The sequence below is a fragment of the Lynx canadensis genome, chromosome D2 (genome assembly GCF_007474595.2).
Source record: "Lynx canadensis isolate LIC74 chromosome D2, mLynCan4.pri.v2, whole genome shotgun sequence".
NCBI lineage: Eukaryota > Metazoa > Chordata > Mammalia > Carnivora > Felidae > Lynx > Lynx canadensis.
Window position 1 is genome coordinate 64213689 of NC_044313.2, and position 72089 is coordinate 64285777.

A 72089-nucleotide genomic window follows, 5' to 3' on the forward strand; every position below is an offset into this window, starting at 1 on the left:
TCTATCTTCAGTTGACCTAATCTCATGGAGACAACTATCCCAAATGACTTTAAAACTCAGTAATCTAACTACATTACAAGTAGGATGTTCTCTAAAGAGAGAAAGAGTTGCAGAACATGTGTAAATGCTATTTTCAATTATATCATGGGTGGCAGTGGTGCTATGGTTATTCTGAGACTGTTTTATGTGTTGTGTGATAGAGCAAATAATTATACTGACCTCACTAAAAAGCTTTCATCATACTGACATCATTAAAAGGCTTTTCATCATGAAGGAAAGGAGATACTGATATAAATATATAATCCTGAATTTGAAATGGAAGCATCAGTATGCACTCTCAATATATCTCTTAATAAAACAGATATTTTGTAAATTGGTCCTGTGAAAAAGCCAGGAAACAATTGTCAGGCCAGTTGATTCCCATCAGCACCCAGATTGGCTCTGTGAAATATCATTTAACCAACTAAGGAAACTAGGCTTTTTAAAGAATGATTGAATGCTGGATCTGATTTAAGAAATGTACAAGGGAAACTTGGCACATGTTGTACCTGATAGAACAGAAGTTACCAAACAGGCTGTTAATAACAAAAGGACTCAATAGTTAACCTGAATTAGCTCCCACTGAACAAAGATGGGATAATCAGCTGGAAAGGAAACATTAGATGTATCAAATATGCAAAACTCAGAATTAATTGTGATTTCTGGATGCTAGAGAAGAACCCATTATTTTAAAAGCTAGTAAACAGAGTGATCCAAATATTTGCCCAGACTTTCCAGTATTATCTGCATGTTACAGTAGTCAAACAATTGATGAAACCAAGCTTCTTACTATGTATGCCAGATAATAAAGAGTAAGAAATGGTAGAATTGGAATACTACCCGTACTGTATTGTAATGTTTACCAATGGTTACTGACATTAAAAAATAGAGACAGTAGATATCATGCACCTCCTGATAGAAATATACAAAATTACCCATAAAACAGTCATGGCATACACACTGAAAATTGAATCTGAATCTTCCCTTTCTTCTATATCTCACTATGGAGATGCAATCAGCAGAAGTCAGATTGTAGGAATTCTGTATGACAAAATAGCAGTCTCTTTAGCAAAACAAAAATAAAAAAAAATACAAAGATAAAAACCCAGAATATTGAAGGTGAATCTATAAAGAGACAAGATATATATCAGTAAACTGCAATGTATGCACCTTATTTGAGTCAAAAATCCATATGCAATTTTTTTTAGCAAGAGAAAAAGTATGTGTGAGCAGATGGGGAGGACGAGAGAGGTAGAGGGAGAAAGAGAGAGAACCTTAAGCAGGCACCACACCCAGCACCAGAGCCTGATGAGGGGCTTGGGCTTGGTCTCATAACCCTGATATCATGACCTAAGCCAAAATCAAGAGCTGACTGCTTAACTGACTGAGCCACTCAGGCATCCCGTAAATTTTTTAAAAAGGGGAAAAAAAACCAATGGGGGACTTGTGAAGAATAGTGATTATTAAAGATTTAAGAAAATGTTTTACATTATGTTAAGGTGATGGTGGCTTTGTAATTAAGGAAATACAAGAGCCCTAAAAGTAGGAATTTAAAAATTATTGAAGCTTGGTGGTGGGTATAAGCAGGTTTATCATATTATTCTCTCTACTTCTGTGTGTGTTTTTAAATTTCCATAATAAAAAGTTAAAAATTTTTTCCATTAGTTAAAATTTGGGTCATTACTAAGAGCAACAAGAACTCCTTTATCACGAAAAGAATTTTGATGTTCGACTTTTCTTGATTAATATTTCAAGGAAGTTAATAAGATACCATTAAAGTTAGAAACTCAATTACCTGCTGAAGCTTAACACTGGCAAATTTTCTTCCCAATTTCCTCTGCTTCATAAAAGTTGTTTCAAGTAAACTGAGAGAACTAGAAATTATAACTGAGAGATAAGAAATAACTTTGGAAATTTATTTTAGACTTTAATTTCACATTTAATCGAGGCTTTTATTGGGCCACCTGGGTGGCTCAGTCGGTTAAGCTTCCAATTTTGGCTCAGATCATGATCTCACAGTTCGTGAGTTTGAGCTCCTCATTGGGCTCTGTGCTGACAGCTCAGAGCCTGGAGCCTGCATTGGATTCTGTCTCCCTTCCTCTCTCCCCCATCCCACTCACACTTTGTCTCTCTCTCTCTCTCTCTCTCTCGCTCTCGCTCTCTCGCTCTCTCTCTCTCAAAAATAAATAAACATTAAAAAATTGAGGCTTTTAGCAACTGCATACACATTGCCTAACAAAGTTTTAGAAAAATTGGACATCTGTTTCATATTTAGAGATCTTACTACTGTTTTTAGCTGTCAAAGTATCCTCCCCTTTAACTCAATCCTATATTACTTCATTTAGTAGAACATTTCTATGTAATAAAGTTGGAAAATCAAGTCGGTGAACAAAGAATCGATTATACTTTTGGTATATTGTTCTAATAGGCTAATTATTTGGAAAATAATTAAATTATATTCTTACTTTGTATCAAATTAAGTATATATAGATTAAATATTTAAATATTGAAAATGAGACTATAAAAGTAATATAACAAAATATTAATGAATGTTTATGTAACCTATATTGAATAATGACTTGCTCATGTGATATTAAGTCAGAAGCTACATAAAAAGATTGACAGACTTGAAGACATAAATATTAAATGAAAATATCACCCAAGTTCCCGTCTCCCCCAGTTAATGATCAACTGATAAATATTTAAAACATATGTTATTAAGAGTTAATATTCTTAATATATTAAGATCATTTATGAATGAATGAGAAAAAGATGATTTTTCTGAGAGGAAAAATGGACTAAAGACATGCATAAAAGATGCACAAATATATACAAATCACCAATATACACGTGAAAAAAAGTTCATGCAGATTTGCTTGTAATAAAATAAATGCAAATTAATACAAAGATGAAATGACACTTCCTCCTCTATCAAATCGGCAAAGACAAAGCGTTTGATTGGACAGGTGTGCGTTTTGGCACTCCAGCATTGCAGACTGCTGGGGAAGGAGAACCCAGCTGACCTCTCTGGTAGCAGTTTGGCTGTATTGAGACCCTTAATATTTGCATAACCTTTTACATGGAAATATTTTCCTCTAAAATCTTATTCTTAAAAAAAATAACAAAACAAGGGCAGAAACACTAACATAAATGTTTATGCAGAGTTGTTCAGAATAGCAAAAAGGCAGGAAGCAATTTGAAATGAAGGGATGAGGAATTCATTCCACCCCTGATAGATACAGATGCCAAAGAGTGCTCTAATAACATAGCAAGATGGCGACAGCTATTGTTAAGTGGGAAAAGAAGGGTTCAGAGCAATTTATATTGTGTCATCCCATTTTATTTCCACATATATATATACATATTTAATCTATCTGCATGAAACATATGAAATATATAACTTCTGTAACAAACACATTTAAAAAAGATGTTTTGTTTCCTAGTTGTATATGCTGTAAAATGTAACAATAGGAAAGATCATTCCAGACATGGTAATGCTTGTTCCTGTTGAGGCAGAGTGACTGATGGGTGAACTGCAGCTGTGAGGCAGAGCCCAGAGTGGTCAGGAAATCTGTACCACGTAAGCGCATGTCTGATTTTAACATGTCACAAAGCAAAGACGTGGAATAACATGGTGAGTGGAACATAGGTAGATTTTTAAGCCCAGAACACACACACACATACAACACACACACACACACACACACACACACACACACACACACACACTTTAAAAAGGCAAAAAAAACTGCCTTCCAGGGAAACTTGGGGTAGGTAATGAGGAAAGACTAATGCCTTGATACTGATCAATACTAGCACTCATTAACTAAGGGACTTATAACTCATGCAAGCATCAAGTGATGCATAATATGATTGCAGGTTAAAATGATCTATTGGGTTAAATAAAGCATAGTATAAAAATTAATTTTACTCATTTCTTTTTTACCTTGTTAAAAAGATGAGGATACTGGAAAACTTAGTATTAGATATGTGGCATCCCTTGTATTTCTGTTGGACAGTACTCCTGTGTACGGTAATAAAAATCTAATTATGTCATCCCCTTGCTCACAAGCTTTCAGTGTCTTCCTTTTTGGATAAGGACCAAAATCCTTAATATGGCCTCTAGGAAATAGTCTCACCCCAGCCTGCCTCACCTTGCTTTCTGGGTTCCAACCACTTGCCTTCTTTCAGTTCCTTTAATAGAGGATTTTTCTAACTGCACATTGAAACTTAATAGTGTATCATGAATTGAACTTAGTGAATGGAGACCAGCATCAGAAAACGGAACAGAAAATAGAGTATATCACAAGCAAACAGGGTAAATATTACTGAGGTAAAAAAATGTTTGAGATTGGGGCGCCTGGGTGGCGCAGTCGGTTAAGCGTCCGACTTCAGCCAGGTCACGATCTCGCGGTCCGTGAGTTCGAGCCCTGCGTCGGGCTCTGGGCTGATGGCTCAGAGCCTGGAGCCTGTTTCCGATTCTGTGTCTCCCTCTCTCTCTGCCCCTCCCCCGTTCATGCTCTGTCTCTCTCTGTCCCAAAAATAAATAAACGTTGAAAAAAAAAATTTAAAAAATGTTTGAGAAACAATACTGTAACCAGGGTTTCTCACATTTAGTACTGTTGACATTTTGCTTGGATAATTCTTTACTGTGGAGAGCTGTCCTCCTCTTTATAGGAAGTGTAGCAGTGACTCTACCCATTAGATGCCAGTAGCACATCCCACCTGTATTATGACAACTCAGAATACCTCTAGACCTTAACAAATGTCCTCAGTTGAGAACTATTGCTCTAACCCATCATGCTTAATTTCACAACAAAGCTTTTTCAGAAGCTGTTCACCCTTTACTGAAAGGTGCTGCCCCTTTACTGAAAGGTGCTCCTTGGGGTGCCTGGGTGGCTCAGCCAGTCTGACTTCAGCTCATGTCATGACCTCATCGTTTGTGAGTTCAAGCCCTGAATTGGGCTCTGCACTTGGGATTCTTCTTGGGATTCATTCCCTCTCTCTCTCTCTCTCTCTCTCCTTCTCTCTCACTCTATCCCCTTCTCGAAATAAATCAAGTTTTTAAAAAATTGAAAAGAAAAGAAAGGTGCTCCTCTCCTTTTTCCTCCCCTTCCCCTCCCCCTTCTCTACTCCCCTACTTCCTCTCCTCTCTCCTCCTGGTAACTCTCAGCTCAATTGCACCCTCTTAGGAAAGTCTTTCCTGAGTCACCTGGGTAGGTCTCATCCTTCTATTACATGTTCTCATTAAATCATGTGCTACATTTCAAGCACTTATCAATTTATACTTTTCTATTTACTTCTGTGATTATTTGATTAATATCTGCCTCACTTGTAAGGCTGTTAGTTCCATGAAGTCAAGTATCATGTCTGATTCTACCATAATACAACATTAAATATTTATTCAGTATTTGCTATGTATTGGTTCTGTACAAGGTGCTGGGTGCACCCTGGGCAGCGAAAAAAGGCAAAATCCCTGCCCTCGAGAGCTTGACAGTCTTGTTCGGGAGACCTAAACTACAGAAACACTCCAACCCTTTTTTTTTTTTTTTTTTTTAGTTTCAAGTTTTTATTTAAATTCCAGTTAGTTAACATATAGTGTAATACTAGTTTCAGGAGTAGGATTTAGTGATTCATCACTTACATATAACACCACCAACATTGTGCTCATCACCAACATTTAAATACAAATTTAAAATGGAAATTGCTAAAATATAGATGTATTTTGTGTTGGGAAGCTTGAGTTGTCAGGAAAAGGAAGCGCTGAGGATGTGAGTGTGAATTGGAAGTTCCAGAAGGACACAGCTATGGGACAGCAAGGAAAGAGCATTCCACGAACGGGGCGCCTGGGTGGCTCAGTCAGTTGAGCGTCCGACTTCGACTCAGGTCACGATCTCGCGGTCCGTGAGTTCGAGCCCCGCTTCGGGCTCTGGGCTGATGGCTCAGAGGCTGGAGCCTGCTTCCGATTCTGTGTCTCCCTCTCTCTCTGCCCCTCCCCCGTTCATGCTCTGTCTCTCTCTGTCCCCAAAATAAATAAAAATTAAAAAAAATTTTTTTTAAATTTTAAAAAAAGAACATTCCATGAACAAGTATCGTTTACTTTAAGGTCTTATAACCTATTCCTACTGGGTTTTTAAAAGTCATTCTACTGTGAAGAGAATGTATCAGAGGAAATTAAAGGGACAAAAAAGGGGCTGTCACTTAGGAAGTCATTCAGTGCAGGTAGGAGACCACTGATGTCGTGGACTAGGGTTGTAGCAGAAATGAAGCGTATAAAATATAACTACTTATGAGTACCTAGCACGCCAATTGTCAGATTTGACATACTGGGCACTTAGTAAATATTTGCTGATTTAATATCTATTGAGTGAATTCATTCAACATTTACTAACAAATACATCAAAGCTTTACGAAATTAACACAACTGTTATTTTTGTCATCGTATCTGCCTATTAAAGTTCAGTTCAAATTCTGTATTGTCTGTAAATGATTTCCCTATATTCTCAAATTAATTTCTGTTTTCACAGCTATATTCTTAAGAAAAATTCATTCTAGCTCCATTGAGCATTTGTCATTGTTTGCCTTAGAAAATATACTTATGTGTTCATTTACCCACCTATGTTATGGGTGCAGTGAATGCTGATAATTATTTTTTTATCATTTTAATTCTGATAAATAGATGTACATAGAAGGTATTGAATAATGTTGGTTGAATGGAGTGAGCCCCATGAAAATATTACTTGGGAAAAATTGAGTCTTTTAAGCTTTTGCTTTGATGACTCTTTCAGTCAGAAATTATCTCCCAATGGACAGGAAATTATTTACACTTTTTATTTGAAGTTAAATTTATTCTGAAAAAGTAGTGTTTTAAAACATGTCTCAATCCCAGACATCCCAAAAGCAGATTTCATTAATACAAACAGTTTTTGATGGTTTGTTTTGCCATGGGACCCTAGGGAACACACATATTTTCATTTCACTGTGATGATTAGCTAGGAACGGAATTGCTGGGTCATAGGGTAACGTATGTTTAGCTCTGTAAGAGTTAAACTACTTAGTCTTTTCCCAAAGATATTTACCATCTTATATTCTCACCAACTGTGTATGAAAGTTCCTGTTTCTCTTCTTCCTTGTCATCTTTCAATATGCCAATCATTTTTAATTTCAGCCACTTTACTGGGTATGAATGATATCTCATTTAAGTTTTAATTTGAAGTTTCCTAATGATGAATGATGTTGAATACTTTGTTATATTGTTCTTGGGCATTCATCTATCTTCCTCTTTGATGTGTCCGTTTGGGCCCTTTGCCAAATTAAAAAAAAATATTTTCCAGTTTTATTGAGATATAGTTGACATATATATTGTCTAAGTTTAAAGTATACAGTGTGATGATTTGATACATATATATGTTGCACAATGATTACCACAATAAGTTTAGCTCACACATCCATCATCTCACACAATTACACTTCTGTTGCTCTGGTGGTGGGGAGAATATTTAAGATCCAAAGTTTACCGTATTGTTCACTATAGTCACCATGCTGTCCATTAGATCTCCAGAACTTATCATCTTATAACTGAAAGTTTGTATCCTCAGACCAACATCTCCGCATTTCTTTATGCTCCCCAGGCCCTGGTAACCACAAATATAGTCTCTATTTCTATGACTTTGGCTCTTTTAGATTCCACACATAGATGATATCATACAGTATTTGTCTTTCTCTTTCTGATTTTTCAATTAGCATAATGCCTTCAAAGTTCATCCATATTTTGCAAATGGCAGGATTTCCTTCCTTCTATGGCTGAATATTATTCTATTTTGTATGTATTCCACAAATTCTTTATTCATTCATCCATCAGTGGACACTTCTGCTGTTGCAATGTCTTGTCTATTATAAATAATGCTGCAATAAACACAGAAGCGCAGGTATCTCTTAAGGTAGTGATTTCATTTCCTTTAGATACAAATTCAGAAGTATGACTGCTGGATCATAGGGAGTTCTAATTATTTGAGGAACTTCCATACTGTTTTCCACAGTGGGGTACCAATTCACATTCCCACCAGTAGTGCACAAGGGCTCCTTTTTCTCACATTCCTTGCTAACACTTACCTCTTGTCTTTTTTCATAATAGCCATTCTAACAAGTGAAGTGATATGAGCCCTGTAGTTTTGATGTGCATTTTCCTGATGATTAGCAATATTGATCACCTTTTCATGTACTTTTTGACAATTTGTATGTTTTCTTTAAAATGATGTCAATATAAGATCTTTGCCTGTTTTAAAAACCAGTTTTTTTTTAAATCAGATTTTGTTCTATTGAATTATATCAATTGTATGGTGTTAAGCTGTACTAATATCTTAGTATCATTTATTTTTCCATGCAGAAGCTTTGTAGTTTGAGGTGGTCCCATTTGTATATTTTCGCTTTTGTGGTTTTGGTGTCATAGCCATGAAATCATTGCCACAACCATTGTAAAGGTGTTTTTCCCCCCTATATTTCCTTTTAGGTATTTTATGGTTTCAAGTATTATATTTAAGTCCTTAGTCTATTTAGAGTTAGTTTTTGTAGGTGGTTTAAGATAGGAGTCCAATTTCATTCTTTTCCATGTGGATATCCCTTCATCAACTATTTTAAAATTGTGTTGTGTGCCTTTTTATTATTGAATTGTAGATATTCTTCATATTACAGACATATGTGCTTGCTAAATATATGAGTTATAACTATGTTCCCCCAGGATGTGATTTGCCTCTTTTTTTTCTTAATGGTAATTTTTAATGAAAAGAAGCTTTTAGTTTTGATAAAGCCCAATTTCACAGGTTTTTTTCTTTTATAGTTAATGTCTTCTGTGACCTGGCTAAGAAATCTTTGCTGACTCCAATTCATAAAGATATTATTCTGTTTACTTCCAGAAGCTTTATGATTCTAGCTTTTATATTTAAGTCTATGATTTACCTGAAATTATTTTCTGTATGTGATGTATTGTAGGGATATCAGTTGATTTTTTTCTTTATAGATACCCAAATTTCCCTAAAATTTTTGTTGAAAAGACTTTTTCCCTATTTAATTGCTGTGAAGTTTTTGTAAAATGTTGATTGACTATATATATATGAGTGAATTTCTGGACTCCAGATTCTATTATTTTGATCTATTTGCCTATTCTTAAGTCAGTGCCACATTGACCTGATTACTGTGGCTTTATGTTAGGTGTTCAAGTCAAGTAAGTGTAATTCACTTAACTTTGTTCTTCTTTAAAAAAAAAATTGTTTGTTTATTTTTGAGAGAGAGAGAGAAAAAAACAGAGACAGAGACAGAGTGTGAGCAGGGGATGGGGCAGAAAGAGAGGGAGACAGAGAATCTGAAGCAGGCTCTAGACTCTGAGCTACCAGCCCAGAGCCCAATGCGGGGCTGGAACTCACGAACCACAAGGTCATGACCTGAGCTGAAGTCAGATGCTTAACTGACTGAACCGCCCAGGTGCCCCATCTTTGTTCTTCTTTTTAAAAATGGCTTTGGCACTGGGTGTTGCATGGAAACCAATTTGACAATAAATTTCATATTAAAAAAAGAAAATATAGGAGGGCAATGCTGCCTCATCCTGGCAGACGTGGCAAATGCACCCACTGCTCCACATTCAAGGAAGATGAGAAGGCCCCGGGAGAGCCACTCAGGTCCAACAAGCCTTCAGGGAAGTCACAGCACCAAGTCATGAGTACTGAGTTCACCGACATTGATGGAGTCAAGGAAATAGAAGGCTCCATCACACCACCACCAAAGCTTCCGCCTTCAGGACTTTATAATCTAACGGAGTAGGAGGGAGGATGGAGACTGGTAGTTTTGGGCCCTCACCATGCATCAGAATCATTGGGCTCCCCTGCCAGAGATGCTGATTCCATTACTGTGGATGAGACTCAGCCATTAGTACTTGTTTAAAGATTCTGGGTGTTTCTAATGCGAAGCCAGGCCTCAGATCCATTGAACCAGACAAATGCAACCAGAATAAGAGAACATGATACGCCTAAGAAAGTGTCACTGCATGGCTGCCGCAAGATGCTAGACTGGTCAGGGCGGCTGGAACAGCTGGGGTTTACATTCCAGGAGAGCTTTTGTGAGGCTAGGGGCAAAACCTGGTTAGAGGAGCTCTGAGGGTGTCCAGAAGGGGCAAATGAGTCGTGTGCCGGGGAAAGAAGAGACACAGCTGGGAGTCAAAGCGCAGTACTGGTGGTTACCCTGAGACCTCTCATTTTCAGTTGTTACAAGCTGACTCAAAAGATGACTATGACAGAGAAAGACAAATACCATATGATTTCACTCATATGTGGAATTTAGCAAACACAACAGATGAACGTAGAGGAAGGGAAGGAAAAATAAGATAGAAAACAGAGAGGGAGGCAAACCATGAGACTCTTAAATACAGAGAACAACTGAGGGTGGCTGGACAGGGGATTGGTTGGGGTGGAATAAATGGGTGATGGGCAATAAGGAGGGCAGTGTTGGCATGAGCGCTGGGTGTTGTATGTAAGTGATGAATCATTAAATTCTACTCCTGAAACCTCTACACTGTATGTTAAGTGACTTGGATTTATATAAAAATTTAAAAGTAAAATAAATAAATAAAATAAAATAAAATAAAATAAAATAAAAATAAAAATTGCTTTGGCTATTCTAGGTCATTTGCATTTTTGTGCACATTTTAGAATTTGCTGGGCAATAGCTAAAACACATTCTTGCAAGGATTTTGAATGAGATTGTGTTAAATCTTTAGATTAATTCGGGGAGAATAAACATCTTAATGATATTGAGTCTTCCAATCCCTGAGCGTGATGTATCTTATCATTTATTTAGGTCTGCTTTAATTTTTTTCAGCAATGCTAGTTTTCATTGAATCAGTCTCATATATTTTTAAGTTTATGACTAAGCATTTTTATAGTATTGTTCATAAAATTTCCTGGGTTTTTTTTTTGAAGTTTTTATTTTAATTCCAGTTAGTTAACATACAAGGTTATATTAGATTCAGGTGTGCAATATAGTGATTTAACAATTCTGTACATCACCCAGCACTCATCACAAGTTCATCCCTTAATCCCCATCATCTATTTAACCCATCGCCCCACCTGCCTCCTCTCTGGTAACCATTAGTTTGTTCTCTAAAGTTAAGAGTCTGTTTCTAGGTTTGGATCTCTCTCTCATTTTTCCCCCTTTGCTCATTTGTTTTGTTTCTTAAATTACACATATAAGAGAGATGTCATATGGTTTTTGTCTTTCTTTGACTTGACTTATTTTGCTTACCATTGTACTCTCTAGCTATATCCGTGTTGTCACAAATGGCAAGATTGCATTCTTTTTATTCTTTTTATGGCTGAATAATATTCCATTGTGTGTGTATGTATATATATACATGTGTGTGTGTGTATATATATATATACATGTGTATATATATATATATATACATGTGTATATATATAACCTCTTCTTTATCCATTCATCAGTCGATGGACACTTGGGCTATTTCCAAATCTTGGTTATTGTAAATAATGCTGCTATAAACATAGGGGTGGATGTACCCTTTGAATTAGTGGTTTTTTTTTATTTGGGGGGTTAATACCCAGTAGTGCAATTGCTGGATCGTAGGGTAGTTCTATTTTTAACTTTTTGAGGAAACTCCATACTGTTTTCCACAGTTCCTGTACCAATTTGCATTTCACCAACAGTGCAAGAGAGTTGCTTTTCTCCATATCCTTGCCACATCTGTTGTTTCTTGTGTGGTTGATTGTAGCCATTCTGATAGGTATGAGGTGATAGCTCATTGTAGTTTTGATTAGCATTCCCCTGATGGTAAGTAATGTTGAACATCTTTTCATGTGTCTGTTGGTCATCTGCATGTCTTGTTTGGATAAATGTCTGTTCATTTCTTCTGCCCATTTTTAATTAAATTATTGGTTTTTTGAGTGTTGAGTTGTTTATATATTTTGGATACTAACACTTTATCAGATATGTCATTTGCAATATCTTCTCCCATTCAGGAAGTTACTTTTTAGTTTTATTGATTGTTTCCTTTGCTGTGCAGAAGCTTTTTATTTTGATGTAGTCCCAATAGTTTATTTTTGCTTTTGTTTCCCTTGCCTCAGGAGACATGTCTAGAAAAAAGTTGCTACAGCCAATATCAAAGAAGTTAGTGCCTGTGCTCTCTTCCAGGATTTTCATGGTTTTTGGTCTCAGAATTTAGGTCTTTCATCCATTTTGAATTTGTTTTTGTGTATGGTGTAAGAAAATAGCCCAGTTTCTTTCTTTTGCATGTTGCTGTCCAGTTTTCCCAACACCATTTGTTGAAGAGACCGTCTTTTTTCCAATTGGATATTCTTTCCTGCTTTGTCAAAAATTAATTAACTATATAATTGACTATATAAATTGACTATATAAATTAATTGACTATGAAATGACTATAAAATTCATTTCTGAATTTTTTATTCTATTCCATTGATACATGTGTCTATTTATGTGCCACTTCCATCCTGTTTTTATAATCACAGCTTTGTAATATAACTTGAAATCTGGAATTGTGGTGCCTCTGGCTTTGCTTTTCTCATTCAAGATTGCTTTGGTTATTATTTTTTTTGTGTGTGATTCAATACAAATTTAAAAATTGTTCTAGTTCTGTGAAAAATGTTGTGGGTAATTTGATAAGAATTGCATTAAATGTGTAGATCACTTTAGGTAGTATAGACATTTTAATAACATTTTTTCTTCCAATCCATGAGCATGGAGTGTCTTTCCATTTCTTTGTATTGTTTTGAATTTCTTTCATTAGTATTTTATAATTTTCCGAGTATAGGTCTTTCACTTCTTTGGTTAGGTTTGCTCCTAGGTATCTTATTATTTTTGTGAAATTGTAAATGGGATGGTTTTAATTTCTCTTCTTGCTGTTTCATTATTGCTGTATAGAAATGCAACATATTTATGTACATTGATTTTGCATCCTGTGACTTCACTGAATTTGTTTATCAGTTATAGCAGGTTTTTTGGTGGAGTGTTCCAGGTTTTCTACATATAGTATCATGTCAACTGCAAATAGTGAAAATTTTGCTTCTTCCTTACTGATTTGGATGCCTTTTATTTCTTTTTGTTGTCTGATTGCATAGGACTTCCAATATATGTTAATAAAAGTGGTGAGAGAATGGGGACATACTTGTCTTAATCCTGACCTTAAAGGAAAGCTCTCAGTTTTCCCCCAGTTGAGGATGATATTAGCTCTGAAGTTTTTACTCAAACCTAGCCTGTTGAGAGTTGTTTTCATGAATGGATGTTTCCTAGTATCTTTTTTAAAATTTATCTCTAAGATATGTAGTGATGTTCTTTCTTTCATTCCTCATATGATAATTTATGTTTTCATTTTCTCTCTCCCCTAATCATTCTAATTAGAGGTTAATAAGTTATGTGAATCTTTGTGCAGAATCAACTTTTGTTTTCGTTGATTATTGTCTGTTTATTTTTAATTTCATTTATCTATGCAAGTTCTTTAGTATTTCCATTATTGTTCTTACTTTGAGTTTAATTTTGGAAAAGCCTTATTTAAATTTTTTTCTCTCATCCATCCCCCATTATATGAGAGCCTGTTTGAAGACAAGGGCAATATCTAATGCCTAACATATAAAACCTCTAATATCTGTTAAATCAAATTTGTGGGAAGCAGAAATGAAAAGGTTCCAGTTCTCTAGCATGTCACTTGGCTAACAGTTGTATTAGTTATCTTTTGTGAATAATAAATTATCACAAAGGTTCTTATCTGACAGACAAGGGGGAAAATATAAAATAATGATTAAAAATAAAAATCTATTCTAAAATGCTAAAGGAGGGATGCCTGGGTGGCTTAGTTGATTAAGCATCTGAATCTTCATTTCGGCTCAGGTCATGATCACACTGTTCGTGAGTTCGGGCCCCACACTGGGCTCTGCACTGACAGCATGGAATCTGCTTGGGATTCTCTCTCTCACTCTCTCTCTCTCTCTCTCTCTCTCCCTTCACCCTCCCACTAGCACTCCTTCTCTCTCTCTCAAAATAAATAAACTTTAAAAAAAATGCTAAAGGAATGTAGAAAGAGAAGAGATATAAACTGGAGTAGATTAAATGCGAGTGTGGATTTTAGATAAAGACCTCTGAGCTTAGTTCCTCACCTGAAAATATGGTAACACTACCACTGAAGAGTTTGCATGAAATAATGAAATAACAAATGTAAAACACCCGTAACAATGCCTAGCATATATTAGTGGTTCAATAAATGGCATTAGAACTTTTTTAATGTTTATTTCTTTTTGAGAGAGAGAGAGAGTATGAGCAAGGGAGGGATGGAGAGGGAGACAGAGGATCCAGAGTGGGCTCTGTCCTGACAGCAGACAGCCCCACATGGAACTCGAACTCACAAACCATGAGATCATGACCTGAACCGAAGTCGGATGCTTAACCAACTGAGCCACCCAGGTGCACCTAAATTGCATTTCTAAGAGTGTTAATATCCTTATTTGTAAAATATGCTCTCAGAGGAGGGTTGTTGAATATATGAAAAGAGGTACATAAATAATGTGCTTACCACAGGGCTAAGCTATATCTTTTAATATAGACCCAGAATATAAACTTGAAGTGTCTGTAGAACCTATAAATCAAGTTATGGTTATGGAAGATGGAAAGAAATCTATAGACAACTCAATGGAGTTCTTTTAATTTTTGCTTAAAATCTACATCTTGCTTCTCTAATGGAAGACTTTTTTTTCCCCAAAAAGCCTAGCTGTGAGCCAGTGTTATATTAAAAGAAAATGGAAAAGAAAGACAAGATGGAACACATGAAACAGCTTTTACCCATCATATTCAGCAAAGTGAAAGCTAGTAATTAGAGAGATCTCTGGAATTTTAAATTCTTTGATCTTGGTGAGCACCAAAAGAGGGGATCAGATAGTTTAAGTCTCTTAGGAATTTTGTATATTAAATTAACAAATGGTTCCCTAACATAATTAATATTTGGAAAGCACTCACATTTCCATTACATCGAGGGTTAGAGTTCATCATGATTTTCTTAGATTGTGATGCCTATCCATAACCATGATTATTACCAAAGAAAGATCTCATATTCAAAAGAAACATCCTCATACTTTTCATTTCTGGTCACACATTATTGGCCAGAAAAGTCATGTCTGTGGGTGAATCAAATGAGCAGCAGTGATATCTACTACAAACTGAAAAATCAATTTTGAATAGAATAAAAAAATAAGTATTAATTATATGGTTCCCTAGTGCTCTTTACATAAGGGCCATAAAAGAAATTTCAAGTTTAGATTGTAGGTTAGTTAATATAAATTCATTCAATACTTATATTTTCCTAACTATATGACAGTGCTTCAAAGTGTTTCATGCATATTTACTCATTTATTCCGCAACATAATCTAAGGAGGTTGATATTATGATCCCTGCTCTACAGAGAGGGAAGTTAAGTTATGGAGAGGTCATTAAGCTGTTTGCCTAATGTCACACAACTGCAATCACACCCAGACAATCGTCCCTAGAATCCATACGCAGCTTCTCAGAGCAGGCCTTTAACAACTATTTTTAAAAAATTTTATGGCAATATACTTATTTGCATAGTTCAGTAAGAATTTGTTCTCTATGCAGTAGGCACAATGGAAACATTGGTTATATTCCCAAGGGCTTTGACTGGAATTTAGTATTTCCTCAGATCCCTGCACCTGGTAGGAAGTGACCTTCTTTACTCACCTGGTAAGAATCCTGGGAGTGTTGTAAGCGAGGTATCAGGCTGATATTTCCAGGGGGCTTTATTGGCCACATAAAGTCAATTTTAGTATTTTAAGCTGTCTGGTCACATCTGAGTCTATGCATGTGTCTCTCAAATAGAACAACTATTTTTTTAAGAAACTGTATGTCAGGCTTTGAGCTGGGTATTCCACAATTGTCTTCAATTCTCATGAGATGTATGTGTCAGAAAGTAGCCATTAGGTAGGAAGGTCACTGCTGGACTTGAAAAAATTCTTTACAATGGAGCAAAATGTTTCAATGCTGCACACATTAAAAGCATTCTATTCATTTCATATTTTTTGCCGCATTTCTACACAGAATCCTCACATGTAAGTAACTTCTGTTGCTCGGTGTTTGACCTTTGTCCAATAAAGTTTGAGTCAAAACCTCAAGAAGGTATTATTTTCCTCTTTTGAGAAGAGGGAAATGTTAAATTTGCATGGCTGCATGGGACAAAAAGAATGAAAATATACAAATCATTAATATGTATTTAATTCTCAAAGCTTATTTTTTCTATCTTTTGTACCTTCATACTAATAGTAAATGAGAATTAATTCGTTAAAAAGACAAAATGGGAAATCATAAGTAATTTCTTATCCTCTGAAAATATTTTAACTTCCCCAATTGTGTTTTTTCAAGAACCAAATTCTACATCAGATGCCATCTGCTTACTGAATGATTTGATCATCTATGCTAGGAGATGGCAGGTATAGCTTATGACTGGATTCTGACTTGCTATCTATTTTTATAAATAAAGTTTTATTGGAGCACAGTCACACCGCTTCATCTATGTATTGTCTATGTTGCTTTGGCATTACAATGGCAGAGTTCAGTTGCTGTGACAAAGATGGTTTGGCCTAGAAATCCGAAATTACTTACTATGTGACCTTTTGCAGGAAAAACTTTTTATTTTTTTTTTCCCAACCTCTGGTCTATGAAGACAGTACCAGTTACTGAGCTGCTGATAAGAAGCAAGGTATTTTGAATGTTCTTTATCCTATTGTCAATATTTCATCTTACCTTGCAAATTATTAGTTATATTTGCTCAGAGAAGGACCAACTAAAAATAGAGTGAACAGAGCTCCTAGTCCCAGGAGGTGAGCAAAGCCCACATCCATGATATAATTGGCCATCAAATGACGACCATCAATATAAACCTTACTATTAATCATTTCTGTTTTATGGTGCTATGTCAGACACCAGTCCTATTTCTACTTATTCCTGCTTTATAGTAGTTCCCAATTTAAGATATAAAATGTTGAGACAGAACCCTATCCTATAATCTAATGAAATTAGTACTTAAATGGCTAATAACAAAAGAAGAAATCAGAATTCCTTTGCAGCTAGACATTTTGTTATCCTACTTGCCCTGAAAATTTTGATGAAAGTTACAAATAGTAAAACTTTAAGAAAGAGAATTGTAATTAAACTTGCTTACCAGGAAGTTGTGTCAAAGAGTTTGCTTTAAAAGATATCCTCTTTAGGGACACCTGGGTGGCTCAGTCCCTTAAGTAACTGACTCTTAATTTTGGCTCAGGTTATGATTTCATGAGATCAAGTTCCTCATCCAGCTCTGTGCTGACACCATGGAGCCTGCTTGGGATTCTGTCTCTGTCTCTCTCTGCCCCTCCCTTGCTCATATACACTCTCAATTGCCTCTCTCTCACTCTCTCTCTTTCTCATAAATAAATAAGTAAACATTAAAAATAATAAATAAAAGGCATCTTGTTTATTTTTGGGTGAGGGAAAGGGGTGAATAATTTTAGACATTCTTTTCTTAATAGCAAAAATCAAGCCTAATTAAGGAGACAAAACATTGGTTTGTAGAAGCGAACAGAATTAATGCCTAATGTTATCTTATTTTTTTTTTACTCCGAGTTCAACATACCAGCTGGCTTGAACTGTGGGTGACATACATAATTAAAACTGAAAAAAAAAAAGACTGGAGGATCTTACTTATCTGGCTTTCTATTCCTTTTTATGTTGCCCAAATCACAACCCTGCCATCATCTCTGCATAATAAATCAAGCAGAAATTCCTGCTGATATGATGAATATTTTATTTTTTTAGTTTTGACCATTGCTTTATCTTCTGCAAGTATAATGGTAAATTAATGAAGTAAGTCCCTTAAAATAGTACATCCTATTAAATAATTAGATCATCATGAAGAGAAGAAAATTCAGTATCTAAAGTTGATGTACTTTCATTTTAGGTATTTCGACTGAACTGATCAATATCCAATTAAGTCAATAATGTCAAACAACTAGATTTTTTTTCTAATTTTTTATTATGAAAAATTTCAAACAGGCAGAAAAACTAAAAAACTAAATTCCATCATCAAGATTCAGCAATAGGTAATGGCCATATTTGCAGTTGTCTGCTTCTAGTATTTCTAAATCTAGAATAGTCTCCTAGAAATTAATTTGTTTAGGTATTTAAATTACGTTGACTTTTTAAAAAGACCAAGTCAGTTTTTTCAGAATGTCCCACATTTTGAATGTATCAGTTTGTTTCCTTGGTGTTTTTGTTTGTCTGTTTGTGTTTATTTTTGTTTTTGTTTTCAGAGAGAGAAAGAGAGCACATGAGAGAATCTTAAGTAGGCCCCACACCCAGCTTATAAGATCGTGACCTGAGTTCAAATCAAGAGTTGGATGCTTCACCAACTGAGCCACCCAGACACCCTACTTTTTGGTGTTTTTATTGTTTTTCTCTATCCTCTATTTCTGGAAAGCTGGAAGATGCATCTAAAGACCATACTCATAGTAAATGTTTTTGAAGATGGTATTTTATAGTAATGGTGTGTACTTTGCATCATATCAAGAGGCACGTGATGTCAGGTTATCTTAATATTGGTGGTGCTAAGTTTGATCACTTAGTAGATTTAATGGCCAGTAGACCTCTGGCATACTTCTAAATTGTCCTTAGGACAACAAGGAAATTACAAGAGAAGTTAGAAAATCTTTGGGAGTAAATATAAAGAAAAAAACTCCATTTTGAAATTTGTGGGATATAGTTAAAGCTTTGCTTATATTTTTCTAAGGCTTATATAAATAAAATGGAAGAGTACACAATCAATGATCTAAACTTCCATTATAAGATTCTAACAATGGAGAACAAATAAAAATTTAAGCAAGCAAATTAATAAAGATAAGAACAAACAAATAAAAAAAGAACAGAAAAAATAGAGATCAATAAAATTCAAAGCTGATTCTTTGAAATGGCAAAAAAAAAGAAAAAAGTGATAAACTAAGTAGATGGATCACAAAAAGAGAGAGAGAATAAAAAAACAAAAATGACCACTATCAGGAATAAAATAAGAAACATCACTATTGATCTGACAGTCATTAAAATGATAATAAGGAAATATGATGAACAACTTTATTCCAATAAACTTGGGAACATAAATGAATCAGACAAATTCCTTGATGGTGTAAATTACAAAACTGACTCACAGAGAAACAAACACCTGAATAGTTCTACATTTACTAAATAAATTGAATTCATTACTTAAAAGCTCTCCCAAAAGAAAACTCCAGCCCCCGGTGACTTCCTAGGAGAATTCTATTGAATATTTAAGAAAGAAATAATAACACCAATCATACATAAATTCTTTCAGAAAATAGAGAAGGATGCAATAATTTCTCAAACACTTTATGAGTCCAGCATTAGCCTGTTACCACATTCAGACACAGACATCACAAGAAAACAAAGCTAAAGACCAATATCCTTCATAAAACTAGATGCAAATCCTTAACCAGATTAGAAAATTAAATCAAGCAATACAAAAAAATAGATAATACATAACCACTAAGTGGTATTATCCCAAGATCATAAGGTTAGTCTAACATTCTAAACTCAATTAATGTAATTCCCCCATATAAAGAGAATAAAGGAGAAAAGCATATGATCATCTCAATAGATGTAGCAAAAAAAAATTTTACAAAATGCATCATCCACTATTCTTAAAAGTTTTGCCCAAATGTGAATATTAGGGAAAGAGAAGGAAACCTTCAGCTAATTTCATACGTAGTAGTGAAGGACTAAATAATCTTCTGCTCTAAGACTGGGAACAAGGCAAGAATCTCTGCCACATTTATTTTATTCTACATTATGGTGGAAGTCCTAGCCTGTGCAATAAAGCAAGGAAAATAAATACATACAGATATGCAGTACACACACACATGCAGGAAAGGAGGACATAAAACTGCTTTTATTTTGTGGATATCATCATGAAGTACATAGAAATTCCTAAGGACACTACAGAAATGAAAAAAAGCTACTTTAACTAGTGAGTGAATATAACAGTATCACATGATAACATAAGACTAGTACCACCAAAATCAGTTGTTTCTAGATACTAGTAATGAAGATATAATAGCATTAAAAACACATAAAATGTTTAGAGATAATTTTAACAACATGTACAATATATTTACAATGAAAACTGAAAGATTGCTGAATGAAGTTAAAGAGGACATATATAATTGGGGAACCATACAAAGTTCACGAATTGGAACACTGAATATTGTTAAGGTATTGATTCTCTCTAAATTTATTTATAAATTTAACACAACCCTAATTAAAATTCCAATAGACATTTTTAAAGAAATTGTTAAACTGATTATACAATCTATATGCCAATACAAAAGATATAGAATATAGAATTTTGAAAAAGAAAAATGCATTGGGAGGATTTATACAACATGACTTCAGACAGTAAACAAGGTAGTATGATATTGGCATCAATATAGACATTTAGATCAATGTTACGGAATTGGGAGTTGAGAAATAGATGTATGATTATATGGTAAATTAGTTTTTGACAAATTACCAAGATAATTTGATGACATAAAAATTGTCTTTTCGGGGCGCCTGGGTGGCGCAGTCGGTTAAGCGTCCGACTTCAGCCAGGTCACGATCTCGCGGTCCGTGAGTTCGAGCCCCGCCTCAGGCTCTGGGCTGATGGCTCGGAGCCTGGAGCCTGTTTCCGATTCTGTGTCTCCCTCTCTCTCTGCCCCTCCCCCGTTCATGCTCTGTCTCTCTCTGTCCCAAAAATAAATAAACATTGAAAAAAAAATTTAAAAAAAAAATTGTCTTTTCAATAAATGGTGTTGGGATAACTGGTATCAATATGGGAAAAAAGGGGGCTTTGGCATTTTCCTGATACCATACACAAAATTTGATTCAAAATGGATTATGGACCTAAATACAAAGGTTTGGGGTTTTTTTAATTTATTTATTTTGGGAGAGAGAGAGAGAGCATGCAAGCATGCACACACACACACACACACACACACACACACACACATCAAGCGGGAGAGGGGCAGAGCTCCACACTGTCAGCACAGAACCTGACAGTGGTGGACTTGATCTCACCAACTGTGAGACCATAACCTTAGCTGAAATTAAGAGTTCCGATGCTCAACTGACTGAGCCACTCAGGAGCCCCAACACAAAGGTTTTAAAACTTAAAACTTCTACAAAAAATACATACAAGAAAAATCTTTGTGGTCTTGGGTAAGGCAAAAGTAGTGTAGATAGGACATAAAATATATGAGTCACAAAAGAAAAACACATTTGTAACTAAATTTTACCAAAATTAAAAACTTTTGCTTGTCCAAAAATGCCATTAGGAAAATTAAATGGCAAGTCACAGATGGTGAGAAAATGTTTGCAAAATGTACATGTTACAAATGACTTGGATTCAGAATATACAAAGAAGTCTTACAACTCAATAGTATGAAGACCACCAAGTAAAAAACGTGCAGATGCTTTGCAGATGAACAAGTCCAGGAAAAGTTGTTCAACATCATCGGTCACTAAGGAAATGCAGATTAAAACCACTACTACACACACCCACGAGAAAAACAAAAATTAAAAACAAGTGTTGGCAAAGATGTGAAACAAATGGAAACCTCATGAACCACACGTAGGAGTGTTAAATGACAGTTGGAAGAATGGCAGTGATTCAGAAGGGGATGGCTCCATGAAAGGGGGCGGGGCGATGTGGAACCAAGCCATGGCCAATCCAGAGTTCCAAGTGCGAAAAAAACGTTGTTGTTGCTCTCCACTGAGGTTCTGAGATGACCTGTTATACAACATAACTTTACAAAGGTTGACGAATAGATTTGTATTTTGGCTTACATACGGTGCTTTATTTCTTCTTCCTTTTCTCTATGCAAAAGACTTTTTGTTGCTGAATTTATTGGTATTTTCCGTTACTGCTTCATAATTTGAATCATGATTGGAAAGGCTTTCCCATTTTCCAACTGTCCTGTGACAATTTACTGTAAAAGCTAGCTTTTCCCCAGTAATTTAAAATGCCGCGTTTATAAATATCCATATATACTTGCTCTATTTTTGTACTTTCCATTCACTTTCATTGTTTTGTCTGTCTATTCTTGGACATGATATCACACTGTTTAAATATAATGACTTTACAATAGTGTGATTCAATATACTTTTCATTGCTCTTCTTTTTCAACATTTTCTTGACTCTTTGCTTCTGTATTTCAAGACTCAAGTTTTCTAGCTTTACAAAAAATATTAGCATTTTTATTGTGCTCATGTTTTATATGTCATTTCCTACATTAACTCAAATAATATTGACTTGTTAGGAATTGAATCACCCAATCCAAACATATAGTGCCTTTCTATCTGTTCAAGTTTATTTTTGCACCTTGCACTAGTGTTTTATTATTTTCCATGTATAGATTTTATCTGTTATTTTATTTGTTTCCTCCTACTTTTTTTGTTGTGGGATCTTTTCTTCCACCAATTTTTCTAACTAACAATTTTTACACATAGGACATATTAATTTTACATGTTATTTCTAGATACTGACACATCATAGAATTATATTACTATTTATAATCCTATTTTCATTGATCCTTTCAAGCACACTACCATAATTCATTTATTATATTTATTTATATATTTATATTATTTTATACATATTTATATTATACACATTTTATTTTATATATAAATTTTATACATATTTATATTATATATATTTATATATTAAGATATGTTTTTATCTTTTATAATTATTATGCTTCTAATTTTTATTAATCACATTGGATAATATTTCTAACACAAGAGTATAGAGTAATGTAGACAATAACCATCCTTCCATTATTTCTGTCTCAGTGAGAATTTATTGAGTGTTTCCTTATACATAAATGTTACATTTTGTTTTGAGCTACAGAAACATCAACACTCAGAGACAGACATGCACCTACACACAACGTAATCATTTCAGGATGAATTCATTAAATCTTATTTCAGAAAGCTTATTTTAATTTTTTTCTTATTTTTTTATTTTTATTTATTCTGAGAGAGAGAGAGTGAGAGCAAGTGGGAAGGGGCAGAGAGAGAGGGAGAGAGAGAATCCCAAGCAGGCTCCACACCACTAGTGTGGAGCCCAACGTGGGACTGAAACCCAGGAACTGTGAGATCATGTCCTAAGCAGAAATCAAGAGTCTGAAACTTAACCAACTGAGCTACCCAAGCACCCCAGTTTTTTTTTTAATTTTAGAGAGAGAGAGCACACAAGCAAGGAAGAGCAGCAGACAGAGAGAGAGAGAATCTCAAGCAGACTCCACACTCAACGTGGAGCCTGACATGGGGCTTGATTCCACAACACTGGGAACATGATGTTAGCCAAAATTAAGAGCCAGATGCTCAGTTGATTGAGTCACCTAGGCATCCCTGTTTTTTTTGTTTTGTTTTGTTTTTAAGTTAGAATTGATGTTGAATTTTCACATACCTCTTAAGTATCTAGGGAGATGTATGATAATTTTTCCTTAAATGTATTAATGTATTTAATGACAATTAAGGCTTTTTATGATGTTGTACGATTTTTGCATTATTATAATAAACCCCACTTGGTCAGGATACATTATATTTTAATGTACTGTTTTATTTCATTTGCCAATATTTTATTTTAGATTTTTGCATTATCTGTAGTTTTCATTGTTTGAGTTTTCAGCTTTAGGTTCAACGTTGTACTCACCTCCTAAAAATACTTTGAGTATTTTCCTCCTTTGGCATCCCCTTATGAGGTTATTAATTGCTTGCCTGCCATACTGGTACATTTTTTTTTGGGAGAGTATGTACAGAGAAATTAGAATTTGCTAATGGCCATTATATAATGGAAACCTGGAATATTTATCTTATTATGCAACCAGTGCATACTGAGGAAATCTTACAAAGTACAAATGAGTAAATATATATATATATATATATACTAAAATAACAATGCTAACGGAAGCACCAGTCTTTTACTACTTTGAATAATCTTTTCACCAGATGATTTAAAAAATTTAATAGTGACCAAAATTAGAAAAAAAGAAAAGGATCTTATATATCTTTTAATTTAGTAGGATGTTGGCCTGAGAACCTTAGCTTTCAATTTATTACTACATTTTATTTCATTTGTATTGAAAATATTTGAAGTACTTGATATACATAACTATTCTGACAAGCTAATGACTCTATAATGTTGAAAGAGTAAAAGGTTGCTCTTTAAAAATAGTAAATATCTCATTTTAATCTAAAGAAGTGGGATCATAACTTAATTCTAGTTATATAAACAACCAAAAATTGACTAATATGAAGTCTACCATTTTGAGGGCAGAATAAAATTTGAGTACTTATTTTAATCTCTCACTTAAAAAGCTTATTTGTGCACTTACTGAACTTATACCCTAGGTAATAATGTTTCAGAGTCTTCCTTGTGATTAGATCTGACTGCCAAATTCAGGTACTCTTACATGGATACTTGATATATATATATTTTTAAGACAACAAAAAGTATAGAAGAAAAGATGTGTTTTCTGTTTGTTTGCTGTTTAATTTTCCTCTATTTCTCCTTTTAAAACATTTTCTGGGTTACTGGAACACTTTTTTAAGGATTCCTTATTTTTATTTACAGTATTTTATTTTTAATGGTGGTTGTCCCGGGTATAATATTATGCATATGTGAGTTACCACAGTCTGTTATCAACATTCTACCCCTTTGAGTGAAGTTTAAAACTTTACTTCCATTTATATCCTTTTACCATCTCCACTTTTTTCTTTATCACTTTTTTTTTTTTTAAGTATAGTTGACACACAATGTTACATTAGTTTCAAGTGTACAACTTAGTGATTTGGTAAGTTTTTACATTATGCTGTGCTCACCACAAGTGTAGCTACCATCTGTCACCATACATCACTGTTACAATATCCTTAACTGTATTCCTTATGCTGCGCTTTTTATTCCCATGATTTATTCTTTCCATAACTGGAAGCCTGTATCTTCCACTCCCCTTCAACCACTTTGCCCAATCCTCCAACCCCCTCTTCTCTGGCAACCATCAGTTTGTTCTCTGTATATATAGTTCTGGTTCTGTCTTTTGTTTGTTTATTCCTTTTTTAGATTCCATTTATGAGTGGAATCATATGTGTTTGTCTTTCTGCATTCTGACTTATTTCGCTTAGCATAATGCCTGCTGGGTCCATCCATGTTGTCTCAAATGGCACTATTTCCCTCCTCACCTTTTAAACACAATTGTCCTTAGTATTTACTCCACATACTTTAAGTACCACATTACATAGTGTTATAATTTTTGCTTTAATCATCAAAAATGATAAAAGAATCTCATGAGAAATAGGATTGCCTATTGTGTTTACCCATTTTTACCCCTTCTGATGTTACTGCCTTCTAAAGTTCAAAGCCTTCAGTTATCATTTCTTCCCTGTTTAGAGGACATTCCATAGTCACTCTTCAACAGATTTGCTAACAATAAATTGTCTTAGTTTTCCTTCTTTTCAGAATGTTTTTATGCCCCCTTCATCTTTGAAGGATATTTTTATCAAATTGGAATCCACCAATCAATTCTTTTTTTCTAGTACTTGAAAAATGTTGTGTCACTTTCCTCTGGCCTCTGTGGTTTTAGATGAGAAATGGGCTTTTCATTTGATTTGGTGTTTTCCCATAAGTAATAACATGCCATTTCTGTCTGGCTGCCTTGAGGACTTTTTCTTTGTCTTCAGTTTTCAGAGATCTAGTTACAGTGTATCTTGGCTTGGATTTCTTTGTTTTTTTGTTTTTTTTTTCTATCCGAGTTTTGCTAGGCTTCTTGAATCTGTACATTTCTGTGGGTTATGGTCCCACAGGTCCCCAAGACTGTTTTCAGTCTACTTCCTCACTGTTCATGTTGGATAAATCCTATCGGCTTGTTTTCAGGTTCACTGATTCTATTCTCTGTCATTCCCATTCAACTACTAAGTACATTCAGTAAGTTGTCCAGTTTCACTCATTGTATTTTTCAGTTCTATAATTTCCATTTGATTCTTTTAAAAAATAGTTTCTATTTTTTTGCTGAGATTTTCTATTTTTGTTTGTCTCAAGAGAAGTTGTAACTATTCATTGAAACATTTTTATGATGGTTGTTTTACAGTATTTGTCACATTGTCCCAATATCTGATTCATCTTGGTGCTGGTGTCTGTTTGTTGCTTTTCTTTCTTTTTTTTTTTTAATTTTTTTTCAACGTTTATTTATTTTTTGGGGGACAGAGAGAGACAGAGCATGAACGGGGGAGGGGCAGAGAGAGAGGGAGACACAGAATCGGAAACAGGCTCCAGGCTCCGAGCCATCAGCCCAGAGCCTGACGCGGGGCTCGAACTCACGGACCGTGAGATCGTGACCTGGCTGAAGTCGGACGCTTAACCGACTGCGCCACTCAGGCGCCCCTGTTTGTTGCTTTTCTAATTCATGTCATAATTTTCCTGGTTCTGGGTCCGATGCATAATTTTTTAAAAAAAATTTTAATGTTTATTTATTTTTGAGAGAGAGAGAGAGAGAGCGCGCGAGCAGGAAAGGGGAAGAGAGACACAGAAGCAGGTTCCAGGCTCTGAGCTGTCACCACAGAGCCTGACGTGGCGCTTGAATCCACAAACAGTGAGCTCCTGATCTGAGCCAAGTCAGATGCTTAACTAACTGAACCATCCAGGTGCCTCATGCATAATTTTTGATTCTAGTCTAGACGTTTTGGAAATTATATTAGGGGACTCAGGCTCCTATTTAATCATCTTTTTGTGTGTGTGCAAGCCATGCCTCTATTAAACTGCACCTAAAGGTCTGGGTGATTGTGTTTGTTCAGCTTCTTGAAGGGCCTGGTCCACTTCACCTTGGCAAAAGTGGCATGACTCACACTGCTTTGTTGCCTGCAGGCACTACACCAGTTGGAAACTCAGCTCCACACTGGATTCCTCTGACACCAGAGGCATTCCAATTTTTCCTGCAATGCACTACTGCCTCTTCTGCCTCTTTGATGCCAGGTGTTAGGGGTGCTCAGCTCCATGTTTGGCCCTGCTTATACCAGGGACAGGGACCTGTGGAGTTAGCGGACTGTCAGTTGCCCTGCCTTATATTACTTCACTCCACCACCCCAGTGCTAAGTGGGTGTGGAGGTTCAGCTCCCCACTTAGTCTTGTTGCCTCCAGGGCTGGGGTGAAAGTTGAGCACTTATCAGTTCCAACTAGTACCCATTGTTTAGTGTTTCCTGATACCAGGTGGGTGTGGGTGCTCAGCTTCCCTAAGACCCCACCACTCCAGTGGGGAAATTGGAGCACTGTCCACTTCCACTGGGCAGGAGATCAAAGGTCAGCTCCCTTCTCTCTGTACATCAATCAATGGGGGAATCCAAGTACTGTCTGATTTTGCCTGGGTAGGGACAGGGGTAAATCAAAATTCCACTCCAGGACTGAACTGCATGGGTACAAAGCGTGACTTTTCCCCCCCTTGGTGTTTGACTAGAGTAGGGTGGGTATTTCCAAGGTTTTCTAACTTGAGGCCCCACATCTTCTGGTCCCTCGGCTTGGGATGAGTGCACTCTTGTTGAAGGTTTTCTTTTTCTTTTTTGTGTGTTTTGCCTTGTCTTTTTTGTTTGTTTGTTTGGTTTTTGGTCTGTGCCTATTGGAGGCTTCTGCACTGCCCTCTCTGGGACCTGTGAGGATATGTCAGGCAATAAGGAGACTAGGAAATTCACTGGCATGTTATTCTCAGGTCTTGAGGTCTCTTTGCAACCAGACTTCCTTCCACCTTTCAGAGAATTCCTATGCTTGCTTGTTGTGTTATGTTCAGGGTTGTTTAGTTGTGAAGGGAGGGGTCTGGGAAGGATGGGCTACTCCACCTTGGCAGAACCAGACCTCCCTATCATAAAAGGATTGGAAATTTGTAAAACCACAATCAGCCCTTTATTATTTTTCACTTCAAATGTTGCACACAAATCTGGTCAGGAATTCATTTGGCTGCCCAACCCTCCTTGTCAAATCAGACCCTACAAGATCAAGGGCAGACCAGGTTTAAGTCATCATTAATCTGTTAAAAGAAAGTGAGGGGAGAAACCTCTTCCCTGAGTAACTAAAGCAGACTTTTTTTAATATGTCTTTGGATGATAAATGATAAGTGAGAATATTTGATCTAGGGACAAGTGTAATATTTCCTCTGGATTTATATCTACCATTTAGCACCACCAACTTCAGTTCATGAACACATCTAATGATAAATATCCCTTTTAGGTTAATTTTTCTATATCTAAAATAGTGGCCCAGTGGGAAGTGATGACCAATCCATTCCCCCAATGGCTTCAGGTAGGGAAATTACTGAGTTCATCATCAATCTTCCCCTTCAGTCCTCTAGGGAAGATTATCTTTGTAGAACATAGTAAAGCTAAATAAATTTAAAAGATTATCAAAGAGAGATTATAAATCTAAGCAGAAGTTCTCAATTCTGGGCACTCACTGGGGAATTAGAAAAAATAATACTAAAGGGTTTGCACTGCCCCGATCAATTAAATAAGAATATCTTGAATGGGGCCTCATCATCAGTATTTTTTAAAGTTGTCCAGGTGATTCTAATGTGCAGCCAAGACCGAAAATAACTCATCTAGGCAGGTGGTGTTTTCTCTGACAAGGGAATTTATCTGTTATAACAAATTGCATCCACCATACCAGATAAAAGCTCACACTGGAATAGATGTTTTGGTGATATGAGCTCCTCCCAATTTTGCGAGTGGCTTATTTTGCTACCAGAAAGTCCTTTCAAACCAGGACGAAGAATGGACAATGCTCTAAAAATATTTTCTTCCAACAGATAAAGAATCAAATGCTATAATTCTGGAGAGATGGACACTCTGAAGTTAAGATCTTTCATACAGAAATTGTGTTCACCACCATCAAGTTCAGCGCATTAGATTCCTTAACTTTGGGACCCACAACATTCCGGCGTATATTACAAACTTTGCCTTTCAAGAAGTACTTGCAAGTGACCCAATGCAAGTGAGCTTGTCAGGCATAAATCATTGAAATTGTTAGATTTACTGTGCAGTGAGCATTCCCTGCCCACTTTTCCCAATGGAGAGCTCATCTTCGACCTGGCAAATCAATCTCATTTTGTCTCTTGAGAACATTTATGAGCAAGAGTTTGCATTTTTGAAACTCCAGGGCTTCTGGGATGGTTACCTATACTGGTCAGTTAGTCACGGCCAGAAAGTGATGGGACTTTTACCCAGGGGAGTTGTGTTGGCTGAGGGGCATGACAGTAAGAATATGCAATTCCTCAATCTGGGAGAGGATAAGCTGGGTACAGGCTCACAGTTTATATAATACTGTGTTAGGGCTTTCATAGCAAAAAGCAAGCCTCTGTATTGGTGAACCTTGCAAGGAGACATGATAGAAGTTTCTGGATGAGTTAACTATTGTTATTAGGGTGTAGGCATCAAAGGCTGGTTAAATCACCCTTCAAGGAATGCAACTTCTGTGGGTCATTAAATTATTCTCCCTTAGGGGCATAGACAAAGGATTGGAGAATACCAGCCATAATGTTTTCCTAAGAAAGATAAGCCTGTTGACTGTGATAAAATGGATCTCTCCTCAAGTTTTGTTAGTCTGTTTCCCTGAGCAGCCTATCATGGGCTCTGACAAATTAAGAGGGTTCCATAACTGATCTCATTTACGAAATTCTACTAGGATTCCTCTCTGTGCAAGTTCTCCTTAATTCTTTTTTTTTTAATGTTTATTAATTTTTTGAGAGACAGAGAGAGAGCACGAGTGGGGGAGTGGCAGAGAGAGAGAGGGAGACAAAGAATCTAAAGCAGGCTCCAGGATCCAAGCTGTCAGCACAAATACCGATACAGGGCTCCAACTCAGAGACCACAAGATCATGACCTGAGCCGAAGTCAGCAGCTTAACTGACTGAGATACCCAGGTGCCCCAATTCTTAATAATACTGCTGATACACATGCAGCAATTGGCCCTGGTAGCCAGGTATTTTTGAGAATACCATGTTTCTCTTGATTTAGGATTTAAGATTTGAGATTTACTATTTAAATAAGTCATTTTTCTTAGCTTAAAAAATGGTGGGAAATCTCAATGGTGACACAGAATTAGCCAACCTAACTTCTAGAAACTTTACAGGTAAACTTAGCAACGAGTTGGCATCCACATATGTAATCTAGTTGCTTAAATCTAGTTGTGCGTGAAGGAGCAGGAGAAGATTCCTTAGAAGCTATGCCATCCTTAGATTTCAGAGAAGGGCTAATAGTTCACCTAATGTTCTAGAGACAGAGTTGGTTCAGTTAAAAATTTATTAAATGTCTACTACATGATAACATATAGAGAAATGCATAAAATATGGTCTCTGTCCTTTAGAAGCTTACAACTTATCACAATCTTCTTATTTTCAGCCAAACCTGAGCACAAAAAGTGCCTCCAGTTTCAGAAAGTGTTAGACAAAAGTTTAACTTCTGTTTTAATAACTCACCAATGATTACATACCTAACTCCCTAAGGTCCTTCATTCTATCCTTAAATATAATTATTGCAGGTTGAATCACTTGTATGTCATTGTATATATTTGCTATTAAAGCTTTTCTATGTAAAGAACCCTATAAAGTTTCAAATTGTATGACAATGACTCACTAGACAAGTGCATAATTATAATTGGTGGCTCTTTAAGTCTTAGCAGGCAGCCAACAACATTTTCAATATTTATTGGCCTCATCTTACATGTCTGTGTCCAAAAGGAGTAAGAGACTCATTGCCTAAATCTATGAGGAGCTGTATAACACAAGCGGCATATAAAGCTTGCTGCATGATTATTAGATCTCCAAAAATATCAAATGAGAGTAAAATGAAAATAAAAGTTCATGATGGGTACATATAATGCTTGAAAATATTTGATTCATTTTCACTTAATGACAGTTGAAAACTTCTCTAAAATGAAGATGATTGCCTCAATGTATATTAGATGTTAAAACAGAAATTGAGAAGAAAGAAATTCCATTTAAATTTCATAAGCAAATAACTAGTAAAGGAATGTCAGCTGCATTACATTACTACGTCCCATATTGGCTAACTAAATTATGTGCTCATTAGTTTATTGAGTTAATAAATGAGAGGCTTAAAAATGTACACGCTCTTACAAGTGAAATATTTTCACAGAGCCAAAGGAAGTTTGACTAATTTGAGTTAGATTTAAATCCTTTGTCTTCTGTAATGATTAATACCATGAGACAATAAAAGAACAATCAGCTTCTAATTCTGACTTGGCCAGTGACTCACCAAGAGAACTTGGGAAATTCTCTTTTCTGTGGGTCTGAATATCCTTGTCTGTAAAAGGATAAGACAAAACTGATTCTTGGGGCTGTACCTAGTCTCGTGGTTCTGTACTACCAGACAAAGATTCTAAGGGATCTTATATTTATAACTTAATATTATATGTGATAAAATTGCCTCGTGTTATTAAAACATAGTCTTATAAGATCAAGGTTATTTAGGGACTGAAATATATCCTAGGCTGAGAAACACTCTGGGGCCAAGACCCATGATATAGCTGCAGTAATTAAATTGCTGAGCTCTTGGAGGAGAATGGGGCTGATGATATATTATCATGAGATATGATAATGTAAGTGAAAATGCTTTGTAAACTATTTGGGGCTATATAAATGTCAGGTATTAGGCATTATTATTTTCTCCATTTATTGAGGGACCAACTTACAGAACTGGCTTCAACAAGGGCATGTAATAAGTCAGGGATATTTTGGAAGAAAATACATTTTTTATTCTGACATTCCTTCCGTGCCTTCATCCTGCCAATATTTATGGAGCTGCTTCTGCTTCTAAAGTGCCAGTGACGGAATTAAAGAGGTGTCCAAGACTATTACTATCCTCAACAAGTTTGCAATGTAGTAAATATGTATGAAACAACATCATCTATTTTTCTTTAGTGATTTTATGTGTAGAACACATTTTTCCTGACTAGGTTTTAAGTTCTTTGAAGCTCCAAACTAGACTTCTTTTTTTCTTAATTTTTAAAATCTATATCCAAGTTAGTTAGCATATAGCGCAATAATGATTTTAGGAGTAGAACCCAGTGCTCATCCCAACAAGTGTCCTCCTTAATGCCTCTTGCCCATTTAGCCCATCCCCCCACCCACAACTCCTCCAGCAACTCTCAGTTTGTTCGCTGTATTTAAGAGTCTCTTATGTTTTGTCCCTCTCCTTGTTTTTATATTATTTTTGATTCCCTTCCCTTATGTTCATCTGTTTTATCTTAAATTCCATATGAGTGAATTCATATGATATTTGTCTTTCTCTCACTGACTTATTTCACTTAGCATAATAACACTCAAATTCCATCCACATTGTTGCAAATGGCAAGATTTCATTCTTTTTGATTGCTGAGTAATACTCTATTGTATATACATACCACATCTTCTTTATCCATTCATCTGTCAATGGATATTTGGGCTCCTTCCATACTTTGGCTATTATTGATAGTTTTGCTATAAACATTGAGGTGTATGTACCCCTTTGAAACAGCACACCTGTATCCTTTGGATAAATACCTAATAGTGCAATTTCTCGGTCAGAAGGTAGTTCTATTTTTAATTTTTTGAGGAACCTCCATACTGTTTTCCAGAGTGGCTGCACCAGTTTTCATTCCCACCAGCAGTGCAAATGGGTTCCTCTTTCTCCACATCCTCGCCAACATCTGTCCTTACCTGAGTTGTTAATTTTAGCCATTCTGAATGGTGTGAGGTAGAATCTCATTGTGATTTTAATTTGTATTTCTCTGATGAGTAACGTTGAGCATTTTTTCATGTGTCTGTTAGCCATCTAGATGTCTTCTTTGGAATAGTGTCTGTTCATGTCTTTTGCCCATTCCTTCACTAGATTATTTTTGGGGGTGTTGAGTTTGATAAGTTCTTTATAGATTTTGGATACTAGCCCTTTATCTGTATGTCACTTGCAAATATTTTCTCCCATTTAGTTGGTTGCCTTTTAGTTTTGCTGATTGCTTCCTTCACCATGCACAAACTTTTTATCTTGATGATACCCCAAGAGTTTGTTTTTGCTTTTGTTTCCTTTACCTTCAGAGACATGTTGAGTAAGAAGTTGCTGTGGCTGAGGTCAAAGAGGTTTTTGCCTGCTTTCTCCTCTAAGATTTTGATGGCTACTTGTCTTACATTTAGGTCTTTCATCCATTTTGAGTTTATTTTGGTGTATGGAGTAAGAAAGTGGTCCAGGTTAATTCTTTTGCATGTCACTGTCCAGTTTTCCCAACACCATTTGCTGAAGAGACTGTCTTTATTCCACTGGATATTCTGCCCTGCTTTGTCAAAGATTAGTTGTGGGCCATACGTTTGTGGCCATATGTTTGTGCATCCATTTCTGGGTTCTCTATTCTGTTCCATTGATCTAAGTGTCTGTTGTTGTGACAATACCATACTGTCTTGATTACAGTTTTGTAATACATCTTGAAGTCCGCAATTGTGATGCCTTCAGCCTTGGTTTTCTTTTTCATGATTGCTTTGGCTATTCGAGGGCTTTTCTGGTTCCATACAAATTTTAGGATTGTTTGTTCTAGCTGGTGTTATTTTGATAGGGATTCCACTGAATATATAGGTTGCTTTCAGTAGTATTGACATTTTAACATTTGTTCTTCCAATCCATGAACATAGAATATTTTTCCATTTTTGTGTGTGTGTCTTCTTCAATTTCTTTCATAAGCCTTCTATAGTTTTCAGTGTATAGATTTTTCACCTCTTTGGTTAAGTTTATTCGTAGGTATTTTATGTATTTTGGTGCAATTGTAAATGGGATTGATTCCTTGACTTCTCTTCCTGTTAATTCATTATTGGTGTACAGAAACGCAACCAATTTCTGAACATTGATTTTATATCCTGCGACTTTGCTGAATTTATGGATCAGTTCTAGCAGTTCTTTGGTGGAATCTTTTGGGTTTTCCACATAGAGTATCACGTTGTCTGAGAAGAGTGAACGTTTGACTTCCTCCCTGCCGACATGGATGCATTTCATTTCTTTGTGTTGTCTGGTTGCTGAGCCTAGGACTTCCATCACTATGTTGAGTAACAGTGGTGAGAGTCAACATCCTTGTTGTGTTCCTGACCTTAGGTGGAAAGATCTCAGTTTTCAATTTCCCCATTGAGGATGATATTAGCAGTGGGTCTTTCATATAATGGCTTTTATGATCTTGAGGTATAATCCTTCTATCCCAACTTTCTTGAGGTTTTTTTTATCAAGAAACGATGCTGTATTTTGTCAAATGCTTTCTCTGCTTTTATTGAGAGGATCATGTAACCACACATCTTTTCTTTTATTAATGTGCTGTATCACATTGATTGATTTGTGGATATTTAACCAGTCCTACATCCCAAGTATAAATCCCACTTGATCGTGGTGAATAATTCTTTTAATGTATTGTTGGATCCTATTGGTTAGTATCTTGTTGAGAATTTTTGAATCCATGTTCATCAGGAAAATTGGTCTGTAGTTCTCCTTTTCAGTGTAATCTTTGTCTGGTTTTGGAATCAAGGCAATTCTGGCAACTTTTATTTCTTTCATCCTCCTTCACTATGTTCAACGGACTATTTGATCCTAAAAATATTCTTTGATGGAAAAACTAAAAATAACCTCTGTGATAGGATTTAGACCCTCTAAAGGACAAAACAAATGTATATTATTACCATTAATTTATGTTTGAAACGTTCTCTAGTACAACTCAAGAAGACATCTAGACAATTAGGATTCCACAGTTTTAGAAATAATACTGGATCAATAATAGCTTAAAATAGTAATGCAAAAATAGCAACCAACTTTATGGAGGACTAATAATGTGCCAGACATGGTTATGTGTTTATATTCATTATCTTATTTACTTTTCACAATAATCTTATTAAGTGGGAACTTACTATCATTCCTATTATATAGATGAACAGACTAAAGTTTGGAGATAACCAAAATCACACAGATAGTGAGTAGCAGAACCAGAAAATGAATCCATGTGGTATAGTTGACACCACCTGAAAGGGGAAACCATAGCTGGGAGCTTAATCTATCTGATTTACTGCATTAAAATTATCTAGAATTTTAGATCATTCTAGACCAGTGCTTTTTTATGGAGGACAATTCACCACCCAGGAAATATTTGACAACATCTGGAAACACCTGTGGATGTCACAACTGCAGAAGTTCTATAGAGGCCAGAGACACTGCTTAATATCCTCTACTATAAAGAGCCCCCCACAACAAAGAATGATCCAGTCCAGGGGCACCTGGGTGGTTCAGTGGGTTAAACGTCCACCTTCAGCTCAGGTCATGATCTCATGGTTCATGGGTTCAAGCCTCACAACAGGCTCTGTGCTGACAGCTCAGGGCCTGGAGCCTGTTTCAGATTCTGTGTCTCCCTCTCTCTCTCTGCCCCTCCCCCACTCATGCTCTGTCTTTCTCTCTCCAAACTAAATAAACATTAAAAAAAAAGAATGCTCCAGTACAAAAAATTCTGATCTATACCTGTCTTTATTATTATTATTATTATTATTATTAAGGTATTATTAGCATACATTATATTAGTTTCAGGTGTACAACATAATAATTTGATATTTGTGTACGCTGTGAAATGATCACCATACTAAATCTGGTTACCATAGTTACCATCCACAGTGACTTCCTTCTAATGGCTCAGACAGTCATGAACAAACATGATCTGAAAGGCCAACACAAGAGTTCAAGTAAATGTGAGGATGCAGTTCATGATCTCAGAGTTTTAAGAGATGGCAATACAGTGTGGGGTAATTTTTTCCCAGAAGGTAAGAACAGATATCTTATTTGAAATTTATTACTTTTTCGTTGAATTTGGAATTTGTAAAGGTTTGGTTTAAAGTTCATCTCCTCCCCCTGACAACCTTCGACACTTCTTGTTAATTTAGAACAATGTCCTGTAGTTTTTTTTTTTAAATATAAAATATAGCTGAAGTCTTTCCTACATTTGAGACTCTTTCCATCTAACAGTTATATGGCTTTATCTATGAGTGGCTAAGATAAATAGCTATAGCAATTTCATGGTACTTAAAGTCACATTTCTTGATAATCTCTGGATTTTCAGGGACCATTAGAGATCCCTGTGTGAATCTTGGAATAATGAAAAGTACATTCAAGCAAATACTTTAGGTACTCTGCCATTGCTGCATTGATTTAGAAACACATTTCTAAGTCAATTTTTTTTTTTGCAATTTTAACTTGTAATAAAATGAGCCTTAACAAAAATGTCCTTTGCAATCTAAAGGCTTAGGTTGAGAACAGCAGGCCAAATTGAGAATTAATTACCATTTTGAAGTCACGGTACTATATTTCTTAATCCTAAATTGTACTTCAAATAAGGATTGGTTTTTACACCATAAGAAAACAACTTTTCCCTCTTCTCATGCTTTTTGAGATGGGAAAATATGGATGGTATACATTTAGAGGATAAGATTCAATAATACAATCATTAAATGTTTTTGATGAAGCCATAATAATATCCTACTACAGAATCCATGTTCTCTAAGTCATCTTTAATACTTTGAGAAAACAATTATTACTGAATAAGAAAGATAGAAAACCAACCAATACTGAACACATTAGTAAAATTTATGTATTCACAAAACTGATAATACACATTTATTTCCAAAAATCCTTAAAGCACAGGTAATAATGGAGCCAGTCAGCAATTTGCCACTTGCAATTAATCACTCTCTTCATATTCACAACATTCAATTTTTCTTGCTATTTGAGAGAGTGATGATTAATTGATAAAAGTTTAACAAGTGCACTAATAGCAGGTGCTCTTAATTGCAAAGTCGTCGGAATGATTCTTCCCAAACCTACTTTATGCTAATTTGTACAGCATTAGTCATAACACTTTATAATTTTACTTTTAAAACAACTTTTCTTTTAGTCACCCTAATTTAATTAAGAATTTTAACTAGTTACATGTATCAAGAACACCAATGAATTTTAAATTTGTGAGTTTGATTACCATAAGAGATTAACAAGAAGCCTCATAAAAATGCACGGCTGCCAATTAGAAGCATCAACACTGCGTAAATTAGAATTTGTTAATTGCTTTAGCAAATGTAAATTCCATTTTTTGAAATTTTATGAACTGAAAAATTGATTATATTTTTGTGAGCCTTCAGAAATATCTTATTAGTGATGATATTTGTTTCAGTAGTTCCCGAGATTATACTTTTATTTTAGTCACAAATATTTCTATTCCATTTATTTCACAAATATCTGAAGATAGCATTCATTTTTCATCCACACGTGTTTGCCCCTTACCATCCACACTATTAAATGAATACTTAAGTACACATTTTTCTTTCATCTGTCTTTCCTCTCAGCAAGACAGATAAAATATGCATTCTAGGAAAGGTTTGTTATTTTGTACTTTCAATATTAAAGTGCATGTAATTAATTAGTTTCCTTAAACACTATGTGTTTATGACAAAACCTACAGATGCTTTTACAAAGATGAATATTGAAACAGCATTTCAGGTATGCAGATTAATACCGTTTGCCTCTAGGAAATAAACTCAGCAATTTTGCATTTTAGCATTATATGAGAAGCAAAAGCTATATTTCAGTATGCATTGTGGAATGGGGAGGTCTCAGCAACGTAAGATCAAAATCTGTTTTTGGCAACGTCTGAGCACTGACTTCCAACTTGCTCCCGTGCTCAGCTGCTGTCTAGAAACTGAGGGCTGTATTTAGGACAGGCCTAAAATATTCTTATGGCTGAGTTGACATAGTGTAAGCGAGGAGCTGGGGAAATAAGGCATTGGATTAGATTTTTCTGTGAACCGAGTAGGTAACGTGACTTATTTGATAGTAGCCATTGACACCCTCCCTCTCCCTCCTAAGTTTTCGGGCCCCTCCCAGAACTGTTTTGGAAAATCACAATGCCTGATCATCTCTCCTAAAGGCTCCAAATTGACCAGATAATTATTTGGCCGTCCAAAACCTCTCGCATTAATGCATTATCCAAAATTAGTGTAATTAGATTACTCTAGCCATGATTAGCTCCCAAGGGGATAAGGCACAGGCTAAGACCACAGGGGAAAGGGATCATGAACTTAGTGCCTTCCCCTTTGATCAGTGGGGGTAGGAAGGGACTTGACATTTACAGAGAACATGCTTCATGTATATAGCTCCATATCTTGTCATCCTTAAGCAGGAACTGAGACCCAGACAACTAGACACGGGAACAATTCGCAGCAGGAAAGCCGCGGGCCTGAGACCCAGACAACTAGACACGGGAACAAGTCGCAGCAGGAAAGCCGCGGGCCTGGGAGGGGCTGCTGCAGGAACTCAGGGTTAAAAGAGATGTAGTCTCTAGAATCAGGTGGCTTGTGAGCTGGCAGAGCAGCCCCTGACTACCAAGGGATCAGCCTGATCCCTTCCTCTTTGTTACACTCACCCCTCCCCAACACGCTTTTCCTATTACACTAGTTTAAAAGAAGAAAAACTGGAAACAACCTCAATTTCCAAAAAAACAAAGACTGTTTAATAAATTCAGGTGTTAGTGGCATATTATGCACCTATTAAGATAATAATGAAGATGTATATGTAAGAACTGACATGGAAATATGTTCACAATTTATTAATTCATTGGTTCACCAAGTATGTGGCATACCTATTGTACATCAGGTTTAGAGCTGAGTGCTTCAGTAGTGAACAAAAGAGATCTGTCCTCAGGCAGCCTGTTTTCTAGTGAGAGATTCAGAAAATCAAAAAGTAACTAAACAAACAAATATATCATGTAGCCTCAGGTGTGATAATTGCTAGGAAGAAGTATAAAGCAAGGGAAGGAATAGGGTGGGTGGCAGTGACATCTGACTGGATAAGGGGTTAAGACTGTGGACGAAGAACATTCCCAGGAGACAGAAAGTCAGTGTAAAAGCTCTGAATTGGAAGTCTGAAGGCCAGACCCATGGGTGGAAAGATCAAGGCTGAAAAGGAAGAAAAATAAGAGGTGGGTCAGAGAATGGAGAGAAAAAACTGCACTGATGGCTACAAACCGGAGGTGCCCTAGTGCCCTCACTGAGCTATCCTTCCCAAGGATGGTTCCCTGAAGGACACGTCCTCCTGGAGCTTCCCAGAATGGTGTGCTCTACGTATGCTAATATCCAGGGTGTCAAACGCATTGTTTCACACCCAATGGAGAGCATACAAGTCTGCTGGCACCTAAAAATGTTTAATTAAAAATAATACACTATGCGGGGCTAGTCAGTCACTTCTGTGGGCTCTGTGTTGCCTTTAGGGCTTGAAGTTTTTAACTTCTGTTTTAAATCCAGTCCGTGAGCATTCCAGGATGGGTCATGGTGGGGAAATTGGGAAAACATGCATTGTTGTTCACAAGAAACTCCCTGAGGGGGAGACTGTCTCTGGGGACACATCAGTGTTCCAATTCATCACCCTTTCCCCTCTTTGTTAGGGGTACCCTAGGACCATTTATCAGGCACAGAAGCCCTCTGTAAGTTTTACCACTTTGAACCACCTCCCATCACGTGGTATTGGTAACCTTTAAGGTCTGCTCCTCGTCTGTATAGGGATTCTAATCCTTGATTCTTCAGTTGGAATATTTTTGGGAAATCCTGGGAAAAACCATTCCTCTTGAAGCCACAACTTCTTAGGCTATTAATAAGGACAATAATATTTATCTTTCCCACAGGGTGGCAGGATGGTTGATTAATAAATGCTTAAAGGGTGTTTTGACGATTACAAGTGTCAGCTATTATTGCGATTATTGTTAGCTGATCCTACAATCCAGAATTAGAATAAGCATCAGGTTACGGCTGACCCTTTCATCTTCGGTGCATACGTTCTATCCACTGGAGGAATTAAATTTAAACCCAGCATAATTAATTAATGTTTATGAAGCATGTTGTGAGTCTCAACTGCTCAACTCTTCAAGTGCAGTTATGAGAAACACCATAGCTTTGGTTTGAACTTTGTAACGATATTACATTCTGATTGGCTTCATTTACATTACAGATTGAGTACTCAGGGTCTCATTTCTGTATTCTGTGCAGTGCCCAGTAGCCTGCAGGCATATCATAGCTATCCAATAAAAGCAGTAATAAAGTTGTAATCTCCTTTCCTTTTCTCTTGATTTGCCTCCATATTTTAAAAAAGTAGCCTAGACAGGAAGAAAGATGCTCTCTTTGTTTTGGCAAAAGATAATTCAAAATCTTTGCTAATGAGAATATGGAATCTTCTTTCTCCTGCTTACCAATCAGGAAAATAAAAACTATTTACTCTAGGAAGTCTGGTTGTATCACTCTTAAATCATTTCTAGTTCACTAAGTGCTTTGAATAATGGAGAAGCTAGAGGACCCCTGATTTAATTTTGTCTCCTGTGTTTCTTTCGTATCTTTGAGCTCTCTGGCATTTAGGAGAATAGGGCAGAAGAGAGAGCTAAGGATGATTTTTTTTTTAAAAAGAAAGCTATTAAAAGCTTTTACAAGAGACTTGAGCTTTAATAAAACCTCTCTGTATGCAGGAAGGCCAAATCTCCAGGGATTTGGAAAGAGGCAACCTCAAAGTTAAACATTTGAAGAGCAAACTAAATTCATGACGTTAACATCACTTCCTTTCTTCTCTCTCCCTTATCCTCCTTATAATAGATCCAACATTGGTTCAGCACATTCTTTCACCCCAAATCCCCAATAGATCACAGTATCAAATTCTAACAGCACATATTTGCCCAAAATTTTAGTTATAAAATGTTATATTACATATGTGTTAGTTTTCTATTGCTGCATAATAAATTACCATAAATGTAGTGACTTAAAACAGCAGCTATTTATTGTTTCACAGTTCTGTAGGTCAAAAGTACAGGCGCAGGTTGGATTAGCTGTTCTCTGATGCGGGTTTCACAAGGCTAAAACCAAGGTGTCTGTAGGGCTGTTGTCCCTCCTCAAAGCTCTGGAGATGTATTCTTCTCCAAGCTCATTCATATTGTTGGCAGAGTTCATGCCTATGTGGTTGTAGGACTGTGGTCCCCATTTCTTTGTGGCTATTGGCCAGGGGTTATTCTCAATTTTTACAAGCTCCCCACGTTCCTCCACTCATGGCTTCTTTTCTCCATCTGCAAAGCCAGCAATGGTGGATCAAGTCTTCTTCAAGCTTTGAAACTTTCTGATCCCTCCTTTCTGCCTACCCCTCTGCTTCTCAGTTAAGAATATTCTTCTCTTGTGGTTAGATTAGACCCAGTTGAATAATCCAAACTCTCACCATATCAAGGTCTATAACTTCCAGTATGTCTGCAAAGTCTCTTTTCCCATGTAATATAACATAGTCACAGGTTCTAGGGATTAAGGCATAGGCATCGGTGGGGGGGGAGTCATTTTCCTGCCTGCTAGTCTATGGAATTATCATACTAGACAAGGAGATGAAAAATTTTATGGAGGAAAAACTGCAGGATCTCAGTAGCATATGTGATTTAACTCAGGTCACAGAGCAAATAAATGGCAGAGTTCAAGGGTAATGACTAAAATCCTTATCTTACTTGCTATTTTTATAATTTGATTTTGATAAGAACTTAAAGGGTGCTTAGTAAGTGTCAGGTTCTCTACTAAGCCTGGGAACACAGGGATGAAAGATGAAATTTCTGCATTCAGGAGGTTCACAATTTTGTGGCCTACACTGACAAATATGCAAGAAATTTTAAATACGGTTTGTGAAGGCTTGATAAAGAATCCAGAAGGAATAGAATTTCAGGGAGGGAATGAGTGGGCATTAGGAAAGACTTCCCAAATGAGGTGATCTTTGAAAAGGCTCTTCAAGAACAAATAGGAGATCATCAGATATCCAGGGTATAGTGGCCATAGCATGTGCAAAGTCTTGGTGGCATGAAAGTATAGGATTCCTTCAAGAACCGGAAAATGGGATAAAGGGTACAGGTGGAGAAGAATTAACAGAGAAGCTGTTAAGAGTTGGTACAGCTAATTGTGTAAAGCTTTTTAAACATATATACTCACTCCTCCCTGCGCTGATTAGGATCAGTTGTAGTATTTGAGCCAGGTGTGACATTATCCAATGAACATTCTAGAAAGGTATAAAATGAGGAGATTCAACTAAATGAGGGCTGAGCTGATGAATAACAATGACCATCATATTCAAGGCACTTGCTAGGGTTACAAAAATACAAATTATATGCTTTGGCTTTACAGATTATTTCGCCTTATGTCAGAACTCTTTTGGCTGCAAGAAGCAGAAAGCCAGTTCAAACTAACTTCGGCCAAGGAAGCAGAATTATTGATTCATACGACTGCAAATCATGAGGATATATGACTTCAAGCAGAGCTGGATCCAGGAGCTCAAATGATGTCATCGAGGGTCTCGCTTCATCTCTGACTTCTGCCCTCCTCTTCTGCAATCATTTCAGAGAGCTTTCCTTCTTGTTGCACCAAAAATGGCCAGCAGCAATCTTAGATTTACATTGACTTTACAGCTAACAATCCTAGAGAAAAGGGCATTTCCTTTCTCCTAGCATCCAGATGTTTCTGAAAAACAACTCTGATTGGCCTGGTTTACACATGCCCATCCATGGACCAATCACTCTGTTCACAGAGATGGAGTATTCTAAATAGCTTCCCTGACTTATACACCCACCTCTGTAAGGGAAACGTGGAGCCAACCTCATGTGATGGAATTGGAGTGTTTTTTTAAATAGAGTAATGACAGACACTGAAAAAGAGAGTGAGAGGTGAATATTCTGGGTCTCCACTACACCAGTGCATACACATCGCCCGTGGGTTTTGTTAAAATGCAGACTGTGATTCGATAATGCTAGGGTGAAATTCTGCATTTTTAATAAGCTCCCAGGTGATGCTAATGCTGCCGATCCACGCACCAGGTTTGGAGTAGCGAGACACTGCTACCTATGGAGGGAACCAAGCAGAGCTTGCAGAAAGATAACTATAATAATAAAAAATGCAAATGGCAATTCGAGATGATGACAGAAGAGATGCGAAAAGAGGCAGAATTAAACAAACTGTAAAGGCGATAGTCACTATAGGAATTCAGAGAAGAGAGAATGTCCCGAAGCTAGGTCACCGGTACTCAAACTATGGTCTGCAGTTTGACTCGGAACTTTTTCAAGAGGTCCGTGAGGTCAGAACTGTTTCAATAATAATGCTAAGATGGTATTTGACTCCCCCCCCGGCCCTCCCCCGGTCTACATGTAGTGATGGTGCAAAAGCAACGATCAAACAGCTGGCAGCTGGCACCTTAGCATGCGTCAGGGCAGGGGCATCAAAGGGTACGGTGGCTGTAGAGGTCATATGCATCATGACCAGCCTTCACCGGGGAAAAAGAAAGGCAGAGAAAACGCCAGTTTTACTTAAGAATGCCCTTGATGAAGCGACAGAAATTATTAGTTTTATTAAATCCGAACTCTGCATTTTATTAAATCTTTTTAATATTCTATGTGGTGAAGAGGGAAGTGTGTGTGAAACATTTCTGCTGCATCCCAGAGCATAATGGTTGTCAGGAAGGAAACCCCTTGTGTGATTGTTACAAGCTGAACTGACAAACTGTAATTATTCTGACTTGAGTATTTGAACATTTTCTTACGAATAAACAGGTGAGCCTCCTACTTCCAGGAAAACAAATGACAGCATTCATTCTTAATGATAAAATTGGCACTCTCAAGATAAAATTAGAATTTCAGAAAATGTTTATCTGTTACCATGAGCTTCAAAGTATTTCAATTCTGAAAGGCTTTTCTGGTAAGATTGATGGTATATGAATTAACTGTGTTTTTTGACATTGCTGTGTCATCATTTGGATTGTTTACATAATTCAGTGAGCCAAATTTTCCAAATGACCGATGCATAATGTTACAAAATTATGCATGGGTAAAAAAAAAACATTGAAAGTACAAGACAGATATATAGATATAATTACAATGAGTGCAAAAAACTCACTGATATTGTTTCCGATTCCATATTGCAACTAACCTTTAAGAAACTACCACTTTCCAGGTTTGAGTATACTATCAAAAAAGAATATACAAAAATGTCTAAGAAGGCTGTTAAAACACTCTTCCTTTCCAAAATATCTGTGGGGGCCAGATTATCTTCACGTACTTCAGCCAAAACATGTATTGTAGCAGATAAATGCAGTAGGTGATATGAGAACTCAGCCATATTGTCTGAAATCAGACATTAGAGGGATTTGCAAACAATGCCACGCTTGTCACTAATGGTTTTACTTATTCATTTTTGACTTTGGCAAATGTAGTTATTTTTTCATAAAAAGATGTCATTTATTTTAGCATCCATTTGATTTAATGTTATTTTTAATGGCATGAACAGAAATATTTACATTTTTCTCTTTTTAAATGTTCCAGTTCTATAAATAATTGTTTATATAATCCACATAAACAAAAGCTCTTTGGGGTTTTTCATAGTTTTTCAGAATGTAAAGTGGTTCTGAGACCAAAAAGTTTAAGAACTACCAGACAAAGCTTATCAGAAAAGCTTGAAGTTGGCTAGGTTTTTACTGCCATTTAATCATGGAGTATATTATAATAGAGCAAACACATGGATTCTTACTCTTAGCATAATCTTGTGTTTTTAATGGGGTCTAGTTAATCTTTTGAGTATGATATCTAGAATAGAACCTATGCCTTTAGAATCTTTCAGACAAAAACAAAAACAATTCATCATCCCCTAACAAATACCAAAAATACCTAGAGTTGGTCTTATTTAAATGCTCCTGAATAGAATAGGGCTAAATATTTCCCCGTTTATTTAAAATATGATTTTTCAAAATAAAATTTAGAGACCAAGTCTCTCCCATTTCTGAAATACATACTATTTGGGCAGAGTTTCCTTTTGTTCTAGTTTTTGATTGCTTTTTTGGGATGTCAAACTTAGTTAAATAGTTGTTTGGAGTTAGAAGTTCTATTTGTTGGCACTTGGCTTTCTCTTCTAATGCTACTACAGGTTGGATCACTGGAGAGTTGGTTGACAGATATATTCAAACCAAGGTTACCACCTCAGTCTGAGGTGATGAAGCTCCTTATATGAATAGCTATAGCCCTTCTACCTAAAAATAAAACGTTAGAAAATTCAAACTTCCCCACAACAGGATTTGTACCACTGATTTATATTCCAAGTGTTTTTCTAGATGCCTTACAAATATTGACACCTTTAAATCTCATAACAATCTTATGAAGGACCGATGAAATTGAAGATCATAGTTCAAAGTCACATAGCTACTGAGTGGTAGGGAGCCTGGGGCCACCTGGCTGAAGAGATTTTTAAATGTTTATTTATTTTGAGCAAGAGAGAGCATGAACAGAGAGAGAGGGACAGTGAGAATCCCCAACAGTCTCCATGCTATCAGTGCAAAGCCTGATGCGGGGCTCAAACCCACACACCATGAGATCATGACCTGAGCCAAAATCAAGAGTTGGACGTAACTGACTGAGCCATCCAGGTGCCCCAAATTGGGGATAAATTTTAAAATAACATTTCTAATCAAGAGTTCCTTAATTTTTGTGGGAATAATTTTAATTAGGATTTGTTTGTGATTTGGACACATACCCTATACTTATAAGAATTCCAAGAAGAGATTCAGGAGAGACTGAAGCTACAGGAAATAGAAGTTAAAATGATGTAGAGTTGGCAGAAATCTGTCATGCTCCTCAAAGTCTGCCAACAAAATTACCACCAAAGGCAGAAATATGCAAACCTGGTTCTCTGTTACTAGTGACAAATGGCTTTAACTTTTGTACTTTATCTTGTAAATGCTCTTGAATTTTGCATAATATAATACTTTGCTTTAGTATAGTAATCATTTTTTTAAAAAGACTTCTCATTGAATAAAAATGATTCTCCAAGAAAATCCAGTGCTACAGTTCTTTGTGTCTTGAAGAGGTCCCTACTACACGGTCCCAATCTTAGAAAAGCCTTGCTCTGTAGAATACTTTTGGAAGACCATGGAGGATTATCTCTTTTTGGTATCTCCTCTTCGTGCACTATTGCTCAGGGACCCTATACTAGCACTAATACGTTGCATAGCTCCAAATAAATCGATAGCAAGAGGGAACCAGGAGGCAACTCCATAAGCCAGTTAGGTTTGGCAAAGGCCCCTTTCACTGCTTTTATTTTTTTAAAACTTTTAATGTTTATTTATTTATTTATTTTGAGAGAGAGAGAGGAATAGAGAGAAAGCAGTGGAAGAGCAAAGAGAGAGGGAGACAGGATCCCAAGCAGGCTCTGTGCTGACAGATGTGGGGCTGGAACCCATGAACTGTGAGATAATAACCTGAGCAGAAATCAAGAGTCCCACAGATGCTTAACTGACTGAGCCACCCAGGCACCCCTCTCCTTTTAACTCACACCCATCAAATGTCTAAAGGGACTAGACAGGTAGCAAGAAGGAGTGAAAGAAGCAAGGTATGAGTGGTATAGGAGATGGTGGGGACTTGGGCACACTGCACATGGACTATATATTTTTTTTTTGTTTACTTATATTTGAAAGAGAGAGAGCACAAGCAGAGAGGGGCAGAGAGAGAGAGGGAGACAGGATCTGAAGCAGGCTCTGTGCTGACAGCAGAGACCCCGATGTAGGGCTCAAACTCACGAACCATGAGATCATGACCTATGTCAAAGTCAGATGCTGAACCGACTGAGCCACACAGGCACCCCATGCACATGGACTACTGAATGTGAACTGCACTATATACCCTCCTCTCAGGAAGACTGGGCGCCAGGTTTCTCTGGTATTCTGATTATTTTTTTAACTAGAGGAATAAGGGATTTCTATTATTATATAAAATATTTTTCTTAATTTTGGTAAATAATTCAATTTTATAAAATACATGACCAGCCAAAAGAGTTTCAGACCTCTGGCCTCTGCTGTACATTCCTCCAGAGAATGAAGGAACGTTTATGTTGTCGAGTTATGCCTTTTGTTGGTAGATGGATACTCTGGCTATGTGTGTCAGGAAAGGTGTGAGAAGAGAAACTTCTGTCCTCTGGTCATAAAGTTTTTGTTTCTGTCTACTTACAAGTCCCAAGAGGGAGAATGAAGATGACTCTCCTTAAACAGGATAATATCATCTTTATGGTGTTGCCATCTGGGGAATACACGTTTCTTTTGTTCTCTCTTTAGTGTAAAAGGGGAACAACTATTTCCCATTCTCTGAAAATTCTTTTTGTATTTTGACATAGTTATGAAGGCTGTCCCTGCTCACATTCTTGCTCTCCTCAGACAAAATAGCCCCAAATCCTCTAATATTTCCTCAAGGATTTTTCTTTTTACATTTTAATTATCTTCATTATAGACCTCTGGACTCTCTCCAAGTTTCTTGTATCTTGCTTATAATGTGGTCACACTGGAACAACTTGTTCTCATAAAAGCTCAGCCAACGCTAAATACAGATAGAAGATTATTTGCAATTACTCATGTCACGTCTTTGTGTTATTTTCAAGCAGGATTGTATTTCTGACTGATACCTTAAAACTTGTAATCAATCTTGCTACAAGCTTCATATAATTTCTGCTATTTTTGTGCATAGCCAGGCCTTTTGTATTCTTATGCCATAATTTGTGACATTCACTTCATTATAATTCACCCTATGCAATTTCCTTTATGTTTATTTTTTTTCTTTGTATCTGGAATGCCAGAACTTTCATGCCAATATCTAAATAGTGCCCAATACACAATAGGTGCTTAAGATAAATTTGCTGAGTGAAATAACTCAAATATGATTTAGGCAATATGTCCCACAAAAAAATTTTATTGAATCAAGTAGAAGCTCCTGGTATATTTTTCCAAAATACTAAAGCTTTAAATTCTATTTAGAGAAAGATTTGTGTCTAAGTCTTGGCTTTTGCTTCTTATTAGCTATTTGATTTGAATAAGTTATTTAAATTCTCTAAGCCTTTGTTTCTAAGTTATTGTAACATTTATATGAGATATTGCATGTAAAATGCTTGGATGCATTCTTGGTACATAATGAATCCCCCTCTCCCACCCCCCCCCAAACCCAAGATGCCAGGTTAAGAAGAAAAATGTAATAACCAAAACAAGGAGCACAATATCTGAATAAAAGAAGGGGGAGTTATTTTTTTATCTCACATTCTCTTCTGAAAAGTCTAATGCTGGAAATTATTTCTAGGCCCTAAAAATTCTTGGTCATGGTATCCCCTCTTGATGCTTCACTTTCTCATCTTTCTGCTTGAAGTAAATGCATGGCGTAAATGTTTAGTGCCAGTAAAATACTCCCTACACAATGTTAGCATTTAAAATCATCAGTATCATTAGTTTCATCTTTTTCCTATATCTTCATGAGATCAAAATCTAAATGGAAAATAGAGCCCATTGATGCAAAAAATAAATGTACAACTGCTATTGAAATGCTTTAAGGAAGGAGCACCTGGGTGACTCAGTCAGCTAAGACTCTGACTTAACCTACTGAGCCACTGAGGGGCCCCTCTCCTTTTAACTTACACCCATGGTTATAGAGTCAAACTTCTAAAGGGACTAGGTCATGGTCTCACAGTTCATGGGTTCGAGCCCCACATTGGGCTCTGTGCTGACAGCTCAGAGCCTGGAGCCTGCTTCAGATTCTGTGTCTCCCCCTCTCTCTGCCCCTTCCCCGCTCACACACTCTTTCTCAAAAATAAACAAAAATTTAAAAAAATGCTTTAAGGAAGAATATCTGCACATACAAAGAAGGATGGTCCCTTTTCAAGGAAAGAAGCAGGCTTTATCCAGACTGTGCTAAGGAGGAGGTGCTGGGCAAGTGTTTCCTGAGTGATGGTGGCAGTGATGGCAGTAGTGATGGAGGCACGTGCACCATCTCATGTCACAGAGAAAAGGGCTTGGCCACTACAGAAACAACAGAGTATTAGGTATTCCAGTGAGTATCAGGCTGTGGCGGAGCCTTAGGAATGACAGGAAAAGTAAAAGGAAATGACAGTTAGGAAGTGATTCACAGCAACATGAAAATAACAAACTGGCAGACTTCACGGATGCTAAAATTCACAATTCTAAAATGGTCACCAATTTAACTCCTGAAGTGTGTGTCTCAGCAGAAATCGCAGAGTAAAGTGAAGATTTACAGTTTCTTTAGCAGGAGGTGAGTTGCTCAGGAGCAAAACTTTTATAAGGCTTATTAATTGTCATCAAATGATAGTATTTAGGGATGGCGTCTGTTAGCACCAGTTACTATAAGGTGATAACTCACATAAAGTTTATGTTAGGCTTAGGATTCATTAGAATAATTTTTGAAATCCAGATGACCCTGCAGCAGTTTTCGTTTTCAGCCACGATAGTAGATCATTTCCTGCTCAGAACTACTTCAAAATGATAATGTGTCCCAAGGACACACTGAACTTCATTTCCATACCTTTCCAGTTTTACCTTTTCTGGGAAAAGGTCACTGACAATGAGATAAATACAATCAGAAGGCTTTATAGTCATCACTATTCTGTTAGACTTATTGATTAGAATAAGTCAATTAAATAATTAAAAATTATTGGATTCAATTTTTTCATATTGAGAAACACAGCACACTTGAATTTATAATATACTTGTGCCAATTTGTTGTGTGTATTGGCTTGGGATGAATAAATATGAAGGTTCCTGGAAAAATAGTGAAACTGACAGGTCTAGGAATGAAGTGATAGAATTTTGTATTGGTTTTAGTATTTGTTAGGCAAAAGCTCTGAGCCTCATTCTTCCCTTCAGTGAAATGGGAATGATTTCACAGTGATGTCACAGTGTTGTTTATTAGGATGATGATGATAAAGAAGGTCACAAAAATCCACAGGGCTGAATGGACACGCAGAAAGTTCTACCGCTATTGCCATAGCCACTAATTCTACCTCTGCTACTATGCCTGCTGTTACCACTGCCAGCACCTCCACTAACAGCACTACTCTTCTGTTGGGTTTGCTTCAGGCAGCTACTTCTCATCCTGGGTTTGAATAGGATTAAAATACAGATAAACAGTGGGGCCTGGGTGGCTCAGTGGGTTAAGTGGCTGACTTCAGCTCAGGTCATGATCTCTCAGTCCATGAGTTTGAGCCTGCGTTGGGCTCTGTGCTGATAGCTCAGAGCCTGGAGTCAGCTTCTGTTTCTGTGTCTCCCTCTCTCTCTGCCCCTCCCCTATTTGCGCTGTCTCTCTCTACCTTTCAAAAATGAATAAATATTTAAAAAAAATTTAAATACAGGTAAACCATATCTATACATTCTTCCAGCTTCCAACTCCTATATCATTAAAAATAATGAAAGATTATAGGAAACATAGTAATATGCTTTTAGCTGTGTATTTTTAATAAAACTGATGCATTTCATTATTTAAATTGTTGAAAAATAATACGGAACTGTAATGTATGAAGTATGTGAACAAAGGGGAGAATGACGGTCAGTCTTCTATTATTCCCCCACCCCATCTCACCCCCGCCCCATGCATTCTCCAGAGATTACGGGGTCTGAATTTTCTCAGTCTCCTGCTCTCAAGGTTAGATGTTTTAGGAATAGAATAAATACATTTTGAATGTAAACTGTTTGATGCTACGCAAGTTTCTATATAAGTAAGTTAGCAGGTAAAGACCTTCAAATATTTTGCCGTCCAGTGCAGACACAAAACTAACCTGGAATCATGCCATTGAGCAGATTTGGAGTGTGTGTTAGACACAGGGCAGAGGACTGGCTACACTGGCAAGTATGAATTCTCGGCTCTCCTTTTTGCTGGCTGTTGCTCTCTTCCATCTACATTGACTGTTATAGCAGCCCTCTTTTTATTTGTAACAGATTTTCAGATTATCTTACGGTGAGTTTAACCTTTCTAATTTATTTCTTCTGGAATGTGTTTGTTATTCCATATACAACAACATATTGTTGTTATTACAACAATCCAATGGATCTGAATCCTGCTGTAGTGTTCCTGCAGGGAATGCCATCCATCTTAAATGGAATGGCTGGAGATCTGAGAGGCTAGATAAGGCAGACAAGGATGTAAATTGGGCCTTCCAAAGATTGCCCAAGATTAAAATCAAGTGGCTGCATTGTGGTAAAATCTGGTTGTTGATACTGGTAGGACTAAGGCTACGTATATGTATAGCCTGCATAGGCAGGAGTCATAAAAGGGTAATGCATCAAGAAGACATAAAAAATATATTTTCATTTCAAATGACAGCTTAAGCATTTCTCCATGTAAATTTAAATGACTATGATAATCATAGATGTACCATTTACCTTGTATTGTTGTGCCTTGTATTGTTTCCAATGTTGTATTACAAATAATGGCTACAGAGAGTGCAAAAAGACATCTTAATATTTGTGTTATTTCATGAGAATAGAGTCCCTGGGGTAAGAGTTCAAGTCAAAGAATATGAAAATTGTAATGACACATATACAGTAGTGCCTAACTGCCAGACTCACAACAATTTAACTTACTACATTGATGCTTGAGATGGCCCATCTCACTCCTTCCTCCACCTCCCTTCTGACTCTTCAATCTCAGTTTGATAAATATCTAAAATGTATAAAGAACTCATGCAAATCAACAGCAAAGAATCCAAACAATGTGATTTAAAAAATGGGCAGAGGAACTGAATAGACATTTTCCAAAGAAGACACAAATGGCAGGTAAATGAAATGAGGCTCAATATCACTAATCATCAGGGAAATTCAAATCAAAACCACAATAATATATCAAGCCACACCTGTTAGAATGATTATCAAAAGGACAAGAGATTACAAGTGTTGGTTGAGATGTGATGGAAATGTAAATTGGTACAGTCACTATGGAAAACCAGATGATCCAGTAATCCAACTTCTTGGGCATATATTCAAAGGAAATGAAAACAAGGTATCAAAAAAGATATCTGGACTCCCATGTTCATTACAAACTTATTCAAAATAGCTAAGATACGGAAATGACACAAGTGTTTGTCAGTGGATGGATAGATAAAATTTGTGGTGTATCTATACAATAGAATAAAATTCAGACATGAGAAAGAACATCCTACCATTTGCCACAACATGGATAGAGTTTGAAGCATTATATTAAGTGAAATAAGTCAGAGAAAGACTGATACTGTATGACATCGCTTATATGTAGATTCTAAAAGTGCCATAGAAACAGAGAGTAGAATAGTGGTTACCAGGGGCTGGAGGATTGGGGAAAAGCGGAGATGTTGGACAGAAGATACAAACTCCAGTTCTAAGGTGAGTAAGTTCTGGGGATCTCATGTAAGGCATGGTTAAGAAAGTTAATAATACTGTACTATGTACTTGAAAGTGGTTAAAAGATTAGATCTTAAATGTTCTCGTTACAAAAAAGGAATGGTAATTATGTAATGTGATGCAGGTGTTAGCTAACCCTATGGTGGTAATCATTTTGAAACGTGTATCAATAACCTTAATACCTTAAACTTACACAATATTATATGTCAATTATATCTCAATAAAGCTAGGAAAAGTATTTCTATCCTTTTGTGAATTGTTGATTAGTGTGGAAAATATCCAAACCTTAATAATTTGACTCAATCCACTCAATAATTATCTCAATCCACTATCAGACTTGTAGTAATATTGCTTTCAGTTTTATACTTTGCTTTTTAATATGAATTATGTTATCTTTAATTTATAGAATAAAAATTATTTTATGAAGTCAAATTAATGACCTTTCCTTTATTTCCTTTAAATAAGGCAATTAATCACAGGTAATAATGCAAGGTCCTTTAAATAACTTGAAGCTACCATTACCATCATCATGACCACCACCACCATTTTATTTTGGAGAGTACAGAGTAGAAAGTGAAACTCTACCTCAATCCTTCTCCCTCATCCAAACCCAAAGCAGAGGTAATAGCCAGCAGTTTTATGCAGATCCTTCAAAGCTCTTCTTTTACATAAATTTAAATCTCTGTTGTTCTCAGCCTTCTCATCCTTTTGGTCATTGAGCTCAGTAGAGGCAACTTTCAAAATACATTTGGAATTCTCTATTTTTTGTTTCCTTTCGTTTTGTTTTCTAGTCTCGCAAATTCCACTGTCTTCCCAACAACCCATTGTATTCACAGTGGTCCAAAATGATCATTTTAAGTTGTACTTTCCTTTAAAACCATTGAGTGGCTTTCCATTACGATTAGGTATAAACAAGCATCTTTTGCTAGCTTATTAATGCAGGGTTTGGCTATTGTCTGTTTCTGCAGCCTCCTTCATTGACTCTTGTGCTAACCAACACTATTTTTATTTTTCAGACCCTTGAAGCTCTTTTCCAACTAGGAACACACATTGTTCCCTCTCCTTAAGGTTTTTTCCTTCCCCACTTTCCTTGCCTAGCTAACTCCTTCTCATCTTTCATGTTAAATATCATTTCTTCTGATGTGTCTTCCCTCAGTTTCCCCAATATACATAGTATTTCTCTTTTTGCACTTATAATTTTTCACTGTAATAATGATATAAATTGTTAATAACCACTTGTGTAATTATTTACTTAATATTTATCTCCCTCAGGGGTGCCTGAGTGACTCAGTGGGTTAAATGTCTCACTCTTGATTTCTGCCCAGGTCATGATCCCAGGGTAGTGGGATCAAGCCCTGCCTCGTAGGGCTCTGTGCTGAGTGTGGAACTTACTTAAGATTCTCTCTCCCTCTCCCTCTGCTCCTCCTCCATTCGCATGCATGCATGTGCACACACTCTCTCAAAAAAAAAAAAAGTGTCTCCCCCAATAGACCATAAGTTCCATGAGAGAATGTGTCTGTCTTACTCACTTATTGAGAGGGGAATATTATCTAGGAGAGAACACCAGGGAGACTTGTAAAGTGCTGAAAGCATTTCATATTTTGATTTGGGTGGTGGTTATGTGATTGCACATGCTTATTTTTACATGTGCACAAGTGAATAAATTTGTAAAAACTCTTAAGTTTTATAGAGTTTCTCATGTATATATGTTATTCCTAATATTTATATTTTTCTTCCATTTAAAAGTTTAATAAATTAAATCAAAGATATGCACTTTGAAAGTTTCTCATAGTACATATCAGATTGCCCTTCAAAAGCTGCAGCAATTTACATTTCCACTAACAGTATATAAGGGCACTCCTTTATCCCCATGTCCTCATCAATGCTTTTTCCATCAATATGACAAGTCAAAGACAATATCTCACGGATGTTCAAATTTGTTTCCTTGATTATTGGCAAAATTGAACTAACCCATCTGGGATTTATTTAAATACATAAGAATTAAATTTTTTTTCCTATCCAGTGTTTCCAGCACCATTTAGTGAATAGTCATTCCTCTCCTCTTTAAATGTTATGCCATTAATATTTATCATATTTTTGTGATGTCAATGACCTTGATATATTATGAAGCTCCATATTGTTGCACCAGCACCATGCTGAATAAATTAACATAACTTTTTAAAAACCTCATTAATCTTCTTTTTCAAATGTAAAAAGAATCCTGATACTTCAAATGATATCTAAAATGGTTTTATCAGAGGGCGTCTGGGTGGCTCAGTCAGATGGCTCAAGTTATGGTCCCAGGGTCGTGGGATTGAGCCCTGCTTCGGATTCTGCACTGAGCCATGGAGCCTGCAGGGGAATCTCTCTTTATTCCTCTGCCCCTCTCCCCTTGCTTGCACTCTCTCTATTTCTCTCTCAAAAAATAATATTAAATTAAAAAATCAGAAATCAGTTCAAAAAAATACCAAGGTTTTGTTCTGCAATTCACCTTGAGTGGGGTTCCTCGGGGAAACAGACATCAAGATGGAGCTTTGCGTGCACCTAGTTTAATTGGGAGTGCTCTGGGAATAATGCGTGGGAGAGACTGGGTGAGGGGTGCAATGGAGAAGCTGATCTGCTATGAAGTTCCAACACAGGCTTCAGTTGATCCCTGAGGGAGCTAAGTGCTGAGATGATACTGCCGAACTGACCAGGATTGAAACAAAAGTGCTACATCAACCAGTAAATGGTTACAGGCTGCCTCCAAGGAAGAAGTATAGTGGTCAAGGCCAAGGATAGTTCCTGGAAAAGAACTCAGCTAGGAGCTGACAGTACCACAGCATCCACTACACAATTTTTATAATACCACTTCCTCTTTCAGGAAAGTGATTAGCTTTTCCTTGTATTCAATTTGTGGTCAGGACCTAGCACGTCTACGTGTTAGGTAAGTCTGAACCTGCCTCTTGTTTTTATTCTCAATGCTATGGACAGAGTTCACATCAACACCATTTGTTACGTGGACTGGTGTTGTAGACTTCTAACTGAATTCTGAGTTTCCAATTATTCCTATTTATAACCAATTATGCTACTAACAAACAGTCATCACCACCTGTGCTCAAATACTTTGAAGACTTATCTATCCCTCATAGAATGAAAGTTAAGTGTATTTAACATGAAATGCAATGCTCTGTGTACTTTCGGCCTCACCTGACGTTTTGTTCTATAGCTTTGTTGGGCCACTTGCATTCTCCTTCTTGTTTGTACTGCTTCCCTATGTTTCCTTTCTCTATCTATAAATGTAATTCTTTTCCTGTCCCCCCAAAGACACTGTATTTATCTTCATGATTCAGCTCAAATGCTACCTCAGTGAAGTATTCTTGGATTTCTATGGTAGAAATTAATTGTGCATCCTTTTATTTCCCATAGTGCTTTGTTTATACCATTCTTACAACATGTATCTTATTCTTAGATGTTAGTGTGTTTCCCTGACTGGATTGGGTTTTAGAAAGCAGAAGCTGCTTATGTTGTTCTTCTTTGTATTCTTCATAAAGCCTAGGCAATATGAGTCTTCGCTGCGCAAAATGTATGGTTGTGGAATATAATTCTGGCATTTAAAAAAATAAGGAGGCAATTCTCTCATTCACTTGATTCACAATTGGCCAATACGGTACTCACCAATATGGTAGCTACTAGCAGCATGTAGCTATTTAAATTTAAGTGGATTCAAGTGAAATGAAATGAAAAATTCGATTCCTCATTCACACTAGTCACATTTCACAACCTTTATAGCCACATGTGACTAATGGCTACCATACTGGACCACACAGATATGGAACATTTCTACCATCACAGAAAGTTCTGTTGGGCAGTAGTACTCTACCACATTTGCACCAGAACGCTTTCAGCTACAAGTCATACAATACCCAACTGGTCTTAATTTGGGTTCCTCAAAAATAGGCCCTGAGACAAGGTCTTATGCACATAAAATTTATTTAAAAGGTGATCCCAAGGTCAAGGAAAGCAATTTGAGGGGAGAAAAAGTGAGCAAAAGAATGGAAATAAGCCAGCAAAGATTGTGTTACTAAGTGGGTTTCTGCTTTGGGCTATTGGGATTCTGCTGGACTCCTCTGAGAAATGGTGTATAATGCATTTCAGAAATGCCCCACCAGACTGTGGAGTGGCTTGATCCCTAACTCCATTAAATCCCATTCTCTGTTGATTGAGGGTTAGAAAGCAGAGGCTAAAACTTATCCTCTCCCATCTCATCATTGCACCTTCAGCAAGAGAAGAGGTGTAGGAATTTGAGGTAGAAAAACATCAGAGTGTTGACAACTAGCTGTTATAGCAACAGATCATTTCAGGTGGGCAGAAGGGATGGGTTGGGGAATCAACAGATTCTGCTACACATTTAAATGGAGCTTAAACAATCCTGCATAAGAATGTCTGGAAAAGGGAAAAATGAATGTTTGTGAATTCAGTGGTTTCATGGATAAGGAGCTATGGGTTGGTGGCCTTACAATAACCTTGACTTTTCTCCTGCCATCATCTCTAGTTCTCTGTAGCAGGTTCAAACTTCACAACTTCAGAAACAAGCTTCCCACAGACAGGATAGGGGTTAAACTTGGACTTGGAAGTTTTCTAAAAGCTTTTTTAATGTTTATTTACTTTTGAGAGAAGAGAGAAACAGAGGTGCGAATGTGGGAGGGGCAGAGAGAGAGGGAAACACAGAATCCAAAGCAGGCTCCAGGCTCTGAGCTGTCAGCACAGAGCACGACACAGGGCTTGAACTCACAGACTGTAAGATCTTGACCTGAGTCGAAGTCAGAAGCTTAACCAACTGAGTCACCCAGGTGCTCCTAGGGTCTTTTTTTTTTAATTTTTTTTTAATGTTTATTTTTGAGAGAGACAGAGTGTGAGTGGGGCAGGGGCAGAGAAAGAGGGAGACAGAATCCAAAGCAGTCTCTGAGCTGTCAGCACGAAGCCTGATGCGGGACTCGAACCCACAAACTGTGAGATCATTACCTGAGCCAAAGTTGGAGGCTCAAAGGACTGAGCCACCCAGGCGCCCCTCCTAGGGTCTTTTCTAAGGAGTGAGAACTTTTTAAAAAGCCCCCCTAACGACTTCCTTTTATATCTCAGTGGCCAAGACTCCATCACATGACTGTGAAGAAGGCAGGGTAATAAAATTGCCATGATGGGCTTAAACTTGTTAATATTCACCTCTTGGTTTTGGGGGTAAGGCTAAGGGAGGCTGCCTTTCTTGAGCACACCACCCTCCTATACCAGAACCAAACAGGCTTCTGCTGGCAAAGAGAAAGGTCAACAGGAGTGGGAATGTGTACCTAGGCAAGAGTCTGTCAATGATACAGGCTCCAAATTTTGAGAAGGATATTAAAGTCAAGGGAATCTAGCAGAAAATGACCAGGATTTCCAGGGCCTGGAAACTATATCATATTTTGAGTAAATAATGGAACCAGACACAATCCAGAGCTCTAATGTCATTACATAACTGAACCAATCCTTGAATTTTCCTCTCTAATAGATAGAATATAAAGCTTAAAGGATATCATGATAGCTATCATTTAATATTTGAAGAAATAACATTAGATAGAGGATTAAATTTAATTGTGATGCATGAGGGGATATAGTTAAGACCAGTGTAGAAATTAGATTTTTTTTCATGTATTGGACAGACAGTTCCCTTTAAACAATTCATAAAATAACATGATTAAGTAAAGTAATATCCTCACCAATGAAAACTCAAGCAAAGGCAGAATCATACTAACAATTCACATTCCAGGGCACCTGGGTGGCTCAGATGGTTCAGCATGTGACTTTTGATTTCGGCTCAGGTCACGATCCCAGGGTTGTGGAATGGAGTCCCATGTCAGTCTCTGTACTGAGCATGGAGCCTGCTTAAAATTCTCTCTCTCTCTCTCTCTCTCTCTCTCTTTCTATCTCTCTCTCTCCCCCCGTTCTGCCTCTCTTCCCATTCATCATGCTCTCTCTCTTTCAAATAAAGAACAATTTATATTCCAATAGTGCTATATGTATAAAAAGTATAAATTTAATTTATACTTTCATATGTTTATATTTATAATTTCAAAGTATACTTACATTTAACTAGCCTCAAATCCTATAAGGTGGTAATGCATAGAGATACTATTATTTCTGTTGTCCTTACTTAGAGAATAAAACTCCACAGGCTTAATGTTGCTCAAGATCAGGGAGCTAATAAATGGCATGGCTGTGATGCACACCCAAATTTCCTGATTCAAAACCATTGGCAATTCCTAAAACCTTATAACTATTAGGTTTGGTTCTACTGCCTTATTTCTTACTATTGGCAATCTGTTCCCAGGAATGCCCATCACTGTCCTCTCTCCTCTAGATAACTTAAACTTAGATTTCTTGTCCCTGCTGCTGTCTTTCTATATCTTGTAGATTCTGCCCATAATCCCCTTTAGCTGGCGAAGTTTTATTTGGTATTAGTCACTATGTAGATTTTTACCGTTTCCAGTATGCTATTGGGTCCAGTTTGTGAATAAATAAAAATAGAGCTAGAGAAAGTCAATCTTGTTTCTCTCCTTGATCAATCTGAATTTTCTTTCTTTTGTGGAGTGTTCTGGTGTATTTCATGACTCAGTGGAACACAATAAACTCTGTCATTTCCTTTGTATTAGGTATTAAGGATTAGAACTGTTGTTTCAGTTACCCCCTCTTCTGCTTTTAACTTCCTTACTGGGGAAAATCCAGTGACTTCTCTATAGCCAGCACTCAATGAATGCTCAGTGAATTCTCTTAAAATAAATTATGGAATTCTAACCTGAGTTGTGAGAGCTTTTGATCTACTTCTGGATGTTGCTTTATGGTACTGTTTTTTACATTAGCACAAATGTACTGTTTCTCTAGTTCTTGTGTTGAAAATTTTAACAACCACCAGGTCTCCAAGCTCTGTAGGATTCGAAGCTACTATCTCCGGTTACCAAAAATTAAAAGTTAAAAAAGAAATTTTAAAAAGAAAAATATTTTGTATCTCAAATATGCTTGATGCAGGATTTTTCTTCAATTCCTCATGTGGACCAATTTTTAGCCAGGAAGAATGGTTGTTGATATTGTTCTGGTGACTTCAGTTTGTGTTATTTGGGAGCTACTCCAAAGAATACCTAAGAATTCTTAACTCCAGAAAAATAGCAAAATAATGTCAAAAGATACAAATTAGGTAAATGACTTTACAATTACTGTCAGGATGGTTGTTTGTTTCATAATGTTCACTTCGATCCACTATTTCCTACTAATTAGTGCTTTATTTTGCATTAGCATTAACAATAATAATAATAATAAACAATATTGAATAGTTATTAAGAGTTTACTATACCCGACACTGGATTCTGAACATTTTATAAATTTTATGCAACAACTTTGTCAACAGAGTACTATTGTTATTCTCATTTTACATATTTGAAAACTGAGACAGAGGGAGGTTAAGGAAATTATCCTAAGTCACACAGTTATAAAGCAGCAAAGCCAAGATTGCCAGCCAGCCAATCTAACTAAAGAACCCAAGTGCTGGGGCGCCTGGGTGGCGCAGTCGGTTGAGCGTCCGACTCCAGCCAGGTCACGATCTCGCGGTCCATGAGTTCGAGCCCCGCGTCGGGCTCTGGGCTGATGGCTCGGAGCCTGGAGCCTGTTTCCGATTCTGTGTCTCCCTCTCTCTCTGCCCCTCCCCCGTTCATGCTCTGTCTCTCTCTGTCCCAAAAATAAATAAATGTTGAAAAAAAAATTAAAAAAAAAAGAACCCAAGTTCTTAATCACTATGTTTTTTTTCATTATTATTATTATTATCATCGTCATCATCATTAATTGTGCTCACGAAGTTGAAATTTTTAGAGGGCGGGCAGGAAAGCATAAAAAAAAAAACCCTCATTTCTTATAATGCATTAATGTATTTCTTCATTCCCTTCAAACAAACTCTTGGTGTTTTAACTTGCATGTTTAAGTATTGTCCAACTTTAACTATTTCATTTCTATAAATTTCTACTCCTTGCCATCTACCTATAGAAGATATGTGTGTGCGTGTGTGTGTGTGTGTGTGTGTGTATATATATATATATATATATTCTGTATATATATAAATATAATGAATATAGAATATATATATATTCTGTATATGTATAATGTATAATGAATATATATAATTTACATATGTATATGTATGTTTCATATTGTTATATTAGTTATATGATATTATATATACATATATATATTATATACATATAATAAATTGTTAGGGTAGGTATTTCTGAGTAAATTCTCTGTTCAGACTTTAAAATCTTTGAGTCTAGAGACTGTGCCTTGTGAATTTTCTGAAGGGCTGACTTGACCTGTCTTTGAAGGAAGTGCAAACTAAGAAGTAAAAGCAACTGTGAGGAACAAAACTAACCAGAACAGTGAGGAGAAGGATTCTTAAGGACAATAAAAGACATGTGAATAAAGGAGATAAAAGGTTTAAATCACAAGCCCTGAAGGAGAAAAGCAGCTGAAGTAGTATAAATATAGAGGGAGTAAAAAATTAGGAATGTTTAGATGCTAATCTATAGGGCCAGAAATTCCAGATGAATTTTTATAAATTAGAGGAAAAAATTCAGTTTCTACAAAGAGATACAGATCTATACAGGAAAGAAATTGAGATTATTACTACAGAGTCTCTGAACAATGAAGGAATAAAAGGAGCAAAAAGTCAAGGAGATGGATACGGAAAAAGTGTGGCAAAGCAATGAAAGAAAAACTAGAAAGAAAAATATTGAGGGAGCAATAGTCACAGAGAAATTCCTATGGTTTTTAATGGCACAGATACATAAAATGTGAGAGAAAGGCGGCAGAGTTGAGTCATTCCTACAGCTGGCTGCTGAAGTAAGGCTGCAATGTTTCTTTATTATGACAATTGACCGGCCAGATAAATTATGATTCAGTAAGTTACAGGTGTGGGAAATGGAGTGGAAACGTACAAGGGACTCAGCAAACTGTAAAACTGCAGTGGCTTTATCAGTGGACTCCTGTTGAGTCCATCTAGTTGATGAACATCTCTATCAGCCAGCAAATATAAATGACTTATGGGAATAATATTTCAAGGCATAATGACACAGCTATATCTAGTATTCTTCTAAGATCTGGGTTATTAAATATTAAATATCAAAGCTGTAAATTATAGTAGCAGCTTTATATAACTAAATTAAATTCAAACAAAACCTAATTTCCTTAATCATTGGCTGTAATCCTCCAGGAACATATGCTATTAACTCAACTACAAATGGCACAGAAATTGTATGACTTCAGTTAAGTTATTTGATATCAAATTCTAATCCAGGGCAGACTTCTCTGTAAATCTCCTACAGGGATTTTAATACTTCTACAATCATATTGGCTTTTTTTTACAGAGTAACTAATCTTTTCATACTCTTATTTCTCACTCCTTTATCCAATTTCTTTTTCTTTTTTTTTTTTCTCTCAGAGCACATTCTAGGTCAATTTTTTAAAACAAACGTCCTGTGGAATTAAATAAATAATATTGAAAATTATCACCAGAACTATCATAACCTTAGATCCTGCACAGAGAACTAATTAAACTTAACTGGGAGTATTTACAGATCCAATTAACTGTCTGTGGCCATGTATGTCAGTGTAAACCCAAAATAGTAAAGAAATGATCAGTATAAGTCGCCTCATTGTCCCCATGGCCAAATGTTTATTATGGAGTTTGTTCAGTGATGAAGTGCATTGTGTCTATTGTAATTATGAACAAATGGTTTAAGTGAATTTATTTTGTGCTCTTCTTGGACAAATGTTAGCCATCTTTTTGAATAGTCCATTATGGGCATAGACTAAATAAATATATGATTAAGAATCTAAAATTGCTTCAAGTAAAAGAGTTTGAAGGGGAGAGAGGAATCAGTTCATATTATGGGGATTTACCCAGCAGTAAGGAGATGAGAGCCTTGGCCAAAGTGGATGCCTGGGAAATTTGGGCTTCTGTTCATAAGCAAGGTAAACAGTGATGTGAGGCATGGAGAAATTAGTCTTGACAGACACTAAGAAGGAGGATGGTAATTAGTTTAGGCTTTAATCCGAGATGTCAGGCTTCTTGAATGTGAGGGTGGGGCAGTCCAAGACTGCCTTGAATTCAGCAAGATGGTAATTCAAGACAGTGGGCAGTTCTGTGAGAGGGGAGGCTTGCTTTCCCCAAGACTAAAAGGTCATACCTATCCCCTTCTGCATCTGTATGCTGAAGATTCTTAAATGTCATTTTCCCTAGCCCAAACTTTCCCAGCCTTAGGGTTTCTCCAGACTCATTTTTCCTTGCCTATTTATATCTTCACTTGGATGTCTTATAGGAAAATCAACAAGAACATGGATCCTATCACACTCAGGGTCTCATCATGAAGCAGATGGAACCCTCAAAAGGTTAACTGAGACAAGCCTAATGAGAAACAGTTTACAAAGGTGTTGGTAAAATTAAAGGAGTCAATACAAGGTGCTAAAGCACCCTGGGATCGGTACCATTGGGAAGCTGTTATCTCCTTCAAGCTTACATGTAGGAACAAGGACAAGAAGCCCAGACAAAGCTTTGAGCCACGAAACAAAGTCCATCAGATTGAAGCAGCAATCCCAGAAAGAGTCACTGGTAGAAATGGGGTGACACTGGAAGGAATCAGAGGGAATAAATTCTTTTAAAATAAAATAAATTTTATTTTCTCCTGCCTCTTGCTGTTACCTCACATATATGCATCTGTGATATCTATCATCTATCTATCTATCTATCTATCATCTATCTATATAGATTTATGTAGAGAAAGAAATTCTTCATTCATATATGTACATCTCTATATATGTCCATGTAAGTCCACTTTGTTCTATATTTAAAGTATACACAAGCATCAGTATTTTTACTGGTTACTATAAACAACTGGGTTGGGGACTGGCTTTGAGCTCTTGCTTCTCCTAGGGTCCCTCCACTGCCTAACTACAAGCATTCCCAAAGGCTAAGTCCTCAACCCTCTACTCTTTCTCCTTACCTCCTATTCCCAGAATTCAACTATTGTCTTTATACTACTGTGGGTTCTGGTGTCAAGGCACAAGTTTTAATTCACAGGGATAGTATTTGATTAGGAGTGCAGAATTTAAATTTTTTTTAACGTTTATTTATTTTTGAGACAGAGAGAGACAGAGCATGAATGGGGGAGGGGCAGAGAGAGAAAGAGCCAGAAGCAGGCTCCAGGCTCTGAGCCATCAGCCCAGAGCCCGACGCCGGGCTCGAACTCACAGTCCGTGAGACTGTGACCTGAGCTGAAGTCGGACGCTTAACCGACTGAGCCACCCAGGTGCCCCAGGAGTGCAGAATTTAAAACAAGGTCCTCTTTTGCTATGAAAAAGTGTAGAATTAAATAGACTCACTTTTGCCCTTTCTTGACTAAAACTGAAACAACCCAAACGAACAAATAAAAAGATAAAGGGAGCAGGTGGTCCATGAAAGAAGTAGTAAAGGGTCTAATATATATTCTTAAACTAACCTTGGTTTGCTCTATAATCTTTTTTTAAAGTTTATTTATTTTTGACAGAGAGAGAGAGAGAGACAGAGCATGAGTGGGGGAGGGAGACACAGAATCCGAAGCAGGCTCCAGGCTTTGAGCTGTCAGCACAGAGCCCAAGGTGGAGCTCAAACTCATGGACTACAAGATCATGACCTGAGCCGAAGTCAGACACTCAACTGACTGAGCCACCCAGGCGCCGTATATAATCTTAAACAAGTTTTGATCAAATGTGTTTTAAGTTGTAAGAAACTCAAATGTTGCCTGGACTTGTGGCTTTTGTGGCTCTCCAGTTTGCAGATAAAGTCACCAAAAGTCTTCCCTCAAGTCCCTGAGGGCAGGTGGATGCCCTGCGTATCATTTGTACTTTATTGAGTGTCAGTGTCCTTTCGACAGACTGGGGCTCTTGCTCTGGCTACTCATGCGGTGGTGTTGATCACCTGCTGATATCCTCATCTGGAGCATCATCAGGTCCACACAGCCTTTGAGCTCCATCGCCACTTGCCTTTGGCTCTTTGGTTTTCTTCCAAAAGATAGTAGGAGAATGCCTTTCCCTTCTCACACCTATGCTTCCAGGTGATGTGCCATGGTGCAGTGACCTGTTTCCTTAGTGATGGCTGGTTGTGGTACTCACCCAAAGCATGCAGGTGACTCAGGGCGGGAGTTACAGAACCACCTTGTAGAGCACACAGGACTGTTCTTCCCTCACCTGCTCAGACTGCTCATCTGAGTTTGACTCACAGAGCCAGAACTCTTCATCAGTTTTGGCGAATGATTTCTCTCAGGGCCCTCCTTGTAGTGGCTCTCCTACCATGTGTCTCTCATTTTACACTCACCTCCCATCAAACTACATCCCTGCTGTAGATGGAATTCAAGTTTCTGAGACTTATGGGTCCCACAGAAGCCTGGGGCATGACTAGGTTTACTAGTGGGGAATGTGCAGTGTGAGAGTAGGGTGGTAAGGGAAGAATAAACAGTCTCTTTTTCTCCAAAGGCAGGAGAACAAGTTTCCTTGGGTCCAATTGGAGTGAGACTGGGAGCTGGGAGTAGAGGCAAAAGGATACAGAGGGAGTTTGAAATGTGGAGGAAAGGGACCTGTCATCTACCTCTGATGCTAACATGCCCGAGCCTCAACTCTGGCCTCCAAATTTCTTGATAGGTTTATATGGTCAACCATACCAAGATATTCTTTTATTACAATCTATGTTTAGCTAATTCCACTAAGGATATCTTCATATGTGAGTAATTTTTCAACTCTTAGTAGTTTTAGAAAATGATAAAAATTGTCTTAAATGTCCTTGATTCAAAATTGGATTGGATTAGATCATAGGCTATTTTTGAAGTTTCTTGAACTTCTTATAAAGAGTACCACTGTCTGTTAACCTGCTCCCTACTGTTTCCATTCATCATTCATCACTCATTTTACCACCACAACCTTGGGAATTTGTTGTCGTCATTGTTGTAGAAGTTGATAGAAGTTAGTAACTTAGCCGTAGCTGTGTTGATATATGATTTTTCCTAAGGGTCTATGGGAAACATAGGCAGCATTGGTGTAATTCTTAGATCATGAGCTTGTTAAAAAATTCCAATTTTTCCCCCTATATTGGGGGTTTGAAAAGATGAAACACTAAGAATTACAGTCAATTTCATACTCAATACTCAATTGAAGAATATTATGGGCTAAAAAATTCTGTACCAGAGGCTTCAAAGAAAAAAAAAGTGGGTCATTTTAAAGACATAAAGCTTACCTATTCCATTAGGTAATTTGGCAAGTCCAAATAGCTGCAGCCATTGCTATGAAGTCTCCACAATTTTCTGAAGAGAGTTACTCTTCAAACCACAACTGCTATTCAATAAAAAGAAAAGATTCTGTAGCCATGGAATTTGTGCAATATTTCTGCTTTATCAACTTTTGATACAGAAAGAGGGGGAAAAAAAAACCTTTAGTTTCCCCAAGGAAAGTCTGTACCAATCTATTAAATGAATCTAACATTGTACCTATTGGAGAGTTCAGAAATTGTTTCACAGAAAAATTGTATTGCTTTTATTTACAGTTTCATAGGCCATCTCCAAAATCTATGAATGCAGCACAGTGAAAATTTGAAACACCTAGTGTTGTTATAGACCAGCCTTTGTTTGGCTTTTCCTTAAGACATACTGCATAAAGGTGTTATATTAACATTGAAAGTATTTCAAGAGCTCTCTCTTCAACTTTGTCAAAAAATAGTCCAAAGAATGAAAACCACCTCCATACAAACATGGGCCTTGCAACAAATTAGAAGTTGGCTCTGTAACTATAATTTAAGTAAATTTTAAATTACACACACACACACACACACACACACACGCTGTCTTTGATGGCAAATTCCTCAGACCTAAATCACACTTTTTATAACCTAGCTGGTGGCATGAAGTCGAGATGTCAAGGTGATCAAACTAGGGCATCTGTTACTCCTGGTGATGGCCAAAGATGATAAGTGCATCATTCCCACAGCCAGAGAGGAATAACCTCCAATTAAGCCTATTCGCATAGCTGGGGTCTCTGCTAGACCCTCCAAATAAGCCCTTTAAAATCAGGTTTTTTTTTTTTACCATTACAGCTTAAAGATTCAGAAGAAGGGGACACCTGGGTGGCTTAGTAGGTTAAGCATCCAACTCTTCATTTTGGTTCAGGTCATGATCCCACGGTTTTGTGGGTTTGAGCCCAGCATTGAGCTCTGTGCTAGCAGTGCATAGTCTCTTTTGGGTTCTCTCTCACCCTCTCTCTGCCCCTCCCCCACCTAATAAATAAATAAAATTAGAAAAAAAAAGATTCAGAGGAAGAAATACTCTATCCCCACCCTGGAATCTAAGGCACTCACTAGAACAGTACCTGAGGATGGGGATAAAGTGTGTCTTTCCCCCATTTTATCTACCAGGCTCAACATATGGTAAACACCCCATAATATTGACTGTCTCTTCTCTTTCACAGTCATCCTCCTACTATTGGAAATTTTGTTGAAGAAACATGGGAAGATTTAGAAATTTATAATTTGCAATCCAGCCCTCAAAATACCAGGAAAGTATGTCTTCAGATACCCTTTATAAAAAAAGCCTCATCTAGGGTTTGTGCCCAGACTGGAAGTTTAATGGAATGGTTTAAGACATACAGACAATAATTGGACTGATATACTTCAAATAAATTCCCTCTTCTGTGATAGTAACAAATATCTCAGGTTAGGCTTGATCACTGTAGTAGTCAGCTCAGGCTGCTGTGAAAGATAACGCACACTGGGGTCTTAGAAAACAGAGTTTTACTTTCTCACAGTTCTGGAGGCCGAAAATCCAAGAACAAAGTGTCTCCAGGGTTGATTTCTGATGGGACCTCTCTTCCTGGCTTGCAAATGCCACCTTCTTGCTGTGTCCTTACATGGTCTTTCCTCTGTGCATGCACAGATTGAGAGAAAGAGAGAAAGAGAGAGAGATCTGGTGTCTCTTCTTCTTACAAGGATACCAGTCCTAACGGATTAGAGTCCCACCATTATGACCTCATTTAACTCTAATTCCCTCCTTAAAAGTCTTCTCTAAGTACAGTGACATTGGGGATTAGGGTTTCAATACAGGAATTTTGAGGGAATTCAGTCTATAACATCTGATTTCCCAAGTACTTAAGTTATGAGATATCAAAGAGAAGAGTAAATATCACTCAAGGGCTTTGTTTCCTCTTCTGGGAAAAGGGTTAGAGTATTTTGGGTTGTACCCAGGATAGTTATATTGTGTTAGGTAGAAGAACGATCTTGCTATTTGCCTTATTTTAAGATTAAGTATGGTTTAAGGAGAAATGTAAGGGTGACAAGTTGACAAGGGTGGACTGGTGGTGACTAATTAAAAAAAATTTTTTTAAGATTTATTTATTTCTGAGACAGAGAGAGACTGAGCATGAGTGGGGGAGGGGCAGAGAGAGAGGGAGACACAGAATCAGAAGCAGGCTCCAGGCTCCGAGCTGTCAGCACAGAGCCCGACGCAGGGCTCCAACTCACAGACCACGAGATCATGACCTGAGCTGAAGTTGGACGCTCAACTGACTGAGCCACCCAGGCGCCCCTGGTGGTGACTAATTTTATGTGTCCACTTGAATGGGCCCAGATTTTTTGTCAAATCAAACATTATTCTGGGTTTTTCTGTAAGGGTGTTTTTAAATGAGATTAACATTTAAGTTGATAGATGGAGTAAAGCAGATTGCTCTCTATAATGTGGGTGAGCCTTATCCAACCAGTTGAAGGTCTGCATAGAACAAAAGTCTGGACCTCCCTCAAGTAGGAGTGAATTCTCCTGTCTCATGGCCTTCAAACTGGGACATCTGTTCTTCCTGGTTCTTTAGCCTGCCATTCTTTAGATTCCAACTGGGACACAAACTGTGCAGATTTTAATCTTGCCAGCCTCCATCATCACACAAATCAACAGTTTATAATAAATCTCTTTATGTATTTTTTTCTGGAGAAGTTGACTGATACAATCATCCCTACCTTTCAAAGGTCAGCTAACTCCAACTTATTGTCATTTAATCGTGTATGCACACATTTATTGTAAATGTCTCCTATGTAGTCAGGGTTACAGTTTGTTGTTGCACAATTTAGGAATCAGAAAATCATAGCCATGGTTCTTACAGTTTTCTGACTCCTAATTTGAGTCAGAAATTTGAGTGATTACAAAATATTCAAATGATGACAAAATATTTCCTAAATTCTCTAATTTACTGGCTGCATGACCTAGCATGAATTGCTTATTTTTTTCTGAAATTCAGTTCCTCATTTGGAAATGGGGATAAAAATACATCCCAGTTTTATCTCATGAAATCACTTTAGAGTCTCATGTGAAAATTCTTCTGAAGATACAAAGCATTATCGTATGATTGGATGTATTACTATTACTGCATAATACACATGTTCATTTGTTACTGTAGGCTGATCTTAAATTTAAAATTCCCAACTTTAGGAAACAGATCTTATTATGAAAAACTCTTTTGGTTAAACCAGGGATCGTATGCTGCTACCCTCCATGCCTACTCTTTGGCAAACATATCAAACCTACCAACAAGGCACTTTCCCACAGAGCTTGTGAAGAACTTTGGGATTCTTCTAATGTCTCCTATTCCTGGCAGACACTATCAGTGGACCTGAGTAGGCACACAAGTTGATACCTTGCTGTCATCTCTGAATTAGTTACAAATCCAGCAATTCTGCAGCCCAGCCTGCTCTGTCAAAGGAATGTGTAGATTACTGTTAATTTATGTAATGCAATATGGATCTGTGGATGAGATGGAGAATATATATCCAATCTCAGTGACTGCATTTAGCAATAAGAATCATAACTTCTTCATCTGCTTTGCAGCACAACCCCCACCATCTTTAACCTTTGTGGTCAGAAATGCAGACAGGTCAGCTGTCATCTGCAAATTTCATTGCAAATGGGAGTTGTCTTTGTAGAAGAGAGTTGTTTGAAAGGGAACAAGAAATCGGATTGTGTGCCAAGAGAAGAAAATAAGCTAAATTATCCACATTCCTCACCACCTTTTTTTCACCCTCCTCCCCCATTATAGGTACAACTAGTCCTTCTGGGGATGTTTTCTCAATTCTTCTTCAGATTTCATAGAAGAAACCTGAGGTCTGTGATTAAAGTAAGCAGAAGGTTTTATGTTTCTTTTGTCACTGAGTTGTAGAGAAGAAACAAAACAAAACATGTTCAGCTCAGTCTCAACCGAACCAATCACATAGCTTTATTAAACATAGCATCAACAGAAAGAAAATATGAAGTCCTTGCCCAGGAAGGATGGATGCCAAGAACAGAGTAATTTTCTGGCTTTGTCCTTGATATCTATAAATTTTATTCTTTGTGCAAGTCACTACGTTCCTATATAGCTGTTGATATTAAACATTGGGGGAAACTTACAAATGGACAGTGAAATGCATTAGGGATTACCAGATGTTAGCTAGCCACACTCCATGAGAACCCTATTCACATCTGTTTTTGACCTCCAAAGTACATAAAGCACTTTCTTTTCTCTTCTATTATTCGATCTCCTTATTTTTGTGGCCAAATATATATTGGATGCAAAAACTTTTTCAGACCAAAACTTGGCATGTGAACTCTTGATTTGGCTGCAGTTGGGTTACCACCAATTTGCAAAATAAAGTATGAATAATAATCCAAGCTGTAAGAGTGCAAAGTAAAATAAATCTTTACTTTACCATCTTATCAGAGAATATAAATCAATCTGGCACATACGTCAACCTTAATTTCTGTGTAAAGGTTCCAGATGTAGTTATGATTCTATTTTATAAATATAACCAACATGTTATATATAATGAGAATTAAAGACCCCATGGATCTCATGAATGGCCCTTTCCTTATAAACACAATCTAAACCCAGAGCCATGGAATTCTACTGAGTTCACTTGACAGTGTTGCCTCTACACAGGTTTTTCTCATCTCTATTCCTGCCACTTCCTCAATTCAACTTCTTTCCCCTCTCCTTATTTCCTACTGTGTCTACGCCTCCTCCCTACCTATGGACAAGAGATTAGCCCTTTGGAAAACAATCAGGGACACAAAGGGAATTGTTTTTAGAACACATATCTACAGAAATGATTTGGGATGTTGGCCTCTCCCTTGTTTTGTATTTCAAAACAGCCTTCAATACTAAACTCTTGCTTACTGGTTTTGAAACCAGAGCCCTTAGTTATACCAGAACCTGCCACTGCTACTCTCCCTGCCTGGCACCAGGGCAGCAGCATGGGGCTCTCTGCCCACTGGGGCTCTCTGCCCACTGTGTGCAGGCCTTGCATACACAGGCCAGGCCACCAGGATGCTCAGCCACACTCAAAGTTGAGAAAAAACCCACTGGCTCCCACCTAGTATGTATCTCCCACTTATTGTGGTACAAGAGCTTGGCCTTCTTTAGGGCCACAATAGCCTCTGAGAGCAAAGCTCTTATAAGTGAGGACAGGGAGGCTTAGAGAGTTAATGTACTTTCCTGTAGTTAACAGAGGTAGGTTGGCCTGATCTCAAAGCCCATGCCTTCAACATGAACTGATTCCCTCCTGGCCACATTAAAAGCAATCCCTTCTAGCCATTCTTCCCATTTCTGTAATCCTTGGTCACTAGGCAGAAGGCGTCTCCACCTATCTCCTCTTCTTGCTACATTTCCATCCCTTACTGCCTTGCCATTCTGCACCCCCGACAGCACCAACACCCAGGATGCATTCTCCTGGCACCCCATCGAGTTCTTACCCTCAAGTATCCTCTGTTGAAGTCAGTGTCACCTGGGTTGAACGGCCTCTGCCTCTCTCAACTCTCTGGGCATCTCATTTTATTTACTCAGAAGCTTCATACATTGATTGGTCTTATTTTCTACTAAACTTTCTTTTAAGAGATTTCTTTTTACTTACCCTTATCCCTAGAGAAACATCAAATGTCTTGTTACCTCAATTTTCTTTTAGTCCATTGGCTTCTTCAATTTCCCTTTTTGCCCTGCCGATTCTGGACTTTACAGCTGATGACTGAACAACTGATACCAGCCATTCTTGGCTCCTTTAGATCCCTATAGTCTGCACATCCTGCCTGGGAGTACTGAACCCAAGATCCACTTCCTCTGTACCTTCTCTACACTTGGACAGCTGAACGCTGCCAAAGGAAATTGCTTATTCCCCTGTTTGTGTTCAAACCAGCTCAGAATTGTTCACTAGCCTTTTATTTACCTTTTCTTACATTTGACTTTTCCTTCAGCCACAGTCCAAATCTTTATCACTCTCCCCAAGTTGCCCACTCAATTCAGCACATGGTCTCAGATCCTACTTCACTGTGATGACTGGTGTCCTCAGGGCTGATCTCGGCTGACTTCCCATTGCCCTTCAACCCTTGCTTTATCTAAACTCACACCCTTCCTTCCTTCCTTGCAATCTCAGAGGACAAATTACTTCTGCCTGGTATCCCTACCTCCTTTCTCTCCATCTGGCTAACTCCTCAATTATCTTCTAAGGCATCTAGGGTGGTCATTCTTCCATGAAGGATTCCTTAAAATTGGTCCTGTAGTTG